At 48.3% G+C, this 52,792-nt stretch overlaps 1 protein-coding gene and 1 pseudogene across 5 annotated transcripts; both read left to right on the forward strand.

Annotated features, from left to right (window-relative positions):
• Positions 1-21,138: 21,138 nt before the first annotated feature.
• On the forward strand, positions 21,139-29,199 carry LOC123454789 (annotated as a pseudogene).
• A 9,255-nt stretch (positions 29,200-38,454) lies between these two features.
• LOC101607788 (zinc finger protein 235) lies at positions 38,455-47,423 on the forward strand. 5 transcript variants are annotated; one of them, XM_045134540.1, is made up of 5 exons: positions 38,455-38,492; positions 40,998-41,059; positions 42,241-42,367; positions 43,423-43,506; positions 45,205-47,423. In XM_045134540.1, exons 2-5 carry the CDS (start codon positions 41,045-41,047, stop codon positions 47,055-47,057), a joined length of 2,079 nt encoding a protein of 692 aa, XP_044990475.1. In that variant the 5' UTR covers positions 38,455-38,492; positions 40,998-41,044; the 3' UTR covers positions 47,058-47,423. The 5 variants fall into 5 exon arrangements, with proteins under 5 accessions (XP_044990475.1, XP_044990473.1, XP_044990474.1 ...); XM_045134538.1 differs by having other exon boundaries at positions 38,464-38,523; XM_045134539.1 differs by having other exon boundaries at positions 38,490-38,554.
• Positions 47,424-52,792: the final 5,369 nt, after the last annotated feature.

A 52,792-nucleotide genomic window follows, 5' to 3' on the forward strand; every position in this document is an offset into this window, starting at 1 on the left:
ACGCTGGAGGAGCCTGGTCCATACAGAGAGTGCTATGGACAAAAAAAAAAAAAAAGTCATTTTGTCTTTTTTTTTTTTTTTTTTTTGAGGTGGGGTCTCACTCTAGACCAGGCTGACCTGGAATTCTCTATATAGTCTCTGGGTGGCCTCGAACTCATGGCCATCCTCCTACCTCGGCCTCCTTAGTGCTGGGATTAAAGGCGTGCGCCACCACGCCCGGCTCATCATTTTGTTTCTTGACCCACTTAGAGGAATTAACATAACTGTTCATGCCTACTTACTATTATGATATCTTAACACTTTTTCTATTTCGAGAAATGAAATGATTACAACTGAATTGGGATCCCTGATCCACATGCGCGATAGTCCTGTCCCCTCGCTTACAGTCCCCAGGGAGCTGCCCCCTTCCAGGGACTATCCCAGGGGGCTTTACCACACACACTATTTGGGAAAAATCTCCTTTTGCAGCTGTAAACAAACCTACACACAGGACAGTGGCACATTCCTGTTTTTCTTTCTTTCTTTATGTTTTCATAATTTTATTGATTGATTGATTGATTTGCAAGGAGCAAGAGAGCAAGCAAGAGAGTGGGAGCGAGAGAGAGTGCCAGGGCATCTTGCCACTGCAAACAAACTCTAGATACATGCACAACTCTGTGCATCTGGCTTTTCATGGACACTTGGGATTTGAACACAGGTTGTTAAGCTTTGCTGGCAAGCACTTTAACTGCTGAGCCACCTCTCCAGTCCTTGTTGTTCTTTAAAAAAAAATTTATTTATTTATTTATTTATTTATTTATTTATTTATTTTAGGGCTGGAGAGATGGCTCAGAGGTTAAGGCACATGCCTACGAAGCCTAAGGACCCCGGTTCTATTCTCCATGTCCCACGTAAGCCAGATGCATAAGGTGGCGCACGCGTCTGGAGTTTGTTTGCAGTGGCTGGAGGCCCTGGCGTGCCCATTCTCTCTCTCTCTCTCTCTTTGTCTCTGTCTGTAATAAATAAATGAAAATGAATCTTAAAAAAAAAAATTTAGCTGGGCGTGGTGGTGCATGCCTTTAATTCCAGGACTCAGAGGCAGAGGTAGGAGGATTGCCATGAGTTCAAGGCCACCCTGAGACTCCATAGTGAATTTCAGGTAAGCCTGGGCCAAAGTGAGACCCTACCTCAAAAAACAAAACAAAACAAAACAAAAAATAAGTTTTTTAGTTATTTGTTTGTGAGGAGAAAGTGTGTGTGATAGGTGTTCTGAATGCTAGCCTCTCCAACTGACAGCAATTGGGAATTAATGCCTCCTGGAGGCAGTGTATTGTTGAGGATGGACTTACGGGTGTTAGAGCCAGATTCCCCTTGCCAGTGTTTGGCACACTCTCCTGTTGCTGTTGTCCACCTTATGTTGGCCAGTGGGTGATGTCCATCCTCTGCTCATGCCATCGTTTTCCCCTGCCATCATTGAGTGTGTAAGCCAAAATAAACCCTGTTCCCCACAAGCTGCTCTTGGTTGGGTGATTTCTGCCAGCAGTGGGAACCTGACTGCAACAGAGAGAGTGGGTGCAGCAAGCTGCAAACAAACTCTGGATGCATGCTCCCCTTTGTGCATCTGGCTTTACACGGATACTGGGGAATCGAACCCAGGTTGGCAGGCAAGTGCCATTAACCACTGTGCCGTCTCCTCATACCCCTAGCCTGTCCTTCTGCAACTGGATGCTTACCTCAGTGTCTATTTTGTATTTAGTTTTGTTTTCCTGAGGTAGGGTCTCACACTAGCCCGGGCCGACCTGGAACTCACTCTGTAGTCCCAGGCTGGCCTCAAATTCACGGTGATCCTCCTACCTCTGCCTCCTGAGTGCTGGGATTTGTTTTTGCAATTTGTCTTCCTCCGTTTGTGTGTGTGTGTGTGTGTGTGTGTGTGTGTGTGTGTGTCCCATGCGCATGTGTGTGGAGGTCAGAGGGCAACACTGGGTGTCCTCTTATTGCTTATGCACTTATTTCCTTCACCCTGGAGCTGTCCATCATCTAGCCTCAGAAATTCTCTGCCCATCTGCGGTCTGGGGTTACAGGTGTGTGTGCCCCATTCAGCTTTAAAAAATAAATAAATAAATAAATAAATAAATAAAAATATATATATATATAATTTATTTGAGAGAGAAAGAGGCAGAGAGGGAGGATGTGTGCACCAGGGCCTCCACCCACTGCAAATGAACCCCAGATGCATGCGCACCCTTGTGCATCTAGCTTACGTGGGTTCTGGAGAATCGAACTGGGATCCTTTGGCTTTGCAGGCAAAGGCCTTAACCACTAAGCCATCCTTCCAGCCCCCACGTTCAACTTATTTTTATTATTAGTTATGTATGTATGTATGCAAACTGGAGTTCACTCTGTAGTCTCAGGGTGGCCTTGAACTCATGGCGATCCTCCTACCTCTGCCTCCCGAGTGCTGGGATTAAAGGCGTGCGCCACCATGCCGGGCAGCTTTTTAAAACTTTTTATTAGTTATGTATAGAATATGTATACAGCCATGATGGTTCCATCTTTAGCCTTCTCCCTGTCCGCCCCCCCCCCCCCCGTAGATTGTGGGTGTTGCATTGTGCGGGTGGCCTTCAGTTATGGGGAAGAGGCAATGTCTCTGGGCATAATGACCCAACTTAAGGCTCTAGCAATCTTTCCGCCCCCTCTTCCACAAATTTCCCCGAGCCATGTTGGGTTCATTTTAGTCTATTTCAGTGACAGAATTTCCTGGGAGTTTCTGGGTCTCTGGACATCTGATTTGGTAGGATTTGAGTGTTCTCTGTGTCTGTCTCCTTCACCCTTGTGCTGGTACCAGGTTCACCCAGAAAGCCGCTCTTGCTCACTTCCCCACTAACTCTACGGCGTCAGCTGGTGCCCAGGTGGGGTGCGATGGGCTGATTATCTCCTTAGGTCCATCTTTTCTCCCCCATGAGATGAAGCGAGGTTAGGCGGTCACTGTCTTGACCAGGAGTCCCCCCACGTTCAACTTTATGTGTGGGCTCTGGGGAGTTGAACTTGGCAGTCTCTGGCCTGAGATGCCCTCAATGCTTCAGTTGCAAGCGTTCTGGATCGCTCAGCCATCTCCATCTCCTCAGCCTCAGTGGTTCATTTGTTTTTAACTCCCCTCTCACAGGATGGCATTGGCATGTGTCTTAATCCGCTGCCCCCAGGGACAGATCTGGCCTCTAGATAGATGGCTTCCAGGCCTTTCCTTTGAAAGTCAGCCCTGTAGTCTCTCCCTGAGTTGAGAATTTCATTTAGGATGCTGAGTGAAAGGGGATCTGTTTCCCTTGGCCCTCTGGGGTCCAGCCCAGTCCCCTCTTGGGGAGTTTCTGATTTTCAGGCAAGCTTCTCCCAGGCTCTCCGCACCCCCAGCCAGATGCTCTGGAAAAAAAAAAAAAAAACAAAAACATAAAATCATTTTCTCGCGAATTTCATTTTCTTTATGGCTGGAAAATATTATCTTAAGTGAAGTAATCCAGACTCAAGACAAACATGGCATGTCCTCTCACATGCAGATCCTAGCTTAGAATTTATATATATAGTTTTTTTTTTTTTAAATTTATTTCTTTGCAAGGAGAGAAGGGGGAGAGGCGGGGGGGAATATGCCAGGACCTTCTGCCACTGCAAACAAACGCCAGACTTCCAGACACATCACCACTTTGTGCCTCTGAGCTTTATGTGTGTGTACTGGGAAATAGAACCCTGGTACTTTGTAAGCCAATTAAAAAATAAAACTAGGGCTGGAGAGATTGCTTAGTGGTTAAAGCACTCACCTGTTAAACCTAGGGATGCAGGTTCAATTCCCTAGTACCCACGAAAATCAGATGCACAAGGTGACGCATGAGTCTAGAGTTCATTTGTAGTGGCTGGAGGCCCTGACGTGCCCATTCTTTCTCTCTGACTATCTGCCTCTTCCTCTCTCAAAAGAAAATAAATAAAATAGTTTAAAAAGTTTTTTAAACAATAAAACTAGGGACTGGGAAGAGAGCTCAGCAATTAAAGGTGCTTGATGGCTAAGCCTGCAGATCCTGGTTTGATTCCCCAATACCCACCCATGTAAAGCCAGATCACAAAGTGGTGCATGTGTCTGGAGTTTGTTTGCAGTAGTAAGAGGCCCTGGTGTGCCCTCCCCAAATGTACACACACACACACCACACATACCACACACACACACACACACACACACACACATGTATAAAAGTATTTTACTTATTTATTTGAGAGAGAGAGAGAATGGGCATGATAGGACCTCCTACCACTACAAATGAACTCCAGATGTGTGTGCACCATCATGTACATCTGTCTTACATGGGTCCTGGGGAATCAAACCTGGGTCCTTAGGTTTTGCAGACTAGCACCTTAACTGCTAAGCCATCTCTCCAGCCCTTTTTGGGGGTTATTTTTAGGCAGGGTCTCGCTATAGCCCAGGCTGACCTGGAACTCATTCTGTAGTTCCAGGCTGACCTTGAACTCACAGCCATCCTCTTACCTCTACCTCCTGAGTGCTGGGATTAAAGGTGTGCATCACCAGGCCTGGCATAAAACTATTTTTTTTAAGACTTATTTTTAGTTATTTGGGACGGAGAGAAAGGGAGAGAGAGAGAGAAAATGGGCGCATCAGGGCCTCTAGCCACTGCAAACGAACTCCAGATGCATGCACCACCATGTGCATCTGGCTTACATGGGATATGGAGAATTGAACCTAGGGCCTTCGGCTTTGCAGGCATGCACCTTAACCACTAAGCCATCTCTCCAGCCCCTATAAACTATTTTTTTTTGAGGTAGGGTCTCACTCTAGCCCAGGCTAGACCTGGAAGTCACTATGTAGTCTCAGGATGACCTCAAACTCACTGTGATCTTCCTACCTCTGCCTCCTGAGCACTGGGATTAAAGGCATGCGCCACCATGCCCAGCTCTAGAAGCTAGTCGAAAAATAAAGCTTAAAAAAAACCTCAAACCAACCCCCACCCCACACATACAAAATGACAATACCAAAAACCTGGGAATGCTCATGGGATAAGAGCTTTCTTGGTGGACAAAAATATGAAGCTCAGCTGGTTGTTGGAGATGAGAGGAGGAAGTCGGTGGCGACATCAGGGGCATGAGCTTAACAGTTTACTTCGAAAAGTATCAGGAGGGCTGGAGAGATGGCTTAGCGGTTAAGCACTTGCCTGTGAAGCCTAAGGACCCCGGTTCAAGGCTCGGTTCCCCAGGTCCCACGTTAGCCAGATGCACAAGGGGGCGCACGCGTCTGGAGTTCGTTTGCAGAGGCTGGAAGCCCTGGCGCGCCCATTCTCTCTCTCTCCCTCTATATGTCTTTCTCTCTGTGTCTGTCGCTCTCAAATAAATAAATAAAAATTTTAAATAGCAGCCGGACGTGGTGGCGCACGCCTTTACTCCCAGCACTCGGGAGGTGGAGGTAGGAGGATTGCCGAGAGTTCCAGGCCACCCTGAGACTACATAGTGAATTCCAGGTCAGCCTGGGCCAGAGTGAGACCCTACCTCGAAAAACAACAACAAAACAAAAAATCAGCAAATGGGGGGGGGGGGTGAGTAAGGATGAGAACTTGGAAATTCTGGGCAACAGCTGCTCCTGGGATCAGACCCTTTTCCTTGCCATGGATGTGTTATCTTTCTCTGTTTCTGTTCGAATGCCTCTGTTTTCCTCCTCCATAAATGGGACTTGCATTTGCATCTGTGCAAGGTTATTATTTCCATCTTGGATTGAGAAAACTGGAGCCAAATGACAGTAGGTTATTCTCCCAGGGTCACAGGCTCCCGTGTTTGGTTGTAGAATGTTCTTTCCCTCCCATGCACACCTTCCCCCATCCTCTCCTCCTCCCTCTCCCCTTCTCTCCTGCTTCCCTCTTTCTCTTCCTCCCTCCCTCTCTCCCTGTCTCTTCACTGATATTTTTCTGTATAGAATGGTCGCTGTGGCAATGATTAAAAAATGAACGGGGGGGGGGCTGGAGAGATGGCTTAGCGGTTAAGCGCTTGCCTGTGAAGCCTAAGGACCCCGGTTTGAGGCTCGGTTCCCCAGGTCCCACGTTAGCCAGATGCACAAGGGGGCGCACGCGTCTGGAGTTCGTTTGCAGAGGCTGGAAGCCCTGGTGCGCCCATTCTCTCTCTCTCTCCCTCTATCTGTCTTTCTCTCTGTGTCTGTCGCTCTCAAATAAATAAATAAAACATTAAAAAAATATAAAAAGGGCTGGAGAGATGGCTTAGCGGTTAAGCGCTTGCCTGTGAAGCCTAAGGACCCCGGTTTGAGGCTCGGTTCCCCAGGTCCCACGTTAGCCAGATGCACAAGGGGGTGCAAGCGTCTGGAGTTCGTTTGCAGAGGCTGGAAGCCCTGGTGCGCCCATTCTCTCTCTCTCCCTCTATCTGTCTTTCTCTCTGTCTCTGTCGCTCTCAAATAAATAAATAAAAATTAAAATATATATATATATATATATATATAAAAAAAAAGAAAAAAAATGAACGGGGGCTGGAGAGATGGCTGAGTCATTAAGGTGCTTGCCAGCAAAGCTAAAGGGCCCAGGTTCAAGTCCCCAGCACCCACATAGGTTAGATGCACAAGGTGGTGCATGCATCTAGAGTTCATTTACAGTGGCTGAAGGCCTTAGCATGCCCATTCTCTCTCTCTCTCTCTTTCTATCTGCCTCTGCTTCTTTCTCTCCCTGTCTTAAATAAATAAACAATATTTTTTAAAAAGGAAATGGGCTGGAGAGATGTCTTAGTGGTTAAGGTGCTTGCCTACAAAGCCAAAGGACCCAGGTTCAGTTTCCCCGTATCTACGTAAAGCCAGATGCACAAGGTGGTACATACATCTGGAGTTTGCAGTGGCTCAAGACCCTGCCGTACCCATTCTCTATCTCCCATTCTCTATCTGCGTCTGCCCCTCTGTCTGTCTCATAAATAAATAAAAATATTTCTCAGAAGAACAAGTCAGCAGGCTGGAGAAATAGCTTAGCAGTTAAGGCACTTGCCTGCAAAGCCTAAGGATCCAGGTTCAATTTTCCAGGTCCCATGTAAGCCAGATGCACATAGTGGTGCCTGCGTCTGGAGTTTGTTTGCAGTGGCTAGAGGCCCTGGCACACCCATTCTCACATACACTCTCTCTCTCCCCTCCACTCCTCTCTCTGTTTCAAATAAATAAATAAAAATAAATCTTAGGCTGGGCATGGTGGTGCATGCCTTTAGTTCTAGCACTTGGGAGGCAGAGGTAGGAGGATCACCATGAGTTCAAGTTCACCCTGAGAATACATAGTGAATTCCAGGTCAGCCTGGGCTAGAGCAAGACCCTGCCTCAAAAAAACAAAACAAAACAAAATAAATAAATCTTTAAAATTATTAAAAATTAAGGCTGGGGGTGGTGGCACACACCTTTAATCCCAGCACTTGGGAGGCAGAGGTAGGAGGATTGCCGAAAGTTCAAGGCCACCCTGAGACTACATAGTGAATTCCAGGTCAGCCTGAGCTAGAGTGAGACTCTACATCAAAAAACATATATATAGATATAGATGTAATTTTCTGGGCATGGTGGTGCATGTATTTAATCTCAGCACTCGAGAGGCAGAGGTAGGAGGATCACCATGAGTTCGAGGCCACCCTGAGACTACAGAGTGAATTCCAGGTCAGCCTGGGCTAGAATGAGACCCTACCTTGAAAAACAAAACCAAGAACAAACAAGCAAAAAGAGAATCAGTGAGTACCGTTCGGACCCCCACTGACTTGTCCTGGTGGGACCTTCATTTGCAAGTGCCAATAATGCTGTATGCTTCCTGCACTGTCCACCAGCGGTCGCTGCTCGGGGTTGAGCGCTACAGGAGCAGGATCGGACCAGGTGTGGGGGTGCAGGGAGGGGAGACGGTTTTTGAATACTTTATTTACATATTTATTTAAGAGAGAGATGGAGAGAATGGACACGCTAGGACTTCCAGCCACTGCAAACGAACTCCAGACGCGTGCGCCCCCTTGTGCATCTGGCTAACGTGGGTCCTGGGGAATCAAACCTGGGTCCTTAGGCTTCGCAGACAAGTGCCTTAACCACTAAGCCATCTCTCCAGCCTGGGAGATGGTTTTTCGAGGGGCTGAAAATGTTGGCAAGGAGGCGACTAGTCTTGTCCCGTCCTTTCTTCCCCACGTTCCTGCTTGAGGGGTGGCCTTGTGCTGTGTGACCTCGGGGAGGTGGCTCGGTCCTTTCGACATCAAGGCCAGAGGACTTATTAGGACCTCCCCTAGAGGATTATGTAGCAGTTAGGATTAATGCCTGTATTCTGTTTTCGCAAATCCTCGACACTAGCAGTCAATTCTAGGCTAGTTAGTTTTGGGAACTTGTTTTGTGCCTGACATGGCCCCTAAGCCTTACAATTACCTCAAAATGTACATCATCTTTATTTCTTTTTTAATTTAAAAAATATATTTTTTTAAATTTTTATTTATTTATTTATTTGAGAGCAACAGACACAGAGAGAAAGACAGATAGAGGGAGAGAGAGAGAATGGGCGCGCCAGGGCTTCCAGCCTCTGCAAACGAACTCCAGACGCGTGCGCCCCCTTGTGTATCTGGCTAGCGTGGGACCTGGGGAACCGAGCCTCGAACCGGGGTCCTTAGGCTTCACAGGCAAGCACTTAACCGCTAAGCCATCTGTCCAGCCCTAAAAAATATTTTATATTTATTTACTTATTTGACAAAGAAAGAGAGAGAGAGAGAGGGAATGGGCGCGCCAGGACCTCCAGCCACTGCAAACACAAACGAACTCTAGACACGTGTGCCCCCTTGTGCATCTGGCTAACGTGGGTCCTGGGGAATTGAACCTGGGTCCTTTGGCTTTGCAGGCAAACGCCTTAACCACTAAGCCATCCCTCCAGCCCCACCATCTTTATTTCTAATTTGTCACAGAAATCCAACTATCCAAGTTGCAGTAACTTTTGCTACTGCAGTATGAACGTCAAAAGACTACATTAAAAAAATTCCCTTTCTGGGACCAGGGAGATTGCTCAGTGGTTAAAGACACTTGCTTGCAAAGCTTACTAGTAGGCCTAGGTTCAATTTCCAAGCTATCTACATAAGAAAGACTTAAAAAAACAAGCGGTGCAAGCATCTGGTGTTTGTTTACAGTGGCAAGAAGCCTTGTCACTACCTCCCCCCGCCACACATAAAATAAAATTAAAAATAAATAGAATTTCCTTTCTGCCTTCAACTCCCTCCAAGGTGGCTGGCTACGTCCAGCCCCACTCCCTTGTCAACCACCCACAGTTACAGTTTAACTTCCTCTGCCTGAACCAGTCTGAGCTTGTTTGTTTTCTGTCTTTCTAGAAGAGAAGAGACACCCTCAAATAGTAAGGAAAAGGTTACAGACTCCTGTGTGCTGTTTTGTGAAAGTCACAATTCTGACACACCCGCTTATCCCAAGCTAAAGTAAATCCCACCCCTACTGAATTCATCTTCTGAAGGAGTGTCTGGAGAAGTTCCAGGGCATCGGGATGAAGTTTTCACCTGTACCTGGTATCAAAGGGCCCAGGGAACTCTGCCTTAGTTCTGTGACTCAAGTCTGACTCAGGGAGCGGGGGAGGGCAAGAGGAGCCTGAAGAGTCTGGGAATAATCAACTTGAAATATGCCAGAGAAATAGACGTGGAGCGAAGCATATTGATTTCTCTCATCCTTGGCATGTTGGTATAAGGATACTGCGGTTACAGGCATGCACCACCGCGCCCTTAATTTTGTTTGAACGTCTTGTAAGCTGTGAGAATGAAAGATCCCGCAGCTGGGCATGGCGGCACATGCCGGGCATTGCAGAGTGGAGCCAGGAAGGATCAGACGTTCAAAGCCATCCTCAGCTACTTAGTGAATTATTTGAGACCCGTCTGGGATACTCTCATACAACAAACAAAAACAGAACAGGACTGAGGTGATGCCTCGGCGATTACAGGCACTTGCTTGCAAAGCCTAACAGCCTGGGTCTGGTTCCTCAGGACCCACGTAAAGCCAGATGCACAAAGTGACGCATGTATCTGGAGTCCTTTTTCAGGGGCAAGAGGCTCTGGCATACCTATTTTCTCTCTCTCTTTCAAGTAAATAAATAAAAATATTAAACAAAGCCAGGCGTGGTGGCTCACGCCTTTAATCCCAGCACTGGGGAGGCAGAGGTAGGAGGATTGCCATGAGTTCGAGGCCACCCTGAGACTACATAGTGAATTCCAGGTCAGCCTGCACTACAGTGAGACCCTACCTCAAAACAAACAAACAAACAAACAAACAAAAAACTAAACAAACACCTAAATAAAACAAAAGAAAGAAAACACCTTAACAAAAATGAAAAGAGAAAGCCGAAACAAGATCTTACAGATTCCCTGACCTTGGCTGAGTAGAAAACATGAGCTTTAGAGATACGTGTAGGTCAAGAGCCAAAATTAACTTGGGCTGCCACAGGTCCTTAAGAGACCATTGCCGGGGCTGGAGAGATGGCTTAGCGGTTAAGCGCTTGCCTGTGAAGCCTAAGGACCCCGGTCTGAGGCTCGGTTCCCCAGGTCCCACGTTAGCCAGATGCACAAGGGGGCGCACGCGTCTGGAGTTCCTTTGCAGTGGCTGGAAGCCCTGGCGCGCCCATTCTCTCTCTCTCTCTCTCTGCCTCTTTCTCTCTCTGTGTCTGTTGCTCTCAAATAAATAAATAAACACAAAAATTAAAAAAAAAAAAAAGAGACCATTGCCTTTTGTGTGTGTGTTTGGGGATCTCTTGTCTTGTAGGCGGTAACACTGAACTACATACGGCCCAGCCCTACCTCACATTTAGTATCTGGTCTATAGCTGAACATTCTTATGCCTGTTTCTGTTTATTCTTGTGACCATTATGTAAGCTGTTGGAATGCATCACTAAGCCTAGCTGACTGTTGTAATTACGTTTGCGTTTCTGGGATGAAACATGGGACCAAAAGCAACTGATGGGGACTGGAGAGATGGCGTAGCGGCTAAGGCGCTTGCCTGCAAAGCCAGAGAACCCCAGTTCAATTCCCCAGGACCCACATAAGCCAGATGCACAAGGTGGCGCATGCGTCTGGAGTTTGTTTGCAGCAGCTGGAGGGCATGGCGCACTCATATTCTCCCTCTCTCTCTCTCTCTCTCTCTCCCCCCTCTTTCTCTCAAATAAATAAAATTTTAAAGAAATAATAAAAAGAGCTGGGTTGGAGAGACAGCAGCAGGGGAGTGAGCTGAGCTCTGGCAAGGGAGAGCTTGCTGTAACTGCCCTCACCCCTAACAACACACCTCCTCAGGCAAGGTTCCACCTCTCCAGTTACCATCAGCTGGGGAAAAAAAACCATTCACGATGCATGAGTTTATGGAGGACCTCTGATTCAAAGCACCATCCTGACTTCTAGCCTCCACCAACCATGAAGCTCAGCTCTCATGTTGATCCTCCTGCCTCAGCCTCCTAAGTAGGTGGGAACATAGGCATGAGCCACAACACCCAGCCTTGGAACTGTCTACTTAGAAATGAGGATTGGGGACCAGGCATGGTGGCGCACACCTTTAATCCCAGCACTCGGGAGGCAGAAGTAGAAGGATCACTGTGAGTTCGGGGCCACCCTGAGGCTACAGAGTGAATTCCAGGTCAGCCTGGGCTACAGCGAGACCTTACCTCAAAAAAAAAATAAAAAAAAATAAAGCCGGGTGTGGTGGCGCACACCTTTAATCCCAGCACTCGGGAGGCAGAGGTAGGAGAATTGCCGTGAGTTCGAGGCCACCCTGAGACTACATAGTTAATTCCAGGTCAGCCTGGACCAGCGTGAGACCCTACCTTGAAAAGCCAAAAAAAAAACCCCAAAAAAAAAATTAAAAAAATAAAAATAAATAAATAAGCCGGGTGTGGTGGTGCATACCTTTAATTCCAGCACTTGGTAGGCAGAGGTAGGAGGATCACCATGAGTTCGAGGCCACCCTGAGATAACATAGTGAATTCCAGGCTAGAGTGAGACCCTACCTCAAAAAAAAAAAAAAAAAAAACAACCCAAAAAATAAAAAATAAATAAAATAAAATAAATGAGAGGGACTGGAGAAATTGCTCAGTGGTTAAGGCTTTTGTCTGCGAAGCCTAAGGATCCCAGTTTGATTCCCCAGGACCCACGTTAGCCAGATGCACAAGGGGGCGCAGGCGTCTGGAGTTCCTTTGCAGTGGCTGGAGGCCCTGGCATGCCCATCCTCTCTTTCTCTCTTCCTCTGTCTCTCAAATAAACAAGTAAATAAAATATATTTTTTTAATGAGGATTTGGGCATTCATTTCCTGTAGTGTATTCCTGTATCTGTATGACACAGGAATAGGAGTTACAGCCTTGAAGATTCACGGGGGCCCGGGGCATGCCAGGGCCTCTTGCAACTGCAAACGAACTATGGACACATGCATCGTTTGTGCACCTGGCTTTGCTTGGGGTACTGGGGGGGGGTAAACCCTGTTATGTCTGGCTTCAAACCTGTGCCATCGAGCTTTCCAAGCAAGCACTTCTAACCGCTGAGGGCCACCTGCCTAGCCCGTTTTCTGTTTTCTACCCTCTGACCTGTTATGACCTGTAGTAATCAAGGACTTTCCAGTCGTTGCTACCCCAACCTCGAGTGTGCACACCACGTCCTGCGCCACCCTTGAGTGGGTGCGACCTGCCCAGGCCTGCCCAGTGGTGACTAACCGTGCAGATCCAGCAGCAGTGACTGACAGGCACTGTGTGGAGCATTTGGAAGGCATTGCCTGATTTAATTCCCATTTCACAGGAAAGCAAATGGAGGCTCCGCAGCGTCCAGTCGCTCTCCCAGGGTGGCCCAGTAGGCAAATTTCAAGCTCGGGGGCTGGAGTCCCAACGTGCCCTACATTGCCTGTAGACGGGGCATGCTCAGGTTCACGAAATTGATTTTATATTATTCGTGTGTGTGTGTGTGTGTGTGTGTGTGTGAGAGAGAGAGGAGAGAGAGGCAGATAGAGAGAGAATGGGTGCCCCAGGGCTTCCGGCTTGTGCAAACGCCAGGCACGTGCTCCACTCTGTGTACCTGGCTTTCCATGAGTTCTGGGGAGTGAAACCTGGGTCGACAAGCAAGCACCTTTAACTGCTAAGCCATTTACCAAGCCCTGTAGAGATCATTTCGAGGATAAATCGTGAGACTACATAGTGAATTCTAGGTCAGCCTGGGCATGAATGAAACCCTACCTCAAAAAACTTAAAAAACAGCGGTAAAGAAAAATGAAGTTATGAAATTTGCAGAAGAATGGATGGATCTGGAAAGGATTATAGTAAGTGAGGTAACCCAGGCCCAGAAAGCCAAGCGCCACATGTTCTCTCTCACATGTGGATCCTAGCTACAGATGATTGGGCTTCTGCGTGAGAATGAAAATACTTAGTAGCAGAGGCCAGTAAGTTAAAAAGGAGACATAAAGGGAAGAAAAAGGAAGGGAGGAGGGTACTTAATAGGTTGATATTGTATATATGTAAGTACAATGATTGAGATGGGGAGGTGATATGATGGAGAATGGAATTTCAAAGGGGAAAGCGTTGGGGGTGGGGAGAGAGGGAATTACCATGGGAGATTTTTTTATAATCATGGAAAATGCTAATACAAATTAAAAACAAAAACAAAAAAAAGAAAGAAAGAAAATAGAAACAGATAAACTAGGAAGGGATCCAAAGAGGGAAAATCTGGAACAATCACTATAATTTAACGTTTTTAGTATCTTATCTTTATTTATTTATGAGAGAGAAAGAGAATGGGTGAACCTGAGCCTCCAGCCACTGCAAACGAACTCCAGACGCGTGCGCCACCTTATGCATCTGGCTTACGTGGGTCCTTTGGCTTTGCAGGCAAGCACCTTAACTGTGAAGCCATCTGTGCAGCCCCATTATTATTATTATTATTATTGAGGTTGGCCTTGAGTGCACTATGTAGACTGGAACGATCCTGAACTTCTATCACCCTGCCTCCGGGTGCTGAGCGCACAAACGCCCACCATCACAGCCCGCTCATGTGGCACTGGGCATGGAACCCAGGGCTTCCTGAGTGTTGAGAAGCTCTCTGCCAACTGGGCTACACCCACAGCCACAGAATTACAAGATTTCGGGATGGAGAGATGGCTCAGCGGCCAAGGCATTTGCCTGCGAAGCCAAAGGACCCAGACTTGAGTCCCTAGGACCCACGTAAGCCAGATGCACAAGGGGGGGGGCGCACGCATCTGGAATTGATTTGCAATAGCTGGAAGCCCTGGCATGCCCATTCTCTCTCTCTCTCTTTCTCACACACGTACACACACATAAATAAATAAAAATAAAGTTTAGGGAAAAAAATAAGTTTATATACAAATATTAAAATAAAAAGAATTAAAGTCGGGCTCGGGAGGCAGAGGTAGGAGGATCACCGTGAGTTCCAGGCCACCCTGAGACTACAGAGTGAATTCCAGGTCAGCCTGGGCTAGAGTGAGACCCTACCTCGAAAAACCAAAAAATAAAAAATAAAAAGAATTACAAGGTTTGGTTCTTAGGAGCCCTCTCCTCTGTCACCGTGCTTTTTGCAAAGGGATGTCCTGGGCCAGAGTCAGGAAGTGGCTTATCCAAGGTCATCAAGTTCAGTGGTAACAGGTGCAAGTGACCGCTAAGCCATCTCTCCAGCCTGGGCGGGGTCTCTTATGTTGACACCCTGACACTCCGGAGTTTGGCGGGAGTTCTTGTGACGAGAAATAAACATCAAAGATCACCAAGGTACTTACCAAGTTGAATGAGTTCCCGGGTCTCTTGAGAGGTTTCTTGTCTCCTCCTCCTCCTCTTCCTTCTCTCTCTCTTTCTTTAAAATATTTATTTATTTACTTAAGAGAGAGAATGGACACACACCAGGGTCTCTTGCCTGCCACCACTGCAAATGAACTCCAGACACATTCACCACTTTGTGCATCTGGCTTTTTTTTTTTTTTTTTTTAGTTTTTTTAGTTTTTTGAGGTAGGGTCTCACTCTAGCTCAGGCTGACCTGGAATTCACTATGTAGTCTCAAGGTGGCCTCGAACTCTCAGCGATCCTCCTACCTCTGCCTCCCGAGTGCTGGGATTAAAGGGGTGCGCCACCACGCCCAGTTCGCATCTGGCTTCTTACTAGGGAATCAAACCAGGGTTGTCAGGCCTTGCAAGCAAGTGCCTTTAACTGCTGAGCCATCTCTCCAGCTCTCTTCCTTCCTTCATGTCTTCCTTCTTTTTTTATTCTTTCTTTCTCTTTCCCTCCCCCTCCCTCCTTTCTATGTCTCTCCTTTGTCTCTCAAAAAATTAATAACATATTTTAAGTTTTAAAAAATCAGCCCAGGGCTGGAGAGATGGCTTAGCGGTTAAGCGCTTGCCTGTGAAGCCTAAGGACCCCGGTTCGAGGCTCGGTTCCCCAGGTCCCACGTTAGCCAGATGCACAAGGGGGCGCACGCATCTGGAGTTCTTTTGCAGAGGCTGGAAGCCCTGGCGCGCCCATTCTCTCTCTCTCCCTCTATCTGTCTTTCTCTCTGTGTCTGTCGCTCTCAAATAAATTAATAAAAAATGAACAAAAAAAATTAAAAAAAAATCAGCCCATCTGTGGCTGGAGGGATGGTTCAGTGGTTAAGGTGTTTGCCTGTGAAGCCAAAGGATCCTGGTTTGATTCTCCAGGTCCCATGTAAGCCAGATGCACAAGGGGGTGCATACATCTGGAGTTTGTTAGCAGTGGCTGGAGGCCCCAGCACACCCATTCTCTTCCTCCCTCTTAAACTGCCTGTTTCTGTATCTCTCTTTCTCTCTAATAAATAAATAAATATAATTTTTTTTAAAAAAAGAGTTTTATACCATAATAAAGTTTGCTCTTAGGGATTTAGAGTCACTAAATGAAGAAAAGGAAGTATAAAATTGGTAAAGGAGAACAGGTTTTACTAATCAAATGATATTCTGATTTTCTAAATAAGATTTTCATTTCTGAATGAGAAAAAAAAATTTTAATACTAAACTTAAAAGTTTATCAAACTTGTTTGAAAGGATAATGTTATAGTACGTTAGGCTGCCCCATCTTATACGTGATGTAAATTGATCTTTTTTTGAAGTTTCTTTATAGTTTTGCTTGTACTTTTAGTGTCCTTAAAAAAATACTTTTCAGGGCTGGAGAGATGGCTTAGCGGTTAAGCGCTTGCCTGTGAAGCCTAAGGACCGTGGTTCAAGGCTCGGTTCCCCAGGTCCCACGTTAGCCAGATGCACAAGGGGGCGCACGCGTCTGGAGTTCGTTTGCAGTGGCTGGAAGCCCTGGCGCATCCATTCTCTCTCTCTGCCTCTATCTGTCTTTCTCTCTGTGTCTGTTGCTCTCAAATAAATAAATAAAAAATGAACAAAAAAAATTAAAAAAAAATACTTTTCATGTCCTTAAAAAGAGTTGAAAATGTGACCTGTATACAGAACATTGCAAATGGTGAAAAAACAAGTCATGTGCAAAGATCACGAGCTAAAAGAGTTATTCATGTCACAAGTGTTTTACTTGGATGATGTGCCATTGATTGAGTTTGGGATACTTTTAGAGTGATACGTTGTGTTTGTAAAGGGAATCTTTGAAGAGCTTTAAAATAAAAGTTTTACCTAATAAAAAAAAAAAAAAAAAAGGTCCAGGAGTGGTGACGCATACCTTTAAACCCAGCACTCGGGAGGCAGAAGTAGGAGGATCGCCGTGAGTTCGAGACCACCCTGAGACTACATAGTGAATTCCAGGTCAGCCTGAGCTAGAGTGAGACCCTTTACCTCATACCTCAAAAAACCAAAAACAAACAAACAAACAAACAAAAAAACCCAGAAATAAACAACAGCAAAGGAGATGGTGGAATCCACCATTCTGTCACTAGCTCCCAGTGACACTTGCAGGCTGGAGTTGTGGGAGCTGCTCTCTGGGCTGAGATGCCCTGGGGGCTTTGTGCAGTGGTCTCTTCTATTTACTGCCTTTCCTGCGAGAGGGGCTGCACCTGCGACCGCTCTTGCGAGACTGCGGCAACGTCAGAGGCATGCCGCCGCACCCGTGCACGTTTCTCTAGCATGCTCTGCAGGGCAGAAGTCTGAAATGAACCATAAATGGCTAAAATCAAAACACCAACGCGGCTGGTTCCTGCTGGAGGTCCTAGGAGCAGATAAGCTGCTCGCTTCTCAGGGCATCTAGAGGCCTCCCTGCGTTCCGTGCCAATCTCTTCTCCTTCTCTTTTGATATAAGGACCCCTTGTGGTCACATTGGGCCAACCAGGACATTCTAAAATAACTTCCTATCTCAACACCCTTAACGTGATCACCTCTGCGACCTGGCAACAGACTGGCCTTTTAAAAATTTTTATTTACTTAGTTTGGTTTTTCACGGTAGGGTCTCACTCTAGCCCAGGCTGACCTGGAATTCACTATGGAGTCTCAGGGTGGCCTCCAACTCACGGCTATAATCCTACCTCTGCCTCCCGAGTGCTGGGATTAAAGGCGTGCACCACCATGCCCAGCTTGGTCTTTTTAAATTAATATATATATATAAAGCTTTTTTGGCCTTAAAAAAAAAATATATATATATATATACCTTTAAAAAGTATATATATATATATATATATATATATATATATATATATTAGGCTTTGCAGGCAAGCTCCTTAACCACTAAACCATCTCTCCAGTCCTTATTTATTTTTTATTTTGAAACCTGTATTATAGTTGATAACACAGAGTAATTGTAGGAAAACCCGGGTACAGCAATAATTACAGGCTAGGGTGAGACAAAGCCCTCGAATAGGGAAGGGCCTACCGCTGTTGGACTAGAGGAACAGAGAGGGTTGTGCTTCAAGGGGCGTCATGATCTGAGTCTAGGAACAGTCTGGGGAGTTTCATGCGGCTCGGGGAGACGGCCCAGGGCCTCAGTGCTTGCCGCACAAGCATCGGACCTGGGTTCAAACGCCAGTCCCTATGTAAGAGCGGGACATGGAGCCAGGCACGGTGGTGCAAGCCGTTAATCCCAGCACTCAGAAGCCAGAAGTAAGAGGATCACTGTGAATTTAAGGCCACCCTGACACTACATAGTGCGTTCCAGGTCAGCCTGGGCTAGAGCGATACCCTACCTTGAAACAAACAAACAAAAAAAAGCTGGGCATGGTAACACATGCCTGTAATTCCAAAGCTGGGGATCTGGAAACGGTAGGATTTGCTGGCTAGGCAATCTAGGTGCAGTGAGAGACCTTGTCTCAAACAGCAAGGTGTGTGTGTGTGGGGGGGGGGCACTGGAGAAATGGCTTAGCAGTTACAGCATTGGCCTGCAAAGCCTAAGGACCTGGGTTTCATTCCCCACGACCCATGTAAGCCAAATGCACAAGGGGGCACATGTGTCTGGAGTTCGTATGTAGTGGCTAGAGGCCCTGGCGTGCCCATTCTCTCTTCCTCTCTATCTGTCTCTTTCTCTCTCATAACTAACTAACTAACTAAATAAATAATTTTTTAAAAAAGCAAGGTGGGGGCTGGGGAGATGGCTCAGTGGTTAAGACACTTGCCTGTAAAGCCTGAGGAACAGGGTTCGATTCCTCAGTACCTCCATAAAGTCATTTGCACGAGGTGGCTCATGTGTCTGGAGTTTGTTTGCAGTGCTTAGAGGCCCAGGTGCCTCTAACTAGGTAATATGGAATCCAGGGGTGGTGGCACACACCTTTAATCCCAGCACTCAGGAGGCAAAGCTAGGAGATTGTCATGGGTTTGAGGTCAGCCAGGGACTACAGAGTAAGTTCCAGGTCAGCCTGAACTAGAGTGAGACGTTACCTTGAAAATAAACAAACAAACAAAAAGTAAGACAGGGGCTGGAGAGATGGCTTAGAGGTTAAGCGCTTGCCTGTGAAGCCTCTGGACCCTGGTTCAAGGCTCGGTTCCCCAGGACCCACGTTAGCCAGATGCATAAGGGGGCACACGCATCTGGAGTGTGTTTGCAGTGGCTGGAGGCCCTGGTGTGCCCGTTCTCTCTCTCTGCCTCGTTCTCTGTCGCTCTCAAATGAATAAATGAAATTGAACAAAAAAAATTTTTTTTAAGTAGGATGGAACCCTACCTCTAAAAACTAATAAATAAATAGGATGGAAGGTAACTGAGGAACACACCAGTGCCTACCTCTGGCCTCCACACACACGTATACACGTACCCATGCACGCACACACACACATATGCAAGCATGAGAAACAGATGTCCCTGCGGAGGAGCAAGTCCAGAGGGAATTCCCTGCAAAGGAAGTCATTGACTACATAGTGAATTCCAAGTCAGCCTGAGCTACTGTGAGACCCTACCTCGGAAAACTGGGGAAAAAAATTATTTATATATGCATGTGCAAATGTGTGTGCGTGTGTGCTGTGGCACACGTGGAGGTCAGAGGACAACTTTCAGGTCATCTTCATGGCTTCATTTGAAGCAGGGTTTCTCTGGATCTTTCTTTCTCTCCTATTTTAAATATTTTATTTATGTGAGAGAAAAACGTAGATAGAATGAGCACGCCAAAGCCTCCTGCTACTGCAAATGAACTCCAGATGCACGAGCCACTTTGTGCAGCTGGCTTTATTTGGGGACTGGGGAATGGAACCCGGGCTGGTAGACTCTGTAGGCAAGCGCCTTCACCAGTGAGCTATTTCTCCAGCCTCCCCAGCCCCCTCCCCCTCCAGCCTTTCTGTTTTGAGGACAGGTCTCACTCTAGCTCAGGCTGAGCTGGAGCCCATTCTGTAGTCCCAGGCTGGCCTGGAATGGACTCTCTAACTCTGGGTGGTCCTCCTACCTCTGCCTCCCAAGTGCTGGGAGTAAAGGCGTGCACCCCACCAAGCCCAGTTTCAGGCGCGCCAGGGCCTGCAGCCACTGCAAATGAACTCCAGACACGTGCACGCCCTTGTGCATCTGGCTTTTGTGGGTCCTGGGGAATAGAACTGGGATCCTCACTAAGCCACCCCTCTAGCCCTATTTTATTTTATTTTATTTTATTTTATTTTATTTTATTTTATTTTATTTTATTTTATTTTATTTTATTTTATTTTATTTATTTCTTAGCTGAGCTGACTGAGAGCTCACAGGAAATCCTCCTGTCTTCTCCACCCATCTTGTCAGCAAGCTGGAATGACAGAAGCCAGCCATGGTTTGGGCAGTGAGTGCTTTTTCCACTGGGCCATCTCCCCAGCTCACAATGACAAGAGTTAAAACCGTTAGGAAGGTTCGTGAGTTCAAGCGTGCTTTCTCAGCAAGTGCACAACAGCATCAACTTTGCGACACAGGGATCTTGCCCCTCGACACTGCTGGTACACCGCATTTAGGATTAGCATGAATGCCTCAGGAGCTGCAGGAAACACGAAGCCATAACAAGTAGAGCCTTGCCAGGACAGCCCAGAGGTGGCTAGAATTGAACCCATACTGCCCCTGCTGACAGAAGTGTGTAAGTGCATCTGTAGAGAAAGGGAAATCTGTACAAAGAAGTGTTCTCTCAAGTTTTCTTTCCCTCCCTCCCTCCCTCCCTCCCTCCCTCCCTCCCTCTTTCCTCCCTCCCTCCCTCCTGCTCCCTCCCTCCCTCCCTCCCTCCCTCCCTCCCTCCCTCCCTCCCTCCCTCCCTCCCTCCCTCCCTCTTTCTTTCTTTCTTTCTTTCTTTCTTTCTTTCTTTCTTTCTTTCTTTCTTTCTTTCTTTCTTTCCGGGTTTTCCAAGGTAACGTCTTGCTCTAGCCCAGGCTGACCTGGAAGTCACTCTGTAGTCCCAGGCTGGCCTTGAACTCAGGGCAATCCCCCTACCTCCCCCTCCCGAGTACTGGGATTAAAGGTGTGCACCACCATGCCCTGGCTTCTCTTAGGATTTCTTATCGGGCTGGAAGGATGGTTTAGCGGTTAAGGAGTTTGCCTGCAAAGCCAAAGGACCCAGGTTCAATTCCCCAGGATCCACGTAAGCCAAATGCACAAGGGGGTGCATGTGTCTGGAGTTCATTTACAGTGGCTGGAGGCCCTGGGGTACCCATTCTCTCTCTCTCCCTCTTTCTCTGTCAAATAAATAAAATAAATATATTTTTTTTAAGTTTCAAAAAAACACAAAAGATTTCTTATCCATCATCTTGCTCTAGTCTCTTAGGTCTCTGCCTTTCCCTGGAAAAGGAAGAGGGAAAAATGACCAAATTCCAGGTGAGTTGCATCTTGTTTCTGTTATTGACATGTTACCTCATTTCTCAGAGTGGTCATCCCCCCCTCCCCAGCCTTAGCCGAATGTAAACAGTGACAACTGTAAGGTTTGGGAGTGACGGAGACCACTCTGAGGCAAAGATGATGGAAGCTTTTATTTGGGAAAAACATGAACTGCCAGGACTGACTCTCAAGAGCGGAGCACAGCCAACCTGAGATTCCAGACAGTGCGCTTTATAGGGCTCTTCAGTTGGGGGAAGGTGAGGAAGGGAAAAGAATTTAACAAAAGGTTTCTTGGGCTGGAGAGATGGTTTAGCGGTTAAGGTGTTTGCCTGTGAAGCCAAAGGATCCTGGTTCGATTCCGCAGCCCCCACGTAAGCCAGATACACAAAGTGGTGCATGCGCCTGGAGTTCGTTTATAGTGGCTGGAGGTCCTGGCATACCCATTCTCTCTCTCTCTCTCTCTCTCTCTCTCTGCCTCTTTCTCTCTCAAATAAATAAAATAATTTTTTTTTTTTTTGGTTTTTCGAGGTAGGATCTCACTCTGGTCCAGGCTGACCTGGAATTAACTCTGTCATCTCAGGGTGGCCTTGAACTCATGGCAATCCTCCTACCTCTGCCTCCAGAGTGCTGGGATTAAAGGCGTGTGCCACCACGCCCGGCTCAAAATAAATATTTTTTTCTAAAGTTTCTTTAGAGGAGATCTAAGATAGCCAGGGTGTGACACCAGAACAGTGACCAGTGACTTACAAGACAGGGGGCCAGGAAACCATGACCTGGGGGGCATTGTTAGGCAAGATAGGGATAAAGGCTGGGTGGTTTCCTGAGGAATGTGGATAACCCACTTCCTTGTGTTTGCTGTCCTTGGTGACTCCATTTTGGAAGCCTGCCCCAACCTAGCAGTGACAGGCATCTGATACCCTAGCTCGTTACATTCTAGCTCCTTGCCATTACAGTTCCATCCCCGAGAGATGTGGTAATAATGATGGCTGACGTCCCGCGGCTCGCTGTGTGCCAGGTGCCGCTCCTAAACGCCTGCCACATACATGCAGCCATGCATTCCATGACTGGCAAGGGGGAAGGAAACATGTCCGAGGTCACACACTGCCACATAGGAGCGTGCAGAGGTAAATGCAGGCCAGCTGGCCCCAGAGCTCTTCCCATAACCGTAGTGACATACACCACAGCCCCCAGAACGTGGCCTCGGGGGATGCAGAGCATGCCTTGATTTTTCGGGTTGTTTTTATTTTTCCTTTTTAATTTTTTTTTTTTTGTTTTTTGTTTTTCAAGGTAGGGTCTCACTCTAACTCAGGCTGACCTGGAACTCACTATGTAGTCTCAAGGTGACCTTTTTTTATATATTTTATTATTTATTTGCAAGCAGAGAAAGAGAGAGAGAATGGGCGCGCCAGGACCTCTAGCCGTTGCAAACGAACTCCAGATGCACGCACCACCTAGTGCGTCTGGCTTTACGAGGAAAGGGTACTAGGGAGTCAAACTCAGGTCGTTAGGCTTTGCAGGCAAACACCTTAACCACTGCCACTGAGCCATCTCTCCAGACCTCTTTCTTTCTCTCTCTCTCTTTTTTGAGGTAGTCTCAGTGTAGCCCAGGCTGACTTTGAACTCACTCAGTAGTCCCATGCTGGCCTTGAATTCACAACAGTCCTCCTCCTACTGCCTCTCAAGGGCTGAGATTAAAGGCCTGGGCCACCCTGCCTGGCCAAGAACACACTTGATCAGTAAAATTAAGTGCCGGATTTAAGCTTGGCAAGTTTAGTAAGAGCTGCGTACGTGTAAAAGAGCCAGCATGGGGATGCACGCCTCACCCCAGCACTCAGGAGGCAGAGGTAGGAGGATCACCATGAGTTCAAGGCTACCCTGAGACTACATAGTGAATTACGAGTCAGCCTGGGCTAGACTGCGAGACCCTACCTCCAAAAACAAAACAAAACAAAAAAATAAATAAGATGAGGAGCAAGTAAGTAGGCAAGTGTGGAGGAAGATGCCCAACACGAGCCTTTGGGCTCCACGTGCATGTGTGCACACGCGCATACGCACACACGTGTACACACACGACATGCCAGGCAAGACCACCAGGAAGGAAGGGAAGCAGAGGTGGTAGCTGCTTCAGGCTGAGCCACTGTGGGGTACACCTTCCCACCCCTCATACCTTGACAGCCTCGGCGCGGCCCACCTGCCACGAACAGTCTGTGCCGCTCGGGGTCGCAGGATGCGGTGACGTTCAGGGACGTGGCTGTGGCTTCAGCCAGGAGGAGCTGGGGCTGCTGGACTCCGCCCAGAGGAAGCTTCACCGAGACATGATGCTGGAGAACTTCGGGATCCTGCTGTCAGTGGGTGAGGACCGGGCCTGCATCACACTCCTGCCGTGACCCTGGGACTCCTGACGTCATTCCCTGAGCTCTGACGGGCCCCCTCGTCCCTGTGCAGCAGATAGGTTTCCAACAGCAATCTGCAGGCAAAAGGCCATCTTTTTTTAGCTCTAAATGGGCAAACTGGGGTCTTTCTCTATTCATATGACACAAAACCAGTTTAGCATATTCCTCTGGCTTTTTGTTCCAAGGGTAGCAGTCACCACTTATGAACTTGATTCTTTTAATATTTTATTTTTATTTATTTGAGAGAGAGAGAATGGGTGCACCAGGGCCTCCAGCCACTGCAAATGAACTCCAGATACATGCGCCACCTTGTGCATCTGGCTTATGTGGGTTCTGGGGAATTCAACCTTTGTTCCTTGGCTTCACAGGCAGATGCCTTAACTACTAAGCATTCTCTCCAGCCCATGAACTTGATTCTTGAGAATTATGGTTTTAAATATTTTGTTTTTATTTATTTGAGAGAGAGTGAGAGGGGAAGAGAGAGAGAGAGAATGGGTGCACCAGGGCCTCTAGCCTCTGCAAACAAACTCCAGATGCATGCACCACCTTGTGCATCCAGCTTACATGGGTCCTGGGGAACTCAGCCTGGGTCCTTTGGCTTTGCAGGCAAGCTTAACCACTAAGCCATCTCTCCAACCCAGTGAGAAGTATTTTTTGTCTCTTTTATTATATACACATTATATAGCTATATTTTATATGCTATACATTATATATTTATACGTATAACCTATATATGTGGTGTGTGTGTGTACAGATGTGTGCACCCCGTGTGTTCATATGGAGGCCACAGGAGAACATCCTCCTCTGTCACTCTTGCCCAATTTTTCCTTGAGGCCATCCGTCACTGAACCTGGAGCTGCTTTTTTTTTTTCAGACAGGCTGACCAGGAAACCTCAGGGATTGGTCTGTCTGTACCTGGCTCAAGACAAGGGTGTCAGGTGTGCATGGCCACACCTGGCTCTTTTTTGCAGGGGGGGTGGAGGTAGGGTCTTGCTCTAGCTCACGCTGACCTGGAATTCACTATGTACTCTGAGGGTGGCCTCAAACTCATGGTGATCCTCCTACCTCTGCCTCCCAAGTACTGGGACTAAAGAAGTGCACTGCCACGTACAGCCCGCTCTTTTTTTTTTTTTTTAATCTGGTTTGGGCAAAGTGGATATCATCAAACTTAAATCTTAAATCTTTTGTTTTCCTTGCCTTTTTTTTTTTGCTTCTAGCACACCAACCCTTCAAGCCAGACCTGATAGCCCAGATGGAAAGAGAAGAAAAGCTCTGGATGGCTGAACAGACAGAATCCCTAAGTGATGGGTGTTCAGGTGAGAGTTAATTGTGTCATAGGTATATAGCAGCCAGAGAGCCCTATCTAGAACCCAAGGCAGGACAAGCCAGTCCTTGGTCTTACTCCCTGTTGCCTTCCCTTTCATAAATAGCCGTTAAAACACCAAGAGAGCCAGGCGTGGTGGCGCACGCCTTTAATCCCAGCACTCGGGAGGCAGAGGTAGGAGGATCGCCATGAGTTTGAGGCCACCCTGAGACTACATAGTGAATTCCAGGTCAGCCTGGGCTAGAGTGAGACCCTACCTCAAAAACACACACACAAAAAAAGGGGCTGGAGGATCGGAATCAATAAACCTCGTGCGGTTTGCATTGAGAGCGTCCTGCAAAGAGAGAGAGAATGGGTTCACAAGGGCCTTCAGCCACTGCAAATGAACTCCAGACACATGTGCCATCTTTGGCATCTGGCTTACTTGGGTCCTCAGGAATCCAACCTGGGTCTTTTGGCTTTGCAGGCAAGTGCCTTAACCACTAAGCCATCTCTCCAGCCCATATATATGACTTTTTTTTTTAATTAAAAGGAAGTTGAGTGTGGTGGTGCACACCTTCAATCCCAGCACTTAGGAGGCAGAGATACAAAAATCACCATGAGTTCTGAGTTCAAGGCCAGCCTGAGACTACAGAATGAGGTCCAGGGCAGGCTGCACTAGAGCGAGACCCTATCTCAAAAAAAAAAAAAAAAAAAAAAAAAGATTCCTGGGGAAGTGCTCACTGGACCACCAGGAAAATGTACCAGCTGGGAACAGAAGGCAGCAAGAACCAAGGAGATTAACCACCCCTCGCACATCAGCCAGGGCCCTGGTGAAAGGACAGAGGGACTGGCAAGATGACAAGAGGGTCACTTCTACGGTGATCCTGACCACCTGCACCAGGGTGAGGGAAACAGACACTGAGGACACTCGAAACCATCAAAGCAGAAATCTAGAAATCTAGCCGCTGAGAGTTCAATACTAAAGTAGACTTACACCATAACCCATGCAAGGGATTTTGCAGAAGAGGAGGCAGAAGGATTGCAAGAGCCTCCAAGTGGGAGGGAGTATCCAGAGGCACTGCCCCCTCCAGCAATGACTGACGGCTGCTCTCACAGTCCACAGCCCCGTGGTGGACACCAGCAATCCCACTAAGGAGGGCCCTCAGTGGAGTGGGGGCAGGGAGGAGGGGAATGATGGTACCAACACATGATGTGTCCATACAAAGTTTCTACTTAATTAAAAAAAAAAATTAAAAGGAAAAAAAAAAAAAAAAAAAGGGGCTGGAGGTATGTCTTAGCAGTTAAGGTGTTTGCCTGCAAAACCAAAGGACCCAGGTTCAATTCCCCAGGACCCACATTAGCCAGATGCACAAGGGGCACACACATGTGGAGTTCGTTTGCAGTGGCTGAAGGCCCTGGCACGCCCATATTCTCTCAATCTTTCTCTCCCTCCCTCTCCCCCTCCCTCTCCTCTCCTCTCCCTCCTCCTTCTCCCTCCTCCTCTCCTCTCCCTCCCTCTCCTCTCCTCTCCTCTTCTCTCCCTCCTCCTCACCTCTCCCTCCTCCTTACCTCTTCCTCCTCCTCTCCTCTCCTCCGCTCCTGTCCTCTCCTCTTCTCTCCTCTCCCTCCCTCCCTCTCCTCTCCCTCCCTCCCTCCCTCTCTCTCAAGTAAACAAGTAAATAAATAGTTTTTTTAAAAAGTAGTAGTGACATGAATCTGCCTCTGGTCCATTTCAGTTTCATGCTCTGGCCTGCATGCAAATACTGAAATCTCAGAGTGAAGTAGTCAGGTGTGCACCTGCCCTGCCCCAATCCTTTTTTTTTCCTAAATTTTTAATTTTTATTTATTTATTTGACAGAGAGAGAGAGAGAGAGAGAGAGAGAGAGAAGAAAAGAGGTAGGTAGAGAGAGAATGGGCACACCAGGTTCCTCCAGCCTTGGCCAACAAACCCAGATGCATGCGCCACCTAGTGCATCTGGCTTATGTGGGTATTGGGGAATTGAACCTGGGTCCTTTGGCTTTTCAAGCAAGTGTTTTAATGGATAAGTCATCTCTCCAGCCCTGCCTTAAGGCTTTTTACCCTCACAGGAAATCAGGATGAGCATAACATGGAGAATGTCCCAGACATGAGACTGAGGTCCATGTGTCCCCAAGCATTCCCTCTGTCCAGGTATCAGGACCCCACGAAACACTGTCAGGGGAAAAACATTCCCTTGGAACACCAACGTGAGCCTCCCGCGACAGATCTTGGCGGCAGCACCAATTCAGATTTCTGAAGATGGGAACTTCGTAGCGCCCGCCGCCGTCGACAGTGGCTGCAGTGACCTGGGAAATCAAGAGCTCCCCTGTCCTGGAGAACCCAGCAGTCTCGGAGGTAGACAAACCACACAGAGTCGCGTAACTGCCCGGGCCAGTGTCAGCAGATTTCCACGGAAAATAAATTCTGCAGACGTGACAGCGTCAGTCGGGTCTCACGCCCCGGTGACAATGTATGAGATTACACAGAAATGGGAAAAGCTGTGACTTCCTGCACTGCAGAGAAGAGGCCACAAAGTCTGGGTTGCTTAATGGGGACTTGAGGGAGCCCTGCCCGCGCGGCTCAGCTGCAGCTTTCGCTCAGGGTGCTCGGGAGAGCCACGCAAGTGTCCAGAGCTCACCGCTTCAGTCCCAGCAGGACAGACCATGCCCACGTGGTGACCTCTCCACCCACTGTCTCCGTCCCCCCCCCCCCCACCCGGAGAGAGGCCCCGGACAAGCGGCGCGGTAACCGCGCCCTAGGCCGTCCTGTGGTCTTGGGGCTCCGCCCTGGGACACGGCTTCATACCTTCGAAGAGGGAGGGATTGATTTGCACCGGGGTCCGAACGGGGTCCAGTTGCTCAGAACGCAAGCGCAGAGAGTGGGAAGGGTCTCCCTGGCCCTTCAGATGTTCACACTCAACGCAGCGCCCCCACGGCAGAGAGTCCCTGTCACCCCGAGGACCGCCCTAAGGACGTCAGGCTGCACCCCCAGCCCCCGGGCTTTCAGATGGTGCATGCCAGGGGGCAACAGCCTGATGAGCGACCATGCAGTAGTGACAGCCTCCGTCAGGATTCCCGCGCTCAAGGCCTTGCGAAGAGTCAGGAGACAGCTGGAAGCAGGATGCATGCCCCGGAGATGCCCAGGGGGCCCTGGGCGGGCAGAAGCCGCACCGATGCGGCACGTGCGGCAAGGGCTGCAGCCTCGGATCGGTTCTCAGCGCCCAGCAGCGGGTTCACACTGGGGAGAAGCCTTCCGATGCCAGGCGTGCAGCAAGGGCTTCAGCCACAGCTCCCACCTGCAAGCCCACCAGCGAGTTCACACCGGGAAGAAGCCTTCCAATGCGAGGCGTGCGGCAAGGGCTTCAGCCACAGCTCCCACCTGCAAGCCCACCAGCGAGTTCACACCGGGAAGAAGCCTTCCAATGCGAGGCGTGCGGCAAGGGCTTCAGCCCCAGCTCCCACCTGCAAGGTCACCGGCGGGTTCACATCTGGGAGAAGCCGTACAGGTAGGTGTGAGGCATGCGGCAAAGGCTTCAGCCGCAGCTCCCACCTGCAAGCCCAGCAGTGAGTTCACACCGGGGAGAAGCCATACAGGTGCGAGACGTGTGGCAAGGGCTTCAGCCCCAGCTCCCACCTGCAAGCCCACCAGCGAGTTCACACCGGGAAGAAGCCTTCCAATGCAAGGCGTGCGGCAAGGGCTTCAGCCCCAGCTCCCACCTGCAAGGTCACCGGCGGGTTCACATCTGGGAGAAGCCGTACAGGTAGGTGTGAGGCATGCGGCAAAGGCTTCAGCCGCAGCTCCCACCTGCAAGCCCAGCAGCGAGTTCACACCGGGGAGAAGCCATACAGGTGCAAGACGTGTGGCAAGGGCTTCAGCCACAGCTCCCACCTGCAAGCCCACCAGCGAGTTCACACCGGGAAGAAGCCTTCCAATGCGAGGCGTGCAGCAAGGGCTTCAGCCACAGCTCCCACCTGCAAGCCCAGCAGCGAGTTCACACTGGGAAGAAGCCTTCCAATGCGAGGCGTGCGGCAAGGGCTTCAGCCCCAGCTCCCACTTGCAAGGTCACCGGCGGGTTCACACCGGGGAGAAGCCGTACAGGTGCGAGGCGTGCGGCAAGGGCTTCATCCAGAGATCCAACCTGCAGGCCCACCCGGGGGCGGCACACGGGCGACGCGCGCGGGAAGGGATTCCGGTGGAGCTCGGGCCTGCGCATCCACCAGCGAGTCCACGGCGGGGCTGCGCGTCCCGTGGAGGAGAGGAGGACCCCCCACCCCCACCCCCGGCGTGAAGGACCCTCAGAGACGCTGCACAGAAACGGAGGACCGTGAAATGGTGTCCGCGTTGGTTTTGAAGTTCTCATGCAGGAGCTGAAAATGTCCAGTTATTAGCGTTCTTTCAGTAGGTGTTGCAGTCCGGTTCGCATTGCTGGTAGAAATCACCCAACCAAGAGCAGCTTGTGGGAAAAAGAGGTTTATTTTGGCTTACAGGCTCGAGGGGAAGCTCCACCATGGCAGGGGAAAATGATGGCATGAGCAGAAGGTGGACATCACCCCCTGGCCAACATAAGGTGGACCACAGCAACAGGAGGGTGTGCCAAACACTGGCATGGGGAAACTGGCTATAAAGCCCATAAGCCCGCCCCCAACAATACACTCCCTCCAGGAGGCATTAATTCCCAAATATCCATCAGCTGGGAACCTAGCATTCAGAACACCTAAGTTTATGGGGTACACCTGAATCAAACCACCACAGTAGGGAAAATATATTCTTTTTTTTTTTTTTGGTTTTTCGAGGTAGGGTCTCACTCTGGTCCAGGCTGACCTGGAATTAACTCTGTCATCTCAGGGTGGCCTTGAACTCATGGCAATCCTCCTACCTCTGCCTCCCGAGTGCTGGGATTAAAGGCATGCGCCACCACGCCCGGCTACAGGGAAAATATATATATATATGTTTCAATAAAGACAGTATTTGTACCCAACCTCATCATTGATGTTGGCTAGGAAACCATGCACCAGAGAGTTCTAATGACAGATCTGTCCAAACGTCAGCAAGCCACTGTATAGGATCCAGGGATTAAAACCATGAGTGCACGCCTTTTAATTCCAGCACTCGGGAGGCAGAGGTTGCAGGATGGCTGAGAGCTCGAGACCGCCCTGAGTCTACAGAGTGAGTTCCAGGTCAGCCTAGACCAGAGTGAGACCCTACCTTGAAAAATAAATATATGAATGTGGTGGGCAGGAATTCCATCCCAGTACAACCATGAACATTCCTAGCTCCATGCCCACTAGAATATAAGCTTGGTAACAGAAGGGACTTTGTTTCTTGCTAAGCCTACAAAACTGACATTTCATAACCCCAAATAGTAGGTCAGTGCTTTTTGCTACTTGAGTAAAATCATGTAAATGTATCATATATTTGAATTTTTTTTTTTTTTTTTTACTTGAGAGAGAGAGATGGAGAGAGAATGGGCACATCAGGGCTTCGAGCCACTACAAACGAACTCTAGACACATGTGCCACTTTGTGCAGCTGGCTTACATGGGTCCTGGGGAATCGAACCTGGGACCTTAAGCTTCTCAGGCAAGTGCCTTAACTGTTAAGCCATCTCTCCAGCCCATATTTGAATATTTTATTAAGCTTATTTCAAAACGGGGGAGGAATCCTACTCATAATTTTAGTATCACTGCAAGTAAATAAATGTTATTTGGAATGTATAACTTCAATAATTCCATGCAAAATAACTTCAGTTTGGTTGTGACCTTGCTGAGATTGGTTCCTATCCTTTGTCCTGTCTTAAGCAGGGAAGGGCTGAATTTCTTAAAGATTCTGTCTCTTTCTCTGTAATACACTATTAAGTTTGTGCAAGTATATGAGCACTTTATTTTTACTTATTTATTTATTTTTGAGGTGGGGTCTCCCTCTAGCCCATGCTGACCTAGAATTCACTACGTAGTCTCAGACCAGCATTGAACTCAGCGATCCTCCTTCCTCTGCCTCCTGAGTTGCTGGAATTAAAGGCGTGCACCACCACACAGGGCTTTTTTTTTTTTTTTTGAGGTAGGGTCTCACTTTAGCCCAGGCTGACCTGGATTTCACTACATAGTTTCATGCTGGCCTCAAACTCATGGCTATCATTCTACCTTTCCCTCCCAGAGTGCTATATGAGCACTTTATTTATTTATTTATTTTTTTGTTTTGTTTTTCAAGGCAGGGTCCCGCTCTAGCCCAAGCTGACGTGGAACTCACTATGTGGTCTCAGGGTGGCCTCGAACTCATGGCGATCCTCCCACCTCTGCCTTCCGAGTGCTGGGATTAAAGGCGTGCGCCATCACGCCCAGCTATATGAACACTTTAAAGGACACTACAAGCTAAGCATGGTGGCGCACGCCTTTAATCCCAGCACTTGGGTGGCAGAGGTAGGAGAAATACCATGAACTTAAGGCCACCCTAAGAGTACATATTGAATTCTAGGTCAGCTTGGGATAGAGTAAAAAGTGTTTTTAGTTCACTGCAAACTGATAAACAATGTTTTTTAGTTAACTGGGTAAAAATGGAGTGCTGCATTTTACCTAACTGAATTTTCACTACTGCCTGTGCATTACACAGTTTTACCATAACATTTAGAAAGTATCTGAAGTGATTATTAATGACAAATGCTTTTTAATAAATGTCAGTTACAACACTTGTTACTTTTTATTTATTTATTTTGGTTTTTTGAGGTAGGGTCTCACTCTAGCCCAGGCTGACCTGAAATTCACTATGGAGTCTCAGGGTGGCCTTGAACTCGCAGTGATCCTCCTACCTCTGCCTCCCGAGTGCTGGGATTAAAGGCGTGTGCCACCACGCCTGGCCTATTTTTTTTTTTTTTAAGTTAAAAAGAATTTATTTTGGATCTTAGTTCATCATAGTTGTTGGCAGGTACGTGGTATGAATCAGATGTCCCCCGTAAGCTCATGTGTTTTGGATGTTTAGTCTCAGGTGCTAGTAATTTGGGAGGTGGAGCCTTGCTGGAGATGTGTTGTTGGGGGTGGGCCTTGGGGTACTGTAGCCAGCTCTCCCTTGCTAGAGTTCAGCTCACTCTCCTGCTGCTGATTTCACCTGCTGTGTAGAGGTGACGTCCAGCCTCAGCTCACGCCATATTTCTCCTTGCCATCATGACGACTCCCCTTGAGACTGTAAGCCAAAATAAAACCTTTCCTCCCATTAGCTGCTTTCAGTTGGGTGTTTTGTCTTCGCAACAAGAAAGAGCTACAACAGCAGGAATGTGAGCTGGCTGGCCACGTTGTACCTGCGGTCAGTAAACAGAGAGGTGAAGCCCTGTGCTCAGGTCACTTCTCTTTTAATTCAGTCCATGATGCCAGCTCATGAAATGGCACCACCCACATTTAAGGTAGGTCATCCCCCCTCAACCCAGTCTAGAAGTTCCCTACAGACATTGCCAGAGGTTTGTCTCCTAGGTGATTCTGGGTCCTGTCAAGTTGACAATCAATATGACCATCACAAACTATAAACTAGGTTCCCATCATATTGCAGACTCTGACAGTGTTTTCCGTCTACATTTTCTCATTTGCTGTACTGGGACTAAAACCCAGCACTTTGCACACATTAGGCAAGTGCTCTGCCACTGAGCTCTATCCAAGCCCCAGGAAGGTTTTTAGCTGCCTTGCATCTGACTGAATTTTGTGTCAGTTTAGTATCTACAACAGAATTCTCTGCATCCTCCTTCCTCTGTCCCCCAAGTGCTAGGATTACAGGTGTGTATCACCATGCCCAGCTAAGTAAATATTCTTCTCAGACTAATCTATTTTGAGAGTCCTTACATACATACCTTTTCGTTGTTGTAAGAAATAATCTCCATGAAGGTTTGAGGTTTACGTACTTCCTAGATTTTTTTTTTTTCTAAACCACTACATAAATATTGAAAGAGCATACCTCTGCCTCCCGAGTGCTGGGATTAAAGGCGTGTGCCACCACGCCTGGCCTATTTTCTTTTAATTCCTGGTTCCATTAAAGCCCATTTGATGGGAGCGAGTGCTGAGTGGAGCCTTGGTCTCCACACCTTCGCCGGCAGGGTCACTGTCAGCTCTGAAGGACGTGTTCTTTCTGACACTTCTCCCCCAACTGCCCACACACACAGGGAGAAGTAAAACCCGGCCTCCAGGATGCTGGTTCAAGAAACAGAAACCCAGGGCTGCTCATGCATCTCTGTAGTCCAGCTAGATCCCAGCTAGGAAGCTATCAGTTTTTTTTTTAATTTATATTTTTATTTATTTATTTGACAGAGAGTAAGAGGAAGAGAGAGAGAGAGAGAGATTGAATGGGCGTGCCAGGGCCTTCAGCCGCTGCAGACAAACTCCAGTTGCATGCGCCCTCTTGTGCATCTGGCTAACGTGGGTTGTGGAGAATTGAACCTAGGTCCTTTGGCTTTGCTGGCAAACGCCTTGCTGCTAAGCCATCCCAGAAGCTCTCAGTTTGAAGTAACAGAAAGTTCAGTCACTTAAACCAGTAGTAGTTCTTAGTTTACCTGAGTGATAAGATACAGATAAGACAAGACTTGGTTCTGGTCCAGGCAGGTGGCCTTCTACAATTCTGTGCTCATCTTGGGAGCGCACAGACTAAAACTGGAACAGGAGGCTGGTTGTGGCGATGCACGCCTTTAATTCCAGGCAGAGACGGGAGGGGCAGTGCTGTGAGTTCGAGGCCAGCCTGAGACTACATAGAGAATTCCAAGTCAGCCTGGACTAGAGCGAGATCCTACCTTAAAAAACAAGCAAACAACAACAAAAAAACAAAACAAGACCCAGGTTCGATTCCCCGAGACCCACATAAGCCAGATGTACAAGGTGGCGCATGTGTCTAGAGTTTGCTTGCAGTGGCTGGAGGCCCTGGCTCACATTTTCTCTCTCTCTTGCTCTCGCTCTCCCTTTCTCTCTGTCTCAAATAAAAATAAATTTAAATTTTTTTTTTTTAAATTTATTTATTTGAGAGTGACAGACACAGAGAGAAAGTCAGATAGAGGGAGAGAGAGAGAATGGGCACGCCAGGGCTTCCAGCCTCTGCAAACGAACTCCAGACGCGTGCGCCCCCTTGTGCATCTGGCTAACGTGGGACCTGGGGAACTGAGCCTCGAACCGGGGTCCTTAGGCTTCACAGGCAAGCGCTTAACCGCTAAGCCATCTCTCCAGCCCTTAAAATTTTTTTAAAAGACTAAAGCAAGGCAACACAGACATCTCTGGGATCTAACACAGCTGATCGTGGCGCAAGCAGCTCTAGTGAAAAAGCAGACACCGTGACTCAGCAGATGGAGAAGTTCAGCGGAGCCGGGCGTGGTGGCGCGCGCCTTTAATCCCAGCACTCAGGAGGCAGAGGTAGGAGGATGGCTGTGAGTTCGAGGTCATGTTGAGGCTACATAGTGAATTCCAGCCTGGACTACAGGGAAACCCTACCTCAAAAGAGAGAGAGAAAGAGAGAGAGAGAGAGAGAGAGAATTTTAGTGGAAATTAGTAGAGACAAAAGGGAATGCTAGAAGAGAAAATTTATCCTAAAGACCCCATTTGAACAAGAAGAGCAAAGACGATGCTCAACGTCTGTGAAGAAACTGTCATGGGACTTGAAAATAGGTCAGTAGGCTTTACCCAAACATAAGCTAAGTGTTGCAGCTCACAACTCTAACAACGGCCCTGGAGAGAGGGAAGAGAGAGCCCCAGAACCCCAAGGCCACCCTTGGCTTCATGGCAAGTTTGGGAACACCCTGGGCCGGATGAGACCCTGCCTCAAACAGACGAAATTACCACCACTCCAAACACAAAGGCAAAAACTGAAGAAACGAACAAACAAAAATCATGTAAGAATTGGACGACACCCCATGATCTAATACGTGCATACTCAAAACTCGGGACGGGAAGCAAAGACGGAACATGGGACATAAAACAGAACTTGAGATGACGTCTGAGAATATTGGAAGAAACGATTACAAGACCTCACCCACAGTCATTTCTCATGCAGTCTTAAACAGAACCAGGGCTGGAGAGATGGCTCAGTGGTTAAGGCGCTTGCCTGTGAAGCCTAAGGGCCCATGTTCAACTCTCCAGATCCCACTTAAGCCAGACACACAAAGGTGAGTCAAGTGCGAGGTCGCCCTTGCCCACTAGGTGGCGCAAGCATCTGGAGTTGCATTGCAGTGGCTGAGGCCCTGGCACAATAATTCTCTCCCCCCAAAAAAAGAAAAGAAAAGAAAGAATAAACAACTCAAGAGCTAAAAGGGGACAATGCTATGGAAACACTGCAGGCAGAAATGCAGAGATAAGAAAGTCAAGGGCTGGAGAGATGGCTCAGCGCTTAAGATGTTTGCCTGCAAAGCCAAAGGACCTAGATTCAACTCCCCAGTACCCATGTAAGCCAGATACACAAGGTGGCACATGCACCTGGAGTTCATTTGCAGAGGCTGGAAGACTTGACATGCCCATTCTCTCTATCTGTCTATTTGTCTCTCTGAAAGAAAGAAAAAAGGAAGGAAGGAAGGAAGAGAAAATCAAAAGCACATACCTTTAATCCAGGCAGAGGTAGGAGGATGGCTGTGAGTTCAAGGGCAGCCTGAGACTACACAGTAAATTCCAGATCAGCCTGGGCTAGAGTAAGACCCTGTCTCATAAAACCAAAAGAAGGGGCTGGAGAGATGGCTTAGCGGTTAAGGAGTTTGCCTGCAAAGCCAAAGGACCTTGGTTCGATTCTCCAGGACCCATGTAAGCCAGATGCACAAGGTGGCGCATGCTTCTGGAGTTCGTTTTCAGTGAATGGAGGCCCTAGTACCCCCCATTCTCTCTTGCTCACTCTCTTAAATAAATAAATAAAATTTAAAAAAGAAAAGAAAACCAACAGACTTCTTGGCAGAAACCATCCAAATAGAGGATGATGGGGTTGCATAATCCCGACAGATCTTTTTTTTTTTTTTTGTAATAATTCTAATTGGCTGGGCATGGTGGCACACACCTTTAATTCCAGCACTCAGGAGGCAGAGGTAAGAGGATTGCCGTGAGTTCAAGGCTACCCTGAGACTACCTTGTGAATTCCAAGTCAGCCTGGGCTAGAACAAGACACTACCTCAAAAAAATATAATAATAATTTTAATTATTTATTTACAAGCAGAGAGACAGAGAATGGACATGCCAGGGCTTCCAGGCACTGCAAACTAACTCCAGATACATGCGCCCCCTTGTGCATCTGGCTTTATGTGGGTAGTGGAGACTCAAACCTGGGTTCGTGGGTCCTGGGCAATGAAACCCAGGTTGTTAGGCTTTCCAGGCAACCACCTTAATCACTAAGCCATTTCTCTAGCTCTACTACAAATCTTTTTTTGTTGTTTGAATCCTCAGGACCCATGTAAGCCAGATTCACAAGGTGGTGCATGCACCTGGAGTTTGTTTGCAGTGGCTGGAGGACCTGGGACACCCATTCTGTCTGCCTCGTTCTCCCTCTCTCTTTCAAATAAATAAAATATTTGTAAAAACATTTTAAAATAGGGCTGAAGAGATGGCTCAGCAGCTAAGGCAATTGCTTGCAGAGCCTAAGGACCTGCGTTCAATTCCACAGTACCCATGTAAAGCCAGATGCACAAAATAGCACATGCATCTGAAGTCAATTTGCAGCAGCTGGGGGCCCTGGAGCACCCCGTCTTTCCTTCTCTCTCTCTGCTTGCAAATATATAAACAAATAGGGATGGAGAGATGGCTTAGCAGTTAAAGTACTTGCCTGTGGCAGCACATGGGTCTGGAGATCGATTGCAGTGGCTAGAGGCCCTGGCACACCAATTCTCTTTGACTTTCTCTCTCTCATAAAAATAAATAACCTCAAATAGGGTTTTTAATTTTTTTTTATTTACAAGCAGAGAATTGGCATGCCAGGACATCCAGCGGCTGCAATAGACTGCAAATAGACTCCTGAGGCATGAGCCACTTTATGCTTCTGGCTTTACGTGGGTTACTGGGAAATCACATGTGGGTCTTAGGCTTTTCTGGCAGGCATCTTAACTGCTGAGCCATCTCTCCAGCCCATGGTTGCTTAGTTCTAACATGTTATACCTTTTTCCATCTTACATGGGTCCTGAGGATTCAAACCTGGGTCCTTTGGCTTCACAGGCAAGGGCCTTAACCGCTAAGCCATCTCTCCAGACCTCTCTCTTACCCTCTCAAATAAATAAAAATAAAACATTTGAGAGAAAACAATGGAAGATGGAGAGAAGGAGAAAAAAAATGGGCACATCAGGCCCTCTAGCAACTGCAAATGAATTATAGACACATGCACCATCATGTGCATCTGGCTTCTGTGGGTACTTGTGAATTGTACCCAGGTCCTTAGGCTTCCGGGGAAGTGCCTTAACCGCTAATCCATCTCTTCAGCCCTTTTTTTAAAAATTTATTTATTTATTCAACAGCGAACGGGGGTAGGGGAGAGAATGGACATGCTAGGGCTTCTAGCCACTGCAAATGAAGTCCAGATGTAAGAGCCACCTTGTGCATCTGGGTGATGTGGGTCCTGGGGAATCAAACCTGGCTCCTCTGGCTTTGCGGGCAGGTGCTTTAATTGTTAAGCCATCCTTCCAGCCCCCTTTATTGTTTTGCGATATGAGTCTCAGTGTAGTTCAGTTTGGACTATAACTCACTATGTCATCCAGGCTCGTCTTCCATTACGGGGCGAGTTGCTTCATGTCTCCTTGCCTCCCTCTGCTCGGGGCTGTGGAGTGAGATGTCAAGAGTGCTCTGGACGCTCAAGTGTCGCGTGCAACGCACACTCGTGCAGGGTTCAAGCAATCCTCCTGCCTCAGCTACCCAAATGCTGGGTTGCAGGCTAACCACCATTCTAGGCTATTATTTTCAATCTTCCTGTTAAATCCTGATGCAACACAAGTAACCTTCTGCTACAACAGGTCCTCGAGTCACGGTTCTCACAGGACAGATATCATTATGGAGTGAAAGGGTCTAAGTAAATCATGGACATTTGTAGCTGTCTCAGAAAAGCCATTTAAAAAAAAAAAAAAATCATTTGTCCTGGAGTCATGGCCCAGCAGCTAAAGGAGCTGCTTACAAGCCTGTTAACTGGTATAGATTCTAAGCAAGCTCTACTGCCCAGCCACGCCCCCAGCCATTCATTGGTGGGTTCTTGGAAGCTTCTCTCTCTCTCTTTTCAAAATATTTATTATTTATTTATTTGAGAGAGAGAGAGATTGGGCACGCCAGGGCCTCCAGCCACTGCAAATGAACTCCAGATGCGTGCGCCCCCTTGTGCATCTGGCTTACGTGGGTCCTGGGGAATTGAACCTTTGGCTTCGCAGGCGAGCGCTTAACCAGTAGGCCATCTCTCCAGACCACGGAAGCTTCTCTCTTATGCCACCCAGTTTTCTTTAACATTCTCAGTTGCCCCATGAACCTTAAGTGAATAAAGCTGGGAGGGATGTTGCACCCGCGGCCCCACGCACGGGACTTGGAGCGGCGCTGCCAAGCCAGCGGCAGGCCGCGCTGCCCTCGAGCATCCTGGGAAATGTAGTCCAGGCGCGGGGAGTCCCGGGGCTTTCTGGGAAGTGGAGTCGCGCTGCCTTGGGCGGGAGGAGGTTCTTCCGTTCCCGGAAGGTGAGGCGGGTTTGGAGACTGCGCCTGGGAGGTGAGGCGGCCGTGCTTCCCGGGGCCACCAGGTGTGAGGCCCGGGCGGGGCGGGGCGGAGGCCGTGGCGGGGGGGGTGGGGGGTGTGTGGAAGCTGGGGTGGGAGCTCCCGCTCTGTCCGCCGCCCCACCCCGCAGCTGCACAAATCTGCCCTCGTCTTCCATTACGGGGTGAGTTGCTTCTTGTCTCCTTGCCTCCGTCTGCTCGGGGCTGTGGAGTGAGAAGTCAGAGTGCTCTGGACGCTCACGTGCCGCGTGCAACGCACGCTCGTGCAATATTCCGGGGCTTGCAGACTCTTCCCGTGCAATATTCCGGGGCTTGCAGAGTCTTCCCGTGCAATATTCCAGAGATTGCACAGTCTTCCCGTGCAATATTCCGGGGCTTGCAGCGCCTGCTCGTGCAGGGTCCTGGCAGAGGCGCCTGCGGGAAAGCTGCAGCCGGGCAGGGCGCGGCCTCAGTGCACAGCCCCGCCCCGCTTCCGGCCTGATGTAGGTGCCAGCGGGATTTCTGGACCCATGTTTGCTGCCACTTTAGCAAGGAAGAGAGTATAGCGCTCCGAAAAAGGAGCGTGGGGATGCCCTCGGTGATAGTCAGGGCAGAGTTAAAGTTAGGTGCTCAGATTGGTGGGCACCGAGGCATTAAGAAGGATGCAACTCCAGCGGGGCGCGTGGTGGCACACGCCTTTAATCCCAGCACTCAGGAGGCAGAGGTAGGTGCATCGCTTGAGTTCGAGGCCACCCTGAGACTACATAGTGAATTCCAGGTCAGCCTGAGCTAGAGAGTGAAGCCCTACCTCGGGGATGTGTGTGTGTGTGTGTGGGGGGGGACACACTCCAATTCTTCACAGATGAGGGTGCTTTTTTAAAATTTTTTAAAATTTAATATTTTTGGGATGGTTAGAAGGATGGTTCGGTGGTTAAGGTACTTGCCTGCAAAGCCTAATGACCTGGTTTGATTCCCTAGTACCCATTTGTAAAGCCAGGTGCACAAAGCGGTGCATGCATCTGGAGTTCGTTTGAGTGGCTAGAGGCCCTCGTGTGTCCATTTTCTCTCTCTCTCCACCCCCCATCTCTTTCTGCTTGCAAATAAATAAATAGAAAGGACTTCAAAAATTTCTCTTTCTTTGCAAGGAGAGGCAAGCAAGTGCCTATACCCACTGAACCGTTTCCCGAGCCCTCACTGTTATGAATGGAACAAATTATATGTGAGACACAATGAACAGTTGTTTCTGAAGGAGTTCTGAGCATAAAGATATGTTTTTCTGGAAAGCACAGCGCCACAGGTGGTTTTGTGATATGCACTAACATCTGCTTTTCTAAAGCCACAGGATATACAAAATATGGGTGAGAGTAGTGAGGCAGAGATCAATCACTTGCTCAAAGTTTACACAGGTGGTTAGTGGAAAATAAGGAGCAATGCTTGGCTTGGTAGTATGCGCCCTTAGTCCTAGCATTCAGGAAGGAGAGAAGGGGAGGACAAACAGGCTGGAGGGATGGCTTAGCAGTTAAGGCGTTTGCCTGCAAAGCCAAAGGACCTAGGTTCAATTCTCCAGGACCCACACTAGCCAGATACACAAGAGGGCACATGTGTCTGGGGTTTGTTTGCAGGCGCTCAAGGTCCTGGTACACCCATTCTCTCTCTCTCTTCCTCTTTCTCAATCAAAAAAATATATATATATTAAAAACCAAGCCTTTGGGGGGGGGAATTTTGAGGTAGAGTCTCACTCTAGCTCAGGTGACATGTAATTCACTATGGAGTCTCAGGGTGGCCTCAAATTCACGGCAATCCTCTTACCTCTGCCTCCTGAATGCTGCCATTAAAGGCATGTGCAACCATGCCCAGCTTGAATGAAAATTTTAATTTTCTTATTTGAGAGGGAAAGAAATGGATAGAACACAAACTTCAGATGCATGCAGCACCTTGTGCATCTGGCTTAAGTGGGTGCTGGGGAATTCAACCTGTATCCTTTTGGCTTTGTAGACAAGCACCTTAACTACTAAGCCATCTCTCCATCCATCTCATAACCAAGTGCTTTTGTCCCCGGTAAGTGACCTTGCCTATCTGCTGCCTTTGCTCTGATCCCCAGGCCTAAGAGCACTCCAGGAGAGATGGCTTAGTGGTTAAGGCGTTGGCCTGCAAAGCCAAAGGATCCTGGTTTGATTCCCCAGGACCCACATAAGCCAGATGCACAAGGGGGCACACACGTCTGGAGTTCGTCTGCAGTGGCTGGAGGCCCTGGCGTACCTATTCTCTCTCTCTCTCCCCTCTTTCTCTCATAAATAAATAAATAAAATATGTTTAAGAGTACTCCAGAAGCTACAGGAAGCTTTTGGGTCAGCACTTTTATGTGGACCACCTCTGAACAAAGGCGGCAGCCTGAGGTGGCAGCCTAGGAGGCCAGAGTCCAGCAGCTGTGAAGCACGTGGGTCCTGAGGCATCCTTGTGTCTGTCTCATGGTGGCTGTTCTTCCCCCAGTTTCACTTCCCAGAAGTTTGCCTTTTCCCAGAAGGAAGAAGGGAATAATGACCAAGTTCCAGGTAAGTTCTTTTTCTTTTTTTTCTTTTTCTTTTTTTTAAATATTTTTATTGCCAGGCATGGTGGTGCACGCCTTTAATCCCAGCACTCGGGAGGCAGAGGTAGGAGGATCGCTGTGAGTTCGAGGCCACTCTGAGATGACATGGTGAATTCCAGGTTAGCCTGGGCTAGATTGAGACCCTACCTTGAAAAAACAAATGAAAACAAACAACAAAACGTTATTTATTTAGGGCTGAAGATACGGCTTAGTGGTTAAGGTGCTAGCCTGTAAAACCTTTAGACCGAGGTTCAATTCTCCAGGTCCCACATAAGCCAGATGCACAAGGTGGCACATGCATCTGGAGTTCCTTTACAGTGGCTAGAGGCCCTGGTGTGCCCATTCTCTCTCCCCTGCACTCTCTGTCTCTAATAAATAAATAAATTAAAATAAAATCTTTAAACACATCATCCACCATGCCAAATTTGGAAAGACTCTTTAAAAAAAATTATTTATTTATGTGCAAGCAGGGAGAGATAGAAGACAGAGAATAGGCGTGCAAGGGCCTCCAGCTTCTATGAACGAACTCCAGATGCATACATCGTTTTGTGCTTCTGGCTTTATGTGGGTACTGAGGAATTGAACTCAGGTCATTAAGCTTTGCAGGCAAACACTTTAACCACTGAGCTATCTCTTCAGCCCATCTTTTATTTTTTTATTCTTTTTTAAAAATATTTACTTGAGAGAAAGAGGTGGAGAGAGAAAATGAGCACACCAGGCCTCCAGCCACTGCAAATGACTTCCAGATGCATGCAACCCCTTGTGCATGTAGCTTACATGGGTCCTGGAGAGTTGAACCAGGATACTCTGGCTTTGCAGGCAAATGCCTTAACTGCTAAGAAATCTCTCTAGCCCTCTTTTTTTTTTTTTTTTAAGTCGGAGTATTGAAGATTGAATCTGGAGCCTCATATTCTAGACAAGGGCTCTACCGCTGAGCCACACCCCCAGCGCCTTGGCTTGATGTCCACATCTCCCTGATTTAGCTTGATATGCATACCAGGGACCTGACTGTATAAAGGACACCACGTTCCATGTAGCGATATGTAGTACACCATGTGTACAGCTGTGGAAGGGGAGGCGTGTGAAGTTGCCTGACGTAGCGGCTCAGGCCAACTCAGCGTGGGATCCATGTGTTTCATGTCACAGGATGCGGTGACATTCAGGGACGTGGCTGTGGTCTTCAGCCAGGAGGAGCTGGGGCTGCTGGACTCTGTCCAGAGGAAGCTGCACCGAGACGTGATGCTGGAGAACTTCAGGAACCTTCTGTCAGTGGGTGAGGATGTGCTCTCCTTGGCTGTTGGCACTGTCCCCCGAAGCAAGCGCCTGTCACATCTTGGGCTGAGTAATTCTTTGTTGTGACTGCTGGCCTGTGCCTTTTTTTTTTTTTTTTTTTTTTTGAGGCAGGACCTCACTCTAGCCCAGGCTGACCTGGAATTCACTACGTATTCTTAGGGTGACCTCAACTCATGGTGATCCTCCTCCTTCTGCCTCCCTAGTGCTGGGATTAGAGCCTTAACTTTTTAAAAAGAAACTATTTTATTTATTTATTAATTTGACACAGAAAGAGAGAGAGAGTAAGAGAGAACAGGAGCTGCAAATGAACTCTAGACATGTGCGCCCCCTTGTGCATCTGGCTAACGTGGGTCCTGAGGAATCGAGCTTGGGTCCTTTGGCTTTGCAGGCAAATCTCTCCAGACCTTATTATTATTTTTATTATTTTTGAGGTAGGGTCTCACTGTAGCTCAGGCTTACCTGAAATTCACTCCGTAGTCTCAGGGTGGCCTCAAACTCACAGTGATCCTCCTACCTCTGCTTCCCGAGTGCTGGGATTAAAGGTGTGTGCTACCATACTCAGCTGGCCTGTGACTTCAAAAAAAAATTAATCATTTGCAAGGAGGAGTGGGGAGAGAATAGGCACACCAGGGTTTCTTGCAACTGAAAATGAACTCCAGACCCATGTATCATTTTGTGCATCTGGCTTTACGTGAGTACTGGGGAATTGGACTTGGGCCATCAGCACCCTTAACCGCTGAGTCACTTCTCCAGCTCATCTGTGGCGTGGTGACACACACCTTCAAGCAGGCAGAGGTAGGAGGATCACTATGAGTTTCAGGCCAGCCTGAGACTACATAGTGAATTCCAGGTCAGCCTGGGCTAGTGTGAGACCGTACCTCAAAAATAAATAAATAAATAATATTTGATAAAAGCTGGCTAGAGAGTCTCAGGGTGCAGCCCTCCATCATGGGATGAGAACTTGGTCATTCAACGCTTGTCTGCCTTGAAGACTGTCTGCCTTGAGGTTTTCATAGAAGCGTTACCATTTCACAGGACATCAGTCTTTTCAACCGGATGGGATATCCCAGTTGGAAGGCGAGGAGGAGCTGTGGATGAAGGAGACCCCCACGCACACAGGCAGGTGTTTGTGTAAGCCTAAGTCACTGCAGGCGGCAGCCCTGTTACTCTGCTCCATGGGAGAGGAATCTTTTAGACTTTCTAATATTTTTATTTATTGATTTTTACAAGTGGGTGGGGATGGGAAGAGACAGAGAATGGGTGTGTTGGCACCTCCAGTCACTGCAAGCGATTCCCAGATGCATGTGTCACTGTGCATCTGGCTTTACGTGGGTGCTAGGGACTCAAACGCAGGTCGTTAGTCTTTGCATGCAAGTGCCTTAACTGCTGAGCCATCTCTTCAGCCCTCTTTTCTTTTCTCAAGGTAGGGTCTCACTCTAGCCCAGGCTAACCTGGAATTCACTTTGTAGTCCCAGGGTGGCCCTGATCCTCCTACCTCTGTCTCCCAAGTGCTGGAATTAAAGACGTGCACCACCTTGCCCAGCTCTTTTTTTTGTTTGTTTGTTTTTCAAGGTAGTCTTGCTCTAGCCCAGGCTGACTTGGAATGTACTATGTAGTATCAGGTGGTGTCAAACTAACTTCGATCCTCCTACCTCTGCCTCCTGTATGCTAGGATTAAAGGAGTGTGTCACCACACCCAGTTTTTGTTTGTTTAAAGATTTTATTTTTGCTTATTTATTACAGTCAGAGGTAGAAGGAGAGAGAGAGTGAGAATGGGTGTGCCAGGGCTTCTAGCCACTGTGAACAAACTCCAGATGCATGCAACACCATCTGGCTTACATGGGACTCGGAGAATCAAACCTGGGTCCTTAGGCTTTGCAGGCATGTGCCTTCACTGCTAAGCCATCTCTCCAGCCCTGTTTGTTTTTTAATTTTTTGTTTGTTTGTTTGCTTTTCAAGGCAGGGTCTCACTCTAGCTCAGACTGACCTGGAATTCAGTTTGTAGTCTCAGAGTGGCCTCAAACTCACGGCAGTACTCCTACCTCTGTCTCCTGGGTACTGGAATTAAAGGCAGGTGCCACCATGCCTGACTTTTTTTTTAACATCATCATCGTCATCATTATTATTATTTGAGAGAGAGAGAGAGAGGCAGATAGGTAGAAAGAATGGGCACACCAGGGCCTTCAGCTGCTGCAAAGGAAGTCCAGATATATGTGCCACCACGTGCATATGGCTTATGTGGGTTCTGGGGCATTGAATCAGGGTCCTTTGACTTTGCAGGCAAGCACTTTAACCACTGAACTATTTCTCCAGCCTCATGCATTTTTTAAAATATTTTTTTGGTTCATTTTTATTTATTTATTTATTTGAGAGTGTCAGAGACAGAAAGAGGCAGATACAGAGAGAGAGAATGGGTGCGCCAGGGCTTCCAGCCACTGAAAACCAACTCCAGACGCGTGCGCCCCCTTGTGCATCTGGCTAACGTGGGACCTGGGGGATCGAGCCTTGAACCGGGGTCCTTAGGCTTCACAGGCAAGCGCTTAACCGCTAAGTCATCTCTCAAGCCCGTATTTTGTTTTTAATGAGAGTGCACACATGAGAGAATGAGAATTGGCACACCAGGGCCTCTGGCCACTGCAGTCAAACTCCAAATGTGTGCGCCACCTAATGCGCGTGTGCCACCTTGTGTGCTTGCGTCACCTTGTGCGACTGTGTGACATGGGACCTGAAGAGGCAAACGTGGGTCCTTAGGCTTCACAGGCGAGTGCCATCTCTCCGGCTCCTTGCTGTTGTCAGTTGTGTATTCTCTGTTTCCAGGAGGCCAGCGTCAAAACCAGATGGAGTCTCTTCATGCGATGGGGTTAACGTGCCTTCCACTGGGAGAGCTTTCACTGTGGCAGATCGAAAGCCATGTCGCAAACGAGCCAGCCAGAAGTCCAAACTCCACAGCCACTCTTCAAGGAAAGCGTCCCCGGCTCCCTAAGCAAGGCGGTTCCTTGTGCTGCGCGCCCGAAGCAGCTCCTTTAGCACCTGTGCACCCGAGTCTCGTAGGAAGGTGCTCCAGTATCGATGAAAACGAGGACTACCCAACCGGGCCAGCTCAAGGCTTTTGGGGTAGGATGCACGTCAGTGAGACACAGAGCCATCAGCCACAGACCCAGGAAGAAAGCGAGCTGCGCCCCTTTGCCCCGCACGTTGGCACTTCGAATGGCATCCCTCACCAGGATGATAATACGCCAACTGGAGGCGGTGACCGTGGCAAGGGTGTCGCCCAGCTGTCACCTCCTCCCCAGCAGCGTATGTACACAAAAGGGTCGCGTCGTGCACACAACCCGGGGGACACTGAGGATACCGGGTCTCGCTCCAGTGTCCCCGAGCCGCCGAGCCGTCGCCCGGGCCAGAAGCGTTACTGGTGTCACGAGTGCGGCAAGGGTTTCAGCCAGAGCTCGAACCTGCAGACCCACCGGAGGGTGCACACGGGGGAGAAGCCGTACACCTGCCCCGAGTGCGGTAAGAGCTTCAACCAGAGCTCACACCTGTACGCTCACCTGCCCGTGCACACGGGCGAGAAGCCGTTCCGCTGCGACAGCTGCGGCAAGGGCTTCGGCCGCAGCACCGACCTGAACATCCACCGGCGCGTGCACACGGGCGAGAAGCCGTACACGTGCGGGGCGTGTGGGAGGGGCTTCGCCCAGAGGTCGCACCTGCAGGCCCACGAGAGGGTGCACACGGGCGAGAGGCCGTACCGGTGCGGAGAGTGCGGCAAGCGCTTCAGCTGCAGCTCCAACCTGCACACGCACCGGCGCGTGCACACGGGCGAGAGGCCGTACCGGTGCGGAGAGTGCGGCCGCCGCTTCAGCCTCAGCTTCAACCTGCACAGCCACCGGCGCGTGCACACGGGCGAGAAGCCCTTCCGCTGCGAGGAGTGCGGCAAGCGCTTCAGCTCGGCCTCGAGCTTCCAGAGCCACCGGCGCGTGCACACGGGCGAGAAGCCGTTCGGCTGCGCCGCGTGCGGCAAGCGCTTCAGCCAGAGCTCGTACTTCCAGGCCCACCAGCGCGTGCACACGGGCGAGAAGCCGTACCGCTGCGACGTGTGCGGCAAGCGCTTCAACTGGAGCCTCAACCTGCACAGCCACCGGCGCGTGCACACGGGCGAGAGGCCGTACCCGTGCGCCGTGTGCGGCAAGCGCTTCAGCCAGGCCTCGAACCTGCAGGCGCACCGCAGCGTGCACAGCGGCGAGAAGCCGTTCCGCTGTGCCGCGTGCCACAAGCGCTTCAGCCAGGCTTCGCACCTGCAGGCGCACCAGCGCGTGCACACGGGCGAGAAGCCGTTCCCGTGCGACACGTGCGGCAAGGCCTTCAGCCAGCGGTCCAACCTGCAGGTGCACCGCGTCATCCACACCGGGCAGAAGCCGTTCAAGTGCGGGGAGTGCGGCAAGGCGTTCAGCTGGAGCGCGGGCCTCAGCGCCCACCAGCGCGTGCACACCGGGGAGAAGCCGTACGCGTGCCCGCAGTGCGGGAAGGGCTTCAGTCAGGCCTCGCACTTCCACACGCACCAGAGGGTGCACACGGGAGAGAGGCCCTACGTGTGCGAGGACTGCGGCAAGGGCTTCAGCCAGCGGTCGCACCTCGTCTACCACCGGAGGGTGCATGCCGGAGGGGACCTGTAGGACGCGGCTCGGGAGTTGCCACCACCTCGAGGAACAGCTCACATCGGATCTTTGTCTCCTCGGAGAATCCATGCTTACAGGTTGTCCAAGTTCCCTCAAACAAACTGCAGATGCATGCACCCGCTTTGTGCCCGCCCCCCCGTCTTTATGTGGTCGCTGAGGAACTGAACCCAGGCCATCAGAATTTGCAAAGCCAGGCGCCTCTAACCGCTGAGCGGTTTCTCCAACCTGGGAGATGGGTTCTTTTTGTTTTTTTGTGTGGTTATTTTGATTTATTTATTTGAGAGCGAGAGAGAAAGAGGTAGAGAGAGAGGGAGAGAGAATGGGCACGCCAGGGCCTCCAGCCACTGCAAACGAACTCCAGACGCGTGCGCCCCTTGTGCATCTGGCTAAGGTGGGTCCTGGGGAATCGAGCCTCGAACCGGTGTCCTTAAGGCTTCACAGGCAAGTGCTTAACCGCTAAGCCATCTCTCCAGCCCAAGGGAGATGGGTTCTTTACAAACTTCAGATCTCGCAGATGAGTGCAAACTTGGTTCGGTAAATAAGATTGGGGTTCCAAGGTGCCGCCTTTCTCGAGGTGTGACACACAGCAGAACCTCTGGGGGCTCCGGCATCTACAGGTTTGATGGCCCATACGTGATCTCGGGCTGGACTCTTCACGAACTTGAAAGTTTATGTGGCAATTGATGTCAAAACTGATGTCAACCACAGCGTGAGTTAGTTCCTTGTAGGAAGCTCCACTGTATCTACCATGTAGAGCTGTGCTCGGCTCACAGGGCCCGGCAGTTTTCTGAAGAAAATCCCTATAAGTAGGACCTGTACTTGAGAATGTTATTCAGGTGCCGACCCGAAGTTCATATTGACTTGTATTCATAAGTAAGTATCCTTACTAACAGCTTGTTGGTGGTGTGGTGGTGTGTGCCTTTAATCCTGGCACTCGGGAGGCAGAGGTGGAAAGATCATGTGAGTTTGAGGCCACCCTGATAACCAGAGAGTGAATTCCAGGTCTTGAAAAACAAAACAAACAACCAGAACCATTTTTTTAAAGTATTTATTTATTTGATAGAGAAAGGGGAAGAGAGAGAGAGGAGAATGGGCACGCCAGGGCCTCCAGCCACTGCAAATGAGCTTCAGATGCGTGCCCCTCCCTTGTGCATCTGGCTAACATGGGTCCTGGGGAATCGAACCTGGGTCCTTTGGCTTTGCATGCAAATGCCTTAACTGCTAAGCCATCCCTCCAGCCCCAGAATCATTTTTCATAGTTCTAAGTCTGAGAAGCCCAAGGTCAAGGGGCTGCATCTATTCAGCACTTCTTACCACATAATCTCCAGGATGAAGGTGGGTAGGGAGAGGTATACCAGGCTGAGTGTAGAGTCCAGACCTGATACCTACCTTCCCACTGACCAGTTCACCGGGCAGAGCTGATGACAAAATCACTTCCTTTTTATTTTATTTTGTTGTTGTTGTTTTTCTAGGTAGGGTTTCACTCTATCTAGCTCAGGCTGACCTGGAATTCAGTATGTAGACTCAGGGTGGCTGTGAATGCCTTTTTAAAGAGGGAATTAGTAAAGAATTTTAATTTTGTCACGTCCTTATTTAGATATTAAGCAGATGTATAATGACAGGAAAGAACTCATGTTATGAGGAAATTAGGTTCGCACCTTCTGGTATGAGCCAATTAATGGAAGTCTGTTTCCCTAAAGATACTCATACCAGGGATAGTTACAGAAAAGTACCCACTAATGTTCTGGCAAGGCTCTAAATTTTTTTTCACACAATTTTTCAAGGGTGTCAAATTTTTTTTTCCAAGGTGGGGTCTTGCTCTAGCCCAGGCTAACCTGGAATTAGTATCAGGCTGGTCTCAAGCTCACAGTGATCCTTCTACCTCATCCTCCCAAGGGCTATGATTAAAAGAGTGCACCACCACGCCCAGCCAGGGTCCGTCAATTTTTACCAAATCAATAAAACTGATTGTTTTGTTTGTTTGTTTTTTCAAGGTAGGGTCTCACTCTAGCTCAGGCTGACCTGGAATTTACTCTAGTTTCAGGGTGGCCATGATCCTCCTACCTCTGCCTCCTGAGTACTGGGATTAAAGGTGTGCACCACCACGCCCGGCCTGAAAAAAATTTATACAGAAAGTAAAGTCTCTTAGCTGAGCCTTACTCAGTTTGATCTGTTGTGGCATGCAGACCTGTGTCATGTCAAAGGCAGAGTCAGAAAGGTGGGGGAGGCCATCAATAATACTGAACCACACACAAAGTCTAGTGGAAAACCTTTAGTTTGCTGAACTAAAAAAGACAAGCATAGTCGGGTGTGGTGGCGCACGCCTTCAATCCCAGCACTGGGAGGCAGAGGTAGGAGGATCGCTGTGAGTGTTCAAGGCCACCCTGAGGCTACATAGTGAATTCCAGGTCAGCCTGGGCTAGTGTGAGACCCTACCTTGAAAAACCAAAACAAACAAACAAACAAACAAACAAAAAAAGACGGGCATAGGCTGGAGAAGATGGATCCGGGTTCGATTCTCCAGGACCCACACAAGCCAGATGCACAAGGGAGCACATGCATCTGGAGTTCGTTTGCAGTGGCTGGAGGCTCTGGCATGACCATTCTCTCTCTCTCTCTCTCAATCTCCCCGCTTCTTTTTCTCTCTCAAATAAATAAATAAAATATATTAATGTACTTTTTTTTAAAAAAAAGACAAGTGTTTAGCCAGGTGTGATGGCAAAGGTCTTTAATCCCAGCACTCGGGAAGCAAAGGGAGAAGGATCACCTTGAGTTGGAGGCCACCCTGAGACTACACAGTGAACTCCAGGTCAGCCTGGGTTACACTGAAACCCTACCTGGAAAAACCAAAAGAAAAAAAGCCAAAAAGTGTTTAAGGCCAGCACTGGGAAGCTACACATGGAGACACCCTGGAAAGGAGAGAGCCAGAGCCAAGAAGCTTCAACTGTGCAGATGCTTATGAAGTATCAGGCCAACGCCTCAGCTGTAAGAGGCAGAGCAGACTTGGACCAAATGTGAACTTGAACCGATCCCACCCAACCCAAGGACAAATGCTCAAACGTTCTGGATGCAACATGAGAGGATCCAGATCTCTTCAACACAGTAGCCACAATATCCAGGCCGGGCATCCAAAATCACATGACCTAGGGAGGAAAAACAAACTGACCATTCTCAAGCAGAAGAAGAAGAAAAAAAAACAAAACGTTGAGAATTTATACACACAGTGTTATATAGATGTCTAGAATCAGGAGTGCCTAATCTTTTGGCATTGTGACATTGTCTCCTATGAAACTGAGCTCTATTGAGCGGGATGGGTGTGATGGCCTGGCTATGACGCCAGTGCTCGGGAAGTGGAGTCCAGATCCCTGGGTAAAGCTATCGAGCTAGGCTAGCCGAATCGATGAGTCAAATGAGAGACTCTGTCTCAATAAACAAGGTGATCAATCAATCAAGGGAGATACTTATCAATCTCTGGCTTTCATATTCACACACATACATACCTACATTTTCTAACTATTTTATTTGAGGGGGGAGAGAGAAGATGGGCAAACCCCTAGGGTATGACAGTGCAACGTCATGAGTTTTCATCCAAACTTGACCCAGAAAAAGCTGTTCCCTAGGTCACCATACGGCTGCTGCAACAGGCATGTAGACTGAAGACTTTTCATGGGCGAATGATGGCCTACACAGAAAGTCCCTAGAAATCTATGAAACAGTGACTCTAGTTGCTAAGTGTGGCCACATTATAGCACCCAAGGCCAACTTAAAACAACCCACTGTATTTCTGTACCTAAGCAATGAACAATTAGAAATTGCAGTTTGAATTAGGCATGGTGCACACCTTTAATCCCAGCACTGGGAGGCAGAGGTAGGATGATCACCATGAGTTTGAGGCTGCCCTGAGACAACATAGTGAATTCCAGGTCAGCCTGGCTAGAGTGAAATCCTACCTGGAAAAAAAAAAAAAAAGCACTTTGAAAGTTGGTATCATTTGGCACCGCAAACCATGAAATACTTATTAATCAAATATAAATGTATGTATAAATTAAATAAAATGTATGCTAAGAACTACACCTTCTATGGGCTGAAGAGATGGCTTAGTGGTTAAGGTGCTTGCCTATGGAGAAGGCCTTGGTGTGCCCATTATCTCTCTCTCTCAAAAGTAAAAATAAATAAACTTCAAAAAAAAACACTATACCTTCTGTATTTTTTGAGACAGATTCTTGCTATGTAACCCTGATAAACAAATTATACCATGTCTATAGTTTAGGACATGCACTATTTACTATGATGTCAATGGTCCAGAAATTTAAATATGGATCCAGTGAAATTCCAAGCAACATCTTTAGTTTATGGGCTGGAGAAATGGCTCAGTGGTTAAGGATACTTGTTGGCAAAGTGTGATGGCCCAGGTTCAGTTTCCCAGTACCTACCTAAAGCCAGATGCACAAAGTGGTGCATGCATCTGCAGTTTGCAGTAGCAGGAGGCCTGGCATGCCATACTCACTCTCTGCCTCTCTCCTGCTTTCAAATAAATAAGTGAATATGAATATGTTTTTAAAATCTTGGGCTGGAGAGATAGCTTAGCAGTTAAGGTGCTTGCCTGTGTAGTATAAGTTGACCAACGTTCAACTCTACAGGTCCCACGTAAGCCAGACACAGGTGATGCATGTGCACAAGGTCACACATGTGCATTAGGTGGCGAATGTGTCTGGAGTTCATTTGCAGTGGCTAGAGGCCCTGGCACACCCATCTCTATCTGCCTCTTTCTTTCTCTCTCTCAAATATACAAATAAGTAATTTTTTGTTGTTGTTTTTCAAGGTAGGGACTCACTCTAGCTCAGGCAGACCTAGAATTCACTATGGAGTCTCAGGGTGGCCTTGAACTCATGGCGATCCTCCTACCTCTGCCTCCCGAGCGCTGGGATTAAAGGCGTGCGCCACCACGCCCGGCTCAGACTCTAATTTTTGTTTTCAAATGTTTTTTAAAGTTTACTTATTGCCAGGCGTGGTGGCACACACCTGTAATCCCAGCACTTGGGAGGTGTAGGTGGGAAGATTGTTGTGAGTTCAAGGCCAGCCTGAGACTCCATAGTGAATTCTAGATCAGCCTGGACTAGAATGACACAGTACCTCAAAAAACCAAAACAAACAAACAAAAACAACAAAAGTTTTCTCCTCACAACTCATTAACACTCATCAAAGGCACACAGTGGTGGCTGAGCAGAACAGATGTGGCAGGTAATGATTCCAGCCCTCCGGGAGTTGACTTTCTGGGACAGAAGTCATCCTCTTTCCACTTGCACTCCATTCTTAACAGAGAAATTTGTATATAGGTATAAACACATTTGGATATAGGTACATAAAATATGCATGCAAATCGAACATTTACTGACAACAATTATAAAGGAATTTATTTTAAGACAACTCTTTGGTATACATATAATTTTATGACTGGTAATTCATTAAAGACTAACGCGAATTTGCATAGTAATGAGATGGAACCTTTGAACACTTAAGTTTCTGTAAAAGGAGGTAACAGCAATTGTTTAAAGTCAAACACTACGAAGCCTTTAATCCCAGCACTTGGGAGGCAGAGGTAGGAGGATTGCCGTGAGTTCGAGGCCACCCTAAGACTACATAGTGAATTCCAGGTCAGCCTGGGCTACAGCAAGACCATATCTCCAAAACAAAACAAAACTCAAAACACGAGGGCTGGAGAGATGGCTCAG

This window comes from Jaculus jaculus, chromosome 14, assembly GCF_020740685.1.
Source record: "Jaculus jaculus isolate mJacJac1 chromosome 14, mJacJac1.mat.Y.cur, whole genome shotgun sequence".
Lineage (NCBI taxonomy): Eukaryota > Metazoa > Chordata > Mammalia > Rodentia > Dipodidae > Jaculus > Jaculus jaculus.

Bases quoted from the DNA above. Each gene is read 5' to 3' on its own strand.
- LOC101607788 (XM_045134540.1), top strand. The intron at 42,368-43,422 runs GTGAGGATGTGC...ACCATTTCACAG, and splicing joins CAGGAACCTTCTGTCAGTGG to GACATCAGTCTTTTCAACCG. The intron at 43,507-45,204 runs GCAGGTGTTTGT...CTCTGTTTCCAG, and splicing joins GGAGACCCCCACGCACACAG to GAGGCCAGCGTCAAAACCAG.